The sequence below is a fragment of the Oncorhynchus nerka genome, linkage group LG25 (assembly GCF_034236695.1).
Source record: "Oncorhynchus nerka isolate Pitt River linkage group LG25, Oner_Uvic_2.0, whole genome shotgun sequence".
In the NCBI taxonomy this organism is placed as follows: Eukaryota; Metazoa; Chordata; class Actinopteri; order Salmoniformes; family Salmonidae; genus Oncorhynchus; species Oncorhynchus nerka.
This window is the reverse complement of record NC_088420.1, coordinates 37995650-38066056: the sequence shown is the minus strand read 5'-3', so window position 1 is coordinate 38066056 and position 70407 is coordinate 37995650. Positions and strand designations below refer to the sequence as shown.

General features: G+C 46.0%; 5 protein-coding genes across 12 annotated transcripts in view; 3 read left to right on the top strand and 2 right to left on the bottom strand.

Moving 5' to 3' along the window:
- LOC115109483 (cadherin-related family member 5-like) overlaps positions 1-3042 on the bottom strand; it is a 15079-nt gene extending 12037 nt beyond the window's left edge. Inside the window, exons 1-3 of one of the 2 annotated variants that reach the window (XM_029634415.2) lie at positions 2867-3042; positions 571-777; positions 122-199 (exon numbers count right to left, since the gene is read on the bottom strand). In XM_029634415.2, the coding sequence (XP_029490275.1) occupies positions 122-199; positions 571-658 (166 nt within the window). In that variant the 5' untranslated portion in view covers positions 659-777; positions 2867-3042. Of the gene's footprint in view, positions 1-121; positions 200-570; positions 778-2444; positions 2679-2866 lie in introns of those variants that run through there. The other variant, XM_029634414.2, reaches the window with a different exon arrangement.
- Positions 3043-17410: 14368 nt separating this feature from the next.
- On the top strand, positions 17411-20429 carry LOC115109480 (uncharacterized). The gene is made up of 9 exons (XM_029634403.2): positions 17411-17557; positions 18447-18539; positions 18675-18937; positions 19043-19218; positions 19286-19424; positions 19584-19724; positions 19859-19978; positions 20062-20167; positions 20286-20429. The coding sequence occupies exons 1-9, from the start codon at positions 17414-17416 to the stop codon at positions 20427-20429; spliced, it is 1326 nt and encodes a 441-aa protein (XP_029490263.2). The 5' UTR covers positions 17411-17413.
- Positions 20430-20579: 150 nt separating this feature from the next.
- LOC135564531 (uncharacterized) lies at positions 20580-29634 on the top strand. The gene is made up of 8 exons (XM_065009771.1): positions 20580-20822; positions 20943-21195; positions 21270-21529; positions 27544-27774; positions 27913-28392; positions 28607-28711; positions 28801-28892; positions 29005-29634. The coding sequence occupies exons 1-8, from the start codon at positions 20580-20582 to the stop codon at positions 29105-29107; spliced, it is 1767 nt and encodes a 588-aa protein (XP_064865843.1). The 3' UTR covers positions 29108-29634.
- On the bottom strand, positions 29315-42281 carry LOC115109482 (dnaJ homolog subfamily A member 2-like). The gene is made up of 9 exons (XM_029634413.2): positions 42111-42281; positions 41398-41457; positions 40646-40881; positions 40471-40551; positions 40189-40322; positions 39890-40086; positions 39517-39661; positions 39307-39434; positions 29315-30903 (listed from the first exon to the last, which is right to left on the bottom strand). The coding sequence occupies exons 1-9, from the start codon at positions 42186-42188 to the stop codon at positions 30715-30717; spliced, it is 1248 nt and encodes a 415-aa protein (XP_029490273.1). The 5' UTR covers positions 42189-42281; the 3' UTR covers positions 29315-30714.
- A 57-nt stretch (positions 42282-42338) lies between these two features.
- Positions 42339-69448, top strand: LOC115109481 (serine/threonine-protein phosphatase 6 regulatory subunit 2-like). 7 transcript variants are annotated; one of them, XM_029634411.2, is made up of 26 exons: positions 42339-42935; positions 43210-43321; positions 43684-43819; positions 43938-44036; positions 44451-44637; positions 49434-49571; positions 49669-49734; positions 49819-49931; positions 50029-50142; positions 58604-58724; positions 58896-59084; positions 59169-59393; positions 59490-59554; positions 59707-59822; positions 59923-60008; positions 60081-60158; positions 60274-60371; positions 60461-60515; positions 60655-60779; positions 61637-61818; positions 62019-62376; positions 62477-62562; positions 62644-62866; positions 63136-63159; positions 65086-65117; positions 66578-66676. In XM_029634411.2, the coding sequence occupies exons 3-26, from the start codon at positions 43692-43694 to the stop codon at positions 66589-66591; spliced, it is 2922 nt and encodes a 973-aa protein (XP_029490271.2). In that variant the 5' UTR covers positions 42339-42935; positions 43210-43321; positions 43684-43691; the 3' UTR covers positions 66592-66676. The 7 variants fall into 7 exon arrangements, with proteins under 7 accessions (XP_029490271.2, XP_029490272.2, XP_029490266.2 ...); XM_029634406.2 differs by lacking the exon at positions 65086-65117 and adding an exon at positions 66769-69448 and having other exon boundaries at positions 42340-42935; positions 43252-43321; positions 66578-66694; XM_029634405.2 differs by lacking the exon at positions 65086-65117 and adding an exon at positions 66769-69448 and having other exon boundaries at positions 42340-42935; positions 66578-66694.
- Positions 69449-70407: the final 959 nt, after the last annotated feature.

Below are 70407 nucleotides of genomic sequence, written 5' to 3'. Positions count from 1 at the left end.
GCCTGTGTGTGCGTGTGTGTGTATTTTCAGTTTTTCTTCAGCAGGGAAGGAAGAAGCTTATGGAAACGTGGTGATGGGTGTATTTGCCATAAACATATACCGGTACACTACAATTACTTACAATTTTCTCGTCTCACAGTTTGGTCACCACTCCCGGCCTCCCAAGGCAAGCCATCTTCTACAATTGTATAGGGATGCCCTGCATGAACCAAAACAGCTCACTTTTACACACAGCTTCATTGGAAACTCTGTCTAAATTAAATTAAAGTACTTACAAATTCGTAACATATTGCACAAATTGAAATTTTTAACATATCATACGAAATGAATGGTGTTGTACAAAATGTGCACAATATTCGGGACCCGTTTTGGCTTGTGGGTGCTACTTTCAGTACTAATAGCTAAAACGTATATACAAAACCTCTGGAACGCATCTTTAGTTACAATGTGGAAACAAACACACACACACCATTCAACAGAAAACTGTCCTCCCTCCCTACTTGTGTTTTTTTCTTTTTCTATGAGACAGTCAGGGTAAGATAATAATAGAGTTGTGGTGATGGGTCTTACCTGTGACTCTGAGCGGACTGAGGAGGAGTAGTGTGGACCAGAGCAGGACCCTCCACCTGGACAGACAAGGCCTCTGTGGCTGCATCATTACAGCCTCAATCCAACACCAGGTCTTAATCACTGCCCCTAGCCTTGAATCTAGAACCTTCCTTAGCACAGCTCCATGCTCCGGGCCCAGTCCCAGCCTCTCACACCACAACCCCTGGCCTGGAACAGAGAACGATAAGTGTGGTAACATAAGAGCCATTGTTAATTGTTTACTCCATGTGTAACTCTGTGTTGTCTGTTCACACTGCTATGCTTTATCTTGGCCAGCTCGCAGTTGCAAATGAGAACTTGTTCTCAACTAGCCTACCTGGTTAAATAAAGGTGAAATAAAAATAAAAAAATTTAAACTATGGCAAGCTATATGTCTGTATTTACATAGGCAAGCTATCATTGAGCAGTGCTAGGAAAGCTACAATTAACTGACACAGTGGCCACTGGGCAAAGCTAAGCTAACTATGGCTAACCAGCTGTCTGTATTGACAAGGCTGTAACTGAAGAATGCTTGGTTAACTATGGCTAGCTTGCTGTCTGTTCTATCATGGTGGTCACTGTGACTAAACGATGATAGGCTAACTATCTAGCTTTCTGTGTTGACATTGCTTGATTGACTGTGGGCTTGTGCCATCAGTATCCCTCACCTTTTCACATTACACTTTATTCAGTGGCTAATGTTAGCATTGGGCACATTGTAATTCCTGGTCCTGCTTAACTGATCAAGTTAAGGTCTTTACTGAAGCTGTAATTAATGTTTAGTTGGATGGAGATAAGCTCTAAGGGTCAGGACTTTAACACACTTATACACACTTGCATGCACGCACATACAACACAGACACACACACCAGTAAGTGTGATTTTGTTCAGCTTTCCCTGTCTGACAAACCACCTCACCTCTAACCCCTGCTCTCCCCACCTCAGTCCTCCCTGAACCCCTCCCCTGCTTGACTCTGAGACAGACATCCACCCTTCACCCTTCCTATAACCCTCCCTCTCTCTACTGACACAGCAGTACCTTCTAGATGTGAATGTGTTATTGCCCGGTAAGTGATTGAGAGTCACGTAAGGTGACAAATCAGGTCAGGATAAACAACATTGTCAGATCTGTATAGTATTTAAAGACACATATCCATTCCTGGAGTCTAAATAATGAATTCTGTCTTTTGGCTGTGCTGCCAACAAACCTCCTTCCATGGGGCCTAGTTCTGGTTCCTGTCAGGGTTTAGGATCACTCCATTCCATCTCAATTCCAACAAATAAAGCATCCATGAGTAAATTTGAAATCACGCACACACACACACACACACACACACACACACACACACACACACACACACACACACACACACACACACACACACACACACACACACACACTCTATGCATAGTCACTTTACCCCTACCTACATGTACAAATTACCTCGACTAACCTGTACCGGTACCCCCTGTATCTCATTTTATTGTGTTACTTTTTATTTACATGTTTTACTTTTTTTAATTTAGTAAATATTTTATTAACTATATTTCTTGAACTGCATTGTTGTTTAAGGGCTCATAAGTAACCATTTCACAGTAAGGTCTACTCTACACCTGTTGAATTCGGTGCATGTGACAAAACAAATTTGATTTGATTTTGATGAACTCAAAAGTATTACCCTGCACACACAAAGACGCATGTACGCAAGCACACACACATAAATCATATTCCTTGCTTTACTATCCTTGTGGGGACTTTTGGGGTTTTCCGGTACCCACAAGGATAATAATACAAGACCCTCCCCCCACACACATATACACATACAGACACACCACCTTTACTTGTGCTGACTGACCTTTCGCTGTTAGATCATCTGTGGGTTATGTTCTTAATACCTAGAGAATACAACATATCTGCTGGACGGACTGTAGGAACACATATACATACACAGCCTTCCAAGCTGACCCAGGGAGCGTGTCCTCACAGCAATAAGCACACACTAAGAAACATAAGCACAGATACACAAGCAGACACCGCCAAACGTACAGAAAGAAACACGGACGCAAACACACACAGTACTTGAACTCTCTCTCACACACCAGACAGACAGCAGCTTAAAAGGCATTTCCTGAGGATAACTGTCGGCTCAGGGGGAGGGATTTACCTGGTGACAGTCCGATAAACAAACAGGGTACTTCGAGAGCACTAGCCAATCGAGGTGCCTAGAAAGATCATACTAGAACAGCATGGAGGTTAAAGACAGGAGTCAAATCTCACCTGACTGTCCCTTTTGACTTCCTCCACACACACCTCTGGGATCCCTGGTGGTTGAATATGGTTTCCATCAGGCATTACAGGTCCGGGTTGTGGTGTGGATATAAAGATGTGGCTGATTAAGCCTATTGATGATCTAGTCACAGTGGAGGCAAGGGACACACGTCTTATAAGGGTGTTGTTTGAGCCAGTGTGCGAGTGCGTCAGATGTTCAAGCTTTAGAGAGAACATGCTCTTCGCATGCTCTTCGCTAATCAGGCTTGACAAGGGATTACCAATCAAACATAGGATTTTAAGCATGACACCCATGCCCCACTTCTCTACACACACACACACACACACACACACACACACACACACACACACACACACACACACACACACACACACACACACACACACCAGACCCAGAGAGAGAGAGGCAGAGAGTAAAGCCTCTTTCTATTTCTTTCTCTCTCAATTCAATTCAAAGGACTTTATTGGCATGGGAAACATACTGTATGTTTACATTGCCAAAGCAAGTAAAATAGATAATAAACAAAGTGAAATAAACAATAAGAATTTAACAGTAAACAAGTTTCAAAGGGATAGAGACCTTTCAAATGTCATATTAAGGCTATGCACAGTGTTGTAACGATGTGCAAATAGTTAAAGTACAAAAGGGAAAATAAATAAACATGCATATAGGTTGTATTTACAATGGTGTTTGTTCTTCACTGGTTGCCCTTTTCTTGTGGCAACAGGTCACAAATCTTGCTTCTGTGATGGCACACTGTGATATTTCATCTAATAGATATGGGAGTTTATCAACATTGGATTTGTTTTCGAATTGTTTGTGGGTCTGTGTAATCTGAGAGAAATATGTGTCCCTAGTATCGTCATACATTTGGCAGGAGGTTAGGAAGTGCAGCTCAGTTTCCACCTCATTTTGTGGGCAGACCCACGTCAGAGCTGAAGACCGGCTTAAATCTAGTTGGAGGTCTTGTCTAGTATGTGGTTGTGGCTGCCTGGTTGGTCAGGTAGACTCACAGCTTTCAGGTAGATCAGATGCTGGCCCTTTCAAGGGGTACAACTGATAACAGGACCTTTGTGTCTGCACAGCTAAATCAAGGGTGTACATTTAACTTTAAAGGTGTCAAGTGTACACTAATTTCAGTGAAGATATGAGTCCCACTGTACTGGGGTTAAAATAACAATTTTGAAAATGTTAAAAATTTAACTCTGTTGCAGTTTTTCCCATTTATCTCTTAAATGTAAGCATCTGCATCTGGCGCTAAAGATTGCACATTCGAATCTACTGATAGAAAGTTATTTTTTCCCAAAAAAATCTGAGCCTATACCAAACCTTAACCCTTACCTTAACCATTCAGAGTTAATTCCTTAACTTAACACTAACCTAAACAATTCAGAGTTAATGCCTAAACCTTTCCTGAAACACTTTGAAATTTGACGTTTGAGAAACATGGATGAACTAATTCTGATGTCAGACTGTGATATCTTATTGGTTGAGGTGTCATTTGATGTTTCTCTTTCTCCTATAGGCTTAAAAGGTGTCATGTGATATGTTTCTCTTCACCATGGCTGCGGTTCAACCTCATAAAAGACACATCCTCGTCCACTAACCCTCACCTTATGCTCTTGGGGGAATCCCCTTCACCATCTTGGAGGGGGGTCCAAATGATTAGCCAAGCAAGGGAAATTTGCAACATAAGCTCCTCAGACCTCGTTTTTTAGTTGAGTTTGCGAGTGTACAATTATGTTCACTCCGGGGCCTGAAACTCCCCATAATTCAATTTACGAAAATTGTACATCCGCTAAGAAAAGACCGCCAAAAATTAAAACCTCAACGTGGAGTCAACATACAAGGGGGGTGTCAATGTAAATAGTCCAGGTGGCCATTTGATTAATTGTTCAGCAGTCTTATGGCTTGGGAGTAGAAGCTGTTAAGGAGCCTTCTAGTCCACTTGCCATGCAGTAGCATAGAGAACAGTATGACCTGGATGACTGGAGTCTTTAACAATATTTGGGGCATTCCTCTGACACTGCCTAGTATATAGGTCCTGGATGGCAGGATGCTTGGCCCCTGAGATGTACTGGGCCATTTGCAGTACCCTCTGTAGCGCCTTACGTTCAGATACCAAGCTGTTGCCATACCAGGCGGTGATGCGACCGGTCAGGATGCTCTCGATGGTGCAGCTGTAGAACTTTTTGAGGATCTGGGAACCCATGACAAATCTTTTCAGTCTCCTTAGGGAGAAAAGGTGTTGCCATGCCCTCTTCATGACTGTCTTGGTGTGATTGGACCATGATAATTCATTGGTGATGTGGACACCAAGGAACTTGAAACTCTTGACCCACTCCACTGCAGCCCCGTCGATGTTAGCGGGGGCCTGTTCAGACCTCCTTTTCCTGTAGTCCACGATCAGCTCCTTTGTCTTGCTCACATTGAGGGAGAGGTTGCTGTCTTGGCACCACACTGCCAGTTATCTGACCTCCACCCTATAGGCTCGTCATTGTCGATAATCAGGCCTACCACTGTTGTGTCGTCAGCAAACTTAATGATGGTGTTGGAGTCATGTTTGGACACACAGTCGTGGGTGAACAAGGAGTACAGTAGGGGACTAAGCACGCACCCCTGATGGACCCTAGTGTTGAGGATCAGTGTGGCAGACATGTTGTTGCCTACCCTTACCACTTGGGGGCGGCCCATCAGGAAGTCCAGGGTCCAGTTGCAGAGGGAGGTGTTTAGTCCCAGGGTCCTTAGCTTAGTGTTGTGCTTTGTGTGCACTACAGTGTTGAACACTGAGCTGTAGTCAATGAACAGCATTCTCACATAGGTGTTCCTTTTATCCAGGTGGGAATGGGAAGTGTGGAGTGTGATTGAGATTGCATCATCTGTGGATCTGTGTGAGCGGTATGCGAATTGGAGTGGGTCTAGGGTATCCAGGATGATGCTATTGATGTGAGCCATGACCAGCCTTTCAAAGCACTTCATGGCTACCGTGAGTGCTACGGGGCAGTAACAATTTTGGCAGGTTACCTTCGTTTCCTTGGGCACAGGGACTGTGGTGGTCTGCTTGAAACATTTAGGTATTACAGACTCGGTCAGGGAGAGGTTGAAAATGTCAGTGAAGACACTTGCCAGTTGGTCCGCGCATGCTTTGGGTACACGTCCTGGTAATCCGTCTGGCCCATGCCTTTGTGAATGTTGGCCTGTTTAAAAGTCTTGCTCACATCGGCTACCGAGAGCGTTATCACACAGTCGTCCGGAACAGCTGGTGTTCCATTGCATGCTTCAGTGTTGCTTGCCTCGAAGCGAGCATAAAAGGCATTTTGCTCATCTGTAAGGCTCACGTCACTGGGCAGCTCGTGGCTGTGTTAACCTCTGTAGTCCGGAATAGTTTTCAAGCCTTGCCACATCCTACGAGCATCAGAGCCGGTGTAGTAGGATTCTATCTTAAAACATGCGGATTAGTGTCCCACTCCTTGAAATTGGCAGCTCTAGCCTTTAGCTCGATGTGGATATCATAAGGTACTCTACCGGAATGTGTGTGTGTGTCAGGGAGGGTCGACTGACACGGCTCAGAATGCCCCTGACCTCACTCCACCACACCCCTCCCAGGGACCTGTTGCCGAAACAACTGTAACAGTACACACACACGCCACACACACGCACTCAGGAATATACACACATATATACAGCATACAATTCTCAGCAGATCCTCTCAAACTCTGTCAGGTTGGATAGGGAGAGTTGCTGTATAGCTATTTTCAGGTCTCTCCAGAGATGTTCAAGTCCCCATCTGCAAAGGTACCACACACAAGTGATTATTTTGCAACAATGATAACATTCTATACCTACAGAGATAAAGACAGGCTGCTCCAACTGTTCCTGTCTAAATGGAGCAGTGGTGTGTACACACACACACTGTCCCCCCACCGCCTGCACACACCCCACCAAGGTAAGGTTGGTGCTGTGCAGAGTGTGAGTGCTGTACCTTCAACCAGTGTGTCTATAGCAGACAAACCTTTACACACCCGACCAGCCTTGTCCTACCCTTCACTCCCAGGACAACACAGTGCAGTGTGTGAGGAGAGCCGGTCCCCCCCTGAACTGTTCCAACACACACACACACACACTGCACAGAGAGTGCTGCCCTAAATGCATAAGTATAACACGTGTGTTTTTGCCTGTGTGTTTCTTCCAGACTGTTCCTTTGAGAACAATGTGTTTGAGGATGGCGAGGTGTTCCCCTGCCCGGTGAGTGTGTGTGAGGGGTGTGTGTGTGTGTGTGTGTGTGTGTGTGTCAGGGAGGGTCGACTGACACGGCTCAGAATGCCCCTGGCTTCACTGCACCACACCCCTCCCAGGGACCTGTTGCCAGAACAACTGTAACGGTACACACACAAGCCACACACACGCACTCAGGAATACAAACACATATGTACAGCACACAATTCTCAGCAGATCCTCTCAAGCTCTGTCAGGTTGGATAGGGAGAGTTGCTGCATAGCTATTTTCAGGTCTCTCCAGAGATGTTCAAGTCCGGGCTCTTGCTGGGCCACTCAACGACATTCAGAGACTTATCCTGAAGCCACTCATGCATTGTCTTGGCTGTGTGCTTAGTTTTTTTTATTCTATTGGAAGGTAAACCTTCACCCCAGTCTGAGGTCCTGAGCGCTCGGGAGCAGGTTTTCATCAAGGATCTCTCTGTACTTTGCTCTGTTCATCTTTGCCTCGATCCTGACTAGAGAATCTTGTTTCTCATGGTCTGAGAGTAAGGCCCGACGCTGGAGATGAGAAGCAGGTACGAGGAGTTAAACATTTAATGAGGAACCCGGGCGGTGTGTTTGGGATCATCAGCCACGTTTCATCTTCAATGCCCTTGCTGATGGAAGGAGGTTTTCACTCAAAATCTCACGATACATGGCCCCATTCATTATTTCCTTTACACGGATCAGTCGTCCTGGTCCCTTTGCAGAAAAACAGCCCCAAAGCATGATGTTTCCAGCCCCATGCTTCTCAGTAGGTATGGTGTTCTTTGGATGCAACTCAGCATTCTTTGTCCTCCAAACACGACGAGTTGAGTTTTTACCAAAAAGTTCTATTTTGGTTTCATCTGACCATATGACATTCTCCCAATCTTCTTCTGGATCATCCAAATGCTCTCTAGCAAACTTCAGACGGGCCTGGACATGTACTGGCTTAAGTAGGGGGACACGTCTGGCACTGCAGGATTTGAGTCCCTGGCGGCGTAGTGTGTTACTGATGGTAGGCTTTGTTACTTTGATCCCAGCTCTCTGCAGGTCATTCACTAGGTCCCCCCGTGTGGTTCTGGGATTTTTGCTCACCGTTCTTGTGATCATTTTGACCCCACGGGGTGAGATCTTGCGTGGAGCCCCAGATCGAGGGAGATTATCAGTGGTCTTGTATGTCTTCCATTTCCTAATAATTGCTCCCACAGTTGATTTCTTCAAACCAAGCTGCTTACCTATTGCAGATTCAGTCTTCCCAGCCTGGTGCAGGTCTACAATTTTGTTTCTGGTGTCCTTTGACAGCTCTTTGGTCTTGGCCATAGTGGAGTTTGGAGTGTGACTGTTTGAGGTTGTGGACAGGTGTCTTTTATACTGATAACAAGTTCAAACAGGTGCCATTAATACAGGTAACGAGTGGAGGACAGAGGAGCCTCTTAAAGAAGAAGTTACAGGTCTGTGAGAGCCAGAAATCTTGCTTGTTTGTAGGTGACCAAATACATATTTTCCACCATAACTTGCAAATAAATTCATTAAAAATCCTACAATGTCATAGTTGAAGTGTACCTATGATGAAAATTACAGGCCTCTCTCATCTTTTTAAGTAGGAGAACTTGCACAATTGGTGGCTGACTAAATACTTTTTTTGCCCCACTGTATATAGGCAGGTGTGTGCCTTTCCAAAATCATGTCCAATCAATTGAATTTACCACAGGTGGACTCCAATCAAGTTGTAGAAACAACTCAAGTATGAACAATGGAAACAGGATGCATCTGAGCTCAATTTCGACTCTCATAGCAAAGGGTCTGAATACCTATGTAAATAAGGTATTTCTGTTTTTAATTTTTAATAAATGTTTTTTTAAATGTATTCTAAAAACCTGTTTTTGCTTTTCATTATGGGGTATTGTGTGTAGATCTCTGAGGAAATGTTTTTATCTAATGCATTTTAGAATAAGGCTGTAATGTAACAAATTGTGGAAAAGGAAAGGGGTCTGAATACTTTCCGAAGGCACTATATAGTGTCCATGCCTATGTAACCATGTCAATAAAATTGACAACCTACTGTAGCTCGGGGTATGTGTGACTCTCCCAAAGGCCTACAGATGTCAGATCTTAATTTGAGTCATTTTACTACAGCAGGTAAATAACCCTACAGCAACAGGAAATGTGAATTATTATATGGATTATAATTGATGGACATTTATGTAGAGGTTGATATATTTTTCATAAGGGAAAATCAAGTATGACATTTCTAAGTGGGAATTGCAAACTTCAGAACCATTTTTATACCTCAAATGTGTGTGCACCTGTTTATTTACATGCGTGCATACATGGACCTGTGTGTCAAGATTTTGATTGTGTGACTTAATTTGTTTTCCTGCAACAGGATGATCAAATTAAGATCCTACATCTCTGAGTGTTTCAGGCTGTCCATATGGGGGTTGGGTGTGGGCCAACGGGGAATCTTGGGATGATGTGTCCGACCCGTGTGAAGTGTATGCGTGTCGCGATGGGTTCAGTCCTCTGTGAGAGGAAACGCTGCCCTGCTGTCAGTTGTCCTTACCCAATACAGAGCGAGTGCTGCCTAGCATGTGATGGTGAGATGGTGTACTTGCCAAGTAGCACACACACACGGTCACACACACAAAATGCACACACGTTATTCAGTGCTTAATACAGTGTTTAATACCTGTTTGTACAATGGAAAGAAAGTATACCCAAACCTGCATCAGCCCAGGTTGAACAAAAAGGGAATCAGGTGTTCAACTGAGGTGATAGAAAATCCCTCAAAAAAATCTCACTCGGGACACTTTTATGGGTGACTATCTAGGAAAAGAAAGACAAAGGAGTACTCTGTTTCTGGATAGATCTGATTATTTGTTGACGGAACCAACAGTCACGCACACACAGATCCCCCAGTTTACACACCTACTGTACCTCAATACACACACACCTACATAGGTAGTATATCAGTACACATACACTCTCTCTCACTTTAAGGCTTCCAGTAACGTGCATGTGTGTATAGCCCATCAGTAACTGCACAGCAACTCTGATGAACACTGCTTCACCTGCCAGTGCAAGGTACCTTGACCACTGTTTCGTCTGGTCTCTCAATATTCCATCTGGTCTCTGTCTTCTGTCTGGTCTTTTAGTGTTCCGTCTGGTCTCTCAATAATCCGTCTGGACTCTCTGTCTTCTGTCTGGTCTTTTAGTGTTCCGTCTGGTCTCTCAATAATCCGTCTGGACTCTCTGTCTTCTGTCTGGTCTTTTAGTGTTCCGTCTCGTCTCTCAGTGTTCCGTTTCACTTGTTTCACTTGTGGGACAAGACTTCCGCTGTGATCCCAGGTGTGTGTTGTCCCCACTGCATTCCACGGCCAGCCACCTGTGTAGCGTTCGGGGATTCCCACTAAAGGACCATCTATGGCCGCATGCCGATCAGAGTGTGTGTATTAGAGGTAAGAGCCAATCCGAGGCGAGGTGTTTTTTTTATTCCAGGTAATCACCCTGCCATTCCTCAAGGAACCATACATCTACCTGGAGCGCCGGACAAATGCCATCCTACTCAACATTATAGGAATAAAGGTACTGGAACTACTGTATCTATTTACTCTTAGCTCAGGTGTTGTGGAGTGGGCGGTCCCACTTGGAGGGAGGTGTTCCGGGGTCGTATAAAGGTCACACCTGTGGCCTGTCGTGTCTTTACTATCATTAAATGAAGACTTTTAGTTTTTATCAAAGATTCTCTGTAATTAGTATTACGCGATTAAACTGATTAATCATGTAACTGTAATTAACTAAGAAGTTGGGGCACCAAGGAAAATATTCAGATTGCCAAGTTATAATTTTCCTAATATAACTTTTCAGATATTTTCATATCTGATCAATAGTCTTCTGATTAATGAATTATTCTTAACCAAACGTCAAATTGTTGGTTATCGTCTAGTCTCATTCCAAAATTTTCGTTTTCAGATATTTTCATATCTGATTGGTTATCTGCCTCACGTTAATTCCAAACGGATTCACTGCATTCACTATGAGTCATCCATACATCAATTGTCTTAAATCATTTATTTACTAAATAAGTAATTCACAGAAATGCATAAACAAACAGCAGATAGTTACAAGGAAATGATAACGAATGTGCCCTAGTGGGCTAAACCGGCATGGCGGCTTGTTAGAAAAAAGGGGAGTGGGGGTCAGCTGAGAAGTCACTACAGAGTTGATAATTATAACAATTGAAATGCTAATCCTTTGCACATGAACGCTCACTCATTCGGGAACAATTGCAATCAATATATACATTTACGCTCAGTGTGTCATCGGGGTCTCTGTTGAAAAGTTTGTTTCTGTTGGAGAGTTTGTCCGCCATCTCTGTCGTGGTTAGAATGGATAGTTCAGAGTGACATTCATTCATGTCGTTATGGATAGATGTTTCGCCGGTTGTCGGTCTTCGCGTTCAATGATACCGAATTCCTAGCTGCAGACTAGTAATTAATATCAAAGACTTGTTCTTATTCTGTCGGTATCGATAGTCTAAGAGTTTTACCATGTGGGATGGTGAAAATATTCAGCAGTCTGGTCTCAAACCTTGGCCCTCTCGTTATCGAGGTAAGCTGGTCTGCAACCTTTCTCCTCTCGTAATTGAGAGCAACATGGTCTGTTGAGAAATTCTCAAGGTGGGGGTTATATTCGGAATTGCACAAAAGGGCCTGTCCCAGGATGCCCGACCATAACTGTGCTCATGGGCGGTCCTCTGATTTAGTTAAACTCCAAAGGGAATTGGAGTTTCCTTCATTAAACAGTCCAAAATCACATTACATAATTTCACAAACAGTATCTTCCTCACTCATTCATCTTATACAACAATTAGATGTAAGCCTCATATCTGAGGCTATTATATAAACAGCGTTATGGTATTGGCTCTGATGAGTTTCACAAAATTGTACCAAACGGACCAGTTCGTAGCTGGATTCTTCACCAATCTTTTATACCTTCTCCAGAACATAAATGTTGTTCGGACCTCAAGTTCTGTGAGGTGGAAGAAATTCCTTTGTTCTCTAAGAAAATTCACTCTGTCTCTATACTGTGGCCATGAGGAGATCATCTCCTCCAGGAATTTACGACCTCTCTCTGACCACAGCAGCCTGGGTGTAGGGGCGCTTGCTGTACCCAAAGAGGGCAACGTCATGACAGGTCTCTGTGGCAACTTCAACAACTACCTCCAGAGTGACCTGCGAACCCCTGCAGGAAAAGTCAGCCAATCAGAGGCCGCCTTCGGAAACAGCTGAAAGGTCTTTGTCTGTCTTGTAGTGTTAACCACAGCTCGTGTAGGCACCGACCGACCGACCGACCGAGAGGCAGGGGCTAGACTGTACTCGAGGAGCTCCTCACTGTGTGGCAAATACACACACAAACAAAACCACATTATAACACATTGTTTTCCAACATTATTTTCCAACATCTGTCTGTGTTGACATAATCTCTCCCTCCATGTATACCCTCCTCATCTCCCCCTTCCTGTCTCTCTTTCTCGCTCTCTCTCTCTAGCGGTGGACTGTCCAGCGGAGCGTGGTTTCGTATTTGATGTGTGTGTTCCCCCATGTCCAGTGACATGTGTTAACGGTGAAGTACCACTAGGAGTGATAGAGAGACACTGTTTTAAACCCTGTGTACCCACATTTAACATTTAAGTCGTTTAGCAGACGCTCTTATCCAGAGCGACTTACAAATTGGTGCATTCACCTCATGACATCCAGTGGAACAGTAGTGCATCTAAATCTTTTAAGGGGGGGGGGTGAGAGGGATTACTTTATCCTATCCTAGGTATTCCTTAAAGAGGTGGGGTTTCAGGTGTCTCCGGAAGGTGGTGATTGACTCCGCTGTCCTGGCGTCGTGAGGGAGTTTGTTCCACCATTGGGGGCCAGAGCAGCGAACAGTTTTGATTGGGCTGAGCGGGAACTGTACTTCCTCAGTGGTAGGGAGGCGAGCAGGCCAGAGGTGGATGAACGCAGTGCCCTTGTTTGGGTGTAGGGCCTGATCAGAGCCTGGAGGTACTGAGGTGCCGTTCCCCTCACAGCTCCGTAGGCAAGCACCATGGTCTTGTAGCGGATGCGAGCTTCAACTGGAAGCCAGTGGAGAGAGCGGAGGAGCGGGGTGACGTGAGAGAACTTGGGAAGGTTGAACACCAGACGGGCTGCGGCGTTCTGGATGAGTTGTAGGGGTTTAATGGCACAGGCAGGGAGCCCAGCCAACAGCGAGTTGCAGTAATCCAGACGGGAGATGACAAGTGCCTGGATTAGGACCTGCGCCGCTTCCTGTGTGAGGCAGGGTCGTACTCTGCGGATGTTGTAGAGCATGAACCTACAGGAACGGGCCACCGCCTTGATGTTAGTTGAGAACGACAGGGTGTTGTCCAGGATCACGCCAAGGTTCTTAGCGCTCTGGGAGGAGGACACAATGGAGTTGTCAACCGTGATGGCGAGATCATGGAACGGGCAGTCCTTCCCGGGAGGAAGAGCAGCTCCGTCTTGCCGAGGTTCAGCTTGAGGTGGTGATCCGTCATCCACACTGATATGTCTGCCAGACATGCAGAGATGCGATTCGCCACCTGGTCATCAGAAGGGGGAAAGGAGAAGATTAATTGTGTGTCGTCTGCATAGCAATGATAGGAGAGACCATGTGAGGTTATGACAGAGCCAAGTGACTTGGTGTATAGCGAGAATAGGAGAGGGCCTAGAACAGAGCCCTGGGGGACACCAGTGGTGAGAGCACGTGGTGTGGAGACGGATTCTCGCCACGCCACCTGGTAGGAGCGACCTGTCAGGTAGGACGCAATCCAAGCGTGGGCCGCGCCGGAGAAGGCCAACTCGGAGAGGGTGGAGAGGAGGATCTGATGGTTCACAGTATCGAAGGCAGCCGATAGGTCTAGAAGGATGAGAGCAGAGGAGAGAGAGTTAGCTTTAGCAGTGCGGAGCGCCTCCGTGATACAGAGAAGAGCAGTCTCAGTTGAATGACTAGTCTTGAAACCTGACTGATATGGATCAAGAAGGTCATTCTGAGAGAGATAGCGGGAGAGCTGGCCAAGGACGGCACGTTCAAGAGTTTTGGAGAGAAAAGAAAGAAGGGATACTGGTCTGTAGTTGTTGACATCGGAGGGATCGAGGGTAGGTTTTTTCAGAAGGGGTGCAACTCTCGCTCTCTTGAAGACGGAAGGGACGTAGCCAGCGGTCAGGGATGAGTTGATGAGCGAGGTGAGGTAAGGGAGAAGGTCTCCGGAAATGGTCTGGAGAAGAGAGGAGGGGATAGGGTCAAGCGGGCAGGTTGTTGGGCGGCCGGCCGTCACAAGACGCGAGATTTCATCTGGAGAGAGAGGGGAGAAAGAGGTCAGAGCACAGGGTAGGGCAGTGTGAGCAGAACCAGCGGTGTCGTTTGACTTAGCAAACGAGGATCGGATGTCGTCGACCTTCTTTTCAAAATGGTTGACGAAGTCATCTGCAGAGAGGGAGGAGGGGGGGAGGGGGAGGAGGATTCAGGAGGGAGGAGAAGGTGGCAAAGAGCTTCCTAGGGTTAGAGGCAGATGCTTGGAATTTAGAGTGGTAGAAAGTGGCTTTAGCAGCAGAGAGAGAAGAGGAAAATGTAGAGAGGAGGGAGTGAAAGGATGCCAGGTCCGCAGGGAGGCGAGTTTTCCTCCATTTCCGCTCGGCTGCCCGGAGCCCTGTTCCCAGATGCCAATGTCCTACTGGACTGGTACTACACAACAACCCAACAACCACTGTGTACCGCCAAAGACATGCCTCAAGATCATACACGGCAAATCCTAACGCACAGACATATACATACATTTCTAAGGACTGCATGGACCTCTCCCAGCTCTGACAGTGTGAATGAACTTTCTGAGGAGGAACCTCACTCACTCCCTTACCTTGTTGTTGATTTCTTATGATTCTGTGAAGATTAATGAATTTTATCAACCTTGTAATGAATGCTCTGTATTTTAGGACTGTATGGTAAGTGTTTGTGATGTGACCACTGCCTGCCTCTGTAGCACTCAGGATGTTGACGGACATATTCAATCTCTCCCTATCCCAGTCTGTTGTCCCCACATGCTTCAAGATGGCCACCATTGTTCCTGTACCCAAGAAAGCAAAGGTAACTGAACTAACTATCAACCCGTAGCACTCACTTCTGTCATCATGTGCTTTGAGAGACTAGTCAAGGATCATATCACCTCTCCCTTACCTGACACCCTAGACCCACTTCAATTTGCTTACAGCCCCAATAGATCCACATACGATGCTATCGCCATCACACTGCACACTGTCTTATCCCATCAGGACAAGAGGAATACCTATGTAAGAATGCTGTTCATTGACTATAGCTCAGCATTCAACACCATAGTACCCTCCAAGCTCATCATTAAGCTTGAGGCCCTGAGTCTGAACCCTGCCCTGCTGTACAACTGGGTCCTGGACTTCCTGACGGGCCGACCCCAGGTGGTGAAGGTAGGAAACAACACCTCCACTTCATTGATCCTCAACACTGGGGCCCCACAAGGGTGCGTGCTCAGCCCCCTCCTGTACTCCCTGTTCACCCATGACTGCAGCCACGCACGCCTCCAACTCAATCATCAAGTTTGTAGACGACACAACAATAGTAGGCTTGATTACCAATGACGAGACAGCCTATAAGGAGGAGGTGAGAGCTCTGGGAGTGTGGTGCCAGATAAATAACCTCTCACTCAACATCAATATAACAAAGGAGCTGATCGTGGACTTCAGGAAACAGCAAAGAGAGCACCCCCCCTATCCACATCGACGGGACCGCAGTGGAGAAGGTGGAAAGCTTCAAGTTTCTCGGCGTACACATCACTGACAGACTGAAATGGTCCACCCACATAGACAGTGTGGTGAAGAAGGAGCAGCAGAGCCTCGTCAACCTCAGGAGGCTGAAGAAATTTGGCTTAGCACCTAAAACCCTCACAAACTTTTACAAATGCACAATTGAGAGCATCCTGTCGGGCTGTATCACCGCCTGGTATGGCAACTGCACCACCAGCAACCACAGGGCTCTCCAGAGGGTGGTTTGTTCTGCCCAACGCATCACCGGGGGAAAACTACTTGCCCACCAGGACACCTACAGCACCTGATGTCACAGGAAGGCCAAAAAGATAATCAAGGACAACAACCACCCGAGCCACTGCCTGTTCACCCCGTTATATTCCAGAAGGCGAGGTCAGTACAGGTGCATCAAAGCTGGGACCGAGAGACTAAAAAACAGCTTATATTTCAAGGCCATTAGACTGTTAAATAGCCAACACAAGCACGTTAGAGGCTGCTGCCTATTTACAGTACATAGACTTGAAATCACTGGCCACTTTAAGAACACTAGTCACAATTTATTATAATTTTTTTTAACATCTTTTGCATTACTCATCTCATATGTACAGTATATACTGTATTCTATTCTATTCTAGAGTTTCTTATTCTATGCCGCTCTGACATTGCTGGTCTATATATTTATATATTCTTAATTACATTCCTTTAATTAGATTTGTGTGTACTGTGTGTATTGTTGTGAAATTGTTAGATATTACTTGTTAGATATTACTGCACTGTTGGAGCTAGAAACAAGCATTTCGCTACACACACAATAACATCTGCTATTTGATTTGATAGGGCTGCTGGTACACTATGATGCTCTGCAGGGATGTAGTGGGAAAATAAAAAGGTGGATAAACACTGTTATTAACATGTTGTTACTCCACTACATCCCAGGAGCTTTTACTGTAGAAACCCTGTTGTATCCATAGGGAATTATTGGAATATGTTTGAACACATGATTTTTCTTCGTTACTTAATGTGTATGTAACATGTGTTATGCCGGACACAGACTGGCAATATTGGTCACATTCCCACTGCCATTTCACAACAAATAAAGATGACTGTTCAATGTGTGGTTTCTGTGCGTGTTTTAATACTTTATACAGGCCAGGGGAACTAATTGCTCCTAGGTGAGACCAGTAACATGGTCAGGTGTCACCTGTCTGACTTAGGCTGGCAGACAACTTTCGGTATTGTTGCCTGGTAACCTAATCCGACTGTTGTCGGGGCGACTGGCGTAATAATGGCGATAGTGTGTATAATTCATCAGTCTACAGCGTAAACATGGAGCAGGTAAGACACTATGGCTGGCTGATAATATTTATTTTCTTCAGTACTGTCTTATTAGTATTGTGTTTATGTAATGTGTGAGGTGTGAGGTGTACTGTGTGTGTGATCTCTCCAGGGTGTGATGGAGCAGTGTGTGGCTGGTCTGTACCAGTCTTTAGGTCGTTCTCTTGGAGGACAGCTTTCTCCTCAGGAAGTGTGTGTTCTGTTCCATAAGGTGTTCCATCTACACACCGGCTTGGAGGATGCACACACAGCTATAAAGAAGGTGACACACACAGACAAACACACAGCTATAATGAAGTTAGAAGTACACACAAACAGACACACAGCTATAATGAAGTTAGAAGTACACACAAACAAACACACAGTTATAATGAAGTTAGAAGTACACACAAACAAACACACAGCTATAATGAAGTTAGAAGTACACACAAACAAACACACAGCTATAATGAAGTTAGAAGTACACACAAACAAACACACAGCTATAATGAAGTTAGAAGTACACACACACAGACACACAGCTATAATGAAGTTAGAAATACACACAAACAGACACACAGCTATAATGAAGTTAGAAGTACACACAGACACACAGCTATAATGAAGTTAGAAGTACACACAAACAAACACACAGCTATAATGAAGTTAGAAGTACACACAGACACACAGCTATAATGAAGTTAGAAGTACACACAAACAAACACACAGCTATAATGAAGTTAGAAGTACACACAAACAAACACACAGCTATAATGAAGTTAGAAGTACACACAAACACACAGCTATAATGAAGTTAGAAGTACACACAAACACTCTTTCTGTTTCTCCTCTCTAAATTCAAAATAGTCTGGTTGACGTCTCTGTTCAGCTATTACATTCCACTCCTTGCCACTCCTGTCTTTGGCAAATTAAAGAAGTGACAACCCACTGGGCACAGACCGTCAAAACAACATATATTCTACGTTGGTTAATTGTCATTTCGTTGAAATTACATGGAAACAACGTTGATTCAACCAGTATGTGACCAGTGGAAAGGAGTGGAATGTTAGCAAAAATGACTAGTACCCAGACAAAAATGATATAGGTTTGACAGGCTGTGTGTTACTATTGCCAAAGTGTATTGTTTAAACCTCTTCCCCTGCCTCACTTAGGTTGCAGGGGATGATGAGAGTTGGTCCAGCAGTGATGGAAAGGTTTTAGAAGTTCTCCTTGAGATGGAAAGAGAGAGAGAAAGGAGAGACGAGGTATAGTAGCTATCACAGCTCTGTGTGTATGTGTGTGTCTGTGTATTACACCTGTGTTCAAATATAATTCAAATTCTTAATGTTTGAGCTTAAAAAACTTTGAATGATGTTTGTTTCTGAACCCTGATTCTACAGATCTACTGGGACCTTCAGTTACTCAACACAGGAAAACTCAGAGACTTGTACCACACAGACGCACACACACACACCACAGACACACATACAAGAGACACGCACACCATACACCTCAACCAAGACCTGTACCACACCACCAGTCAAGCGCAGTACGACAGAGACACACAGAACATACCCACAGGGAAGGAAAAGGGAAAGGAGAGAAAAGAGGGAGGAGTGTGTGGGTGGAGACTGAGGAGAGCAGTTAGACAGCGCTGGGCCAGGTAAGCTGTTAGTTTGTAAGACTCTCTCTGTCTCCCTCCCGCTCTCTTTCTCTCCCCTTATCTGTCTGCCCCCTCTCATTTATGTGTGTGTGTGTCTGTCCCCAGACTGGTGCAGGAGGGTGTGTGTGGAGCCCTGCCGTCTTTAAGTGGTGGTCGGGGGTCAGGGGTGAGAAGTCAGGCATTGGGGTGTGTCTCTCTGTCAGAGCTACTCCTACTGGTAGGAGTGAAGTATGATGCCGTCACACACATACTCTTCACAGAGATGCTGCAGGAACACCATGGTGAGACACACACACACACACCACATTTGTATACTCAGTACATATCATCATGTTTATGATATTACAGGGCTGGTTGCCTGGAAGGCACTGTTGCCATGGGAGCGTGAGGAGAGGGAGGCGGAGCTAGGTTTGCTATGGGAGGAGACTCAGGAGTCAGATGACATGCTGAGTCTGTCTGACCTACCTGGAGCCTTCAGGATATACAGGTAACACACAAACTTAGGATAGTTTTAGGCTGTGCATAACAAAGATGCACACTGAGTTTACATTGAGGAGTGATCTAATTCATTGGCAAACCTGAGGATGAGCAGGTATATGTGCAGCAGATGGCTATGCCTCTGACCAGGTGATGATATGATTGACAGGTGCAGTGAGGGTGTGTCCCTGAGGGGCTGTCCTGATTTGGTGAAACCCAGGGAGCAGTCTTGGTCGGCCATCTCTCTCCTCACTGAAATACACACCAGCCTTGAGCACGAGACAAACACTCTCACTGCCCTGGCCAAGAGGTACAAACACATACAGACACACACACCAATTCCACAATAACAGCCTTGACGAGAGGCAAGCACAACCTTTTCCAGGTCCTGCAATAAGCCAATTAGAACCTTGACTATCAGATCATGTCCTTCTGCCCCTGCAGACTGGACAGGGAAACCCTGCAGTTGATGGGTCTGTATGCCAGCCTGGCCACCATCAGAGCTCAGAGGGAGACACTGTCCCATGGTGCACTGCTGGCAGCCAGACAGGACTGGGAGACATGGTGAGGACTTCATGACAACCACAATGGGAATAAGTCTCTGACTTTAATGTGTCAATGATTTCCTACATCTGCCTTGTTTCCAGGCCCAGGATTATAGGGTCCTGCAAGAGAGATCAGGCCCAGCTCTGGCTGCAGGAGAAGGAGGAGGAGGAGGAGGAAGAAGAGGAATCCTCTGTCTTTCAACAACAGGTTATGTCTAGTATCTGTCAGTAACACTGCTGTTGCCTCTTTGTTTTACTGTTATATGCCTCCCTCCCGCCCTTCTCTGCTACTGGAGTTTGACCTATAGCCTCTGACCTCTGACCAGGTGGTGCTGAGGTGTCTGGTACTGAATCAGGAGCGGGAGAGAAAGTGTCTGCTGAGGCTGCTGCACGGGGACTCCCCAGACAAGCTACAGGGACCAGGAGAGCAGAAGTCACCTATAGAGGGTCAGTTTGTATATCAAATATAGCTAAATGACTGCTTGTATCTATCTGGATCTCTCCTATTATCTGTAATGTAATCAGTGATGTCCAGTAACCAGTTGTGTGACTGTGATCTGTGAGGTGTTGTGTTAGCAGAGTGGGTCCAGCAAAGGGAGGGGGCGCTGAGAGCGGGGTGTATGAGCAGGCTGAGACACACACACACCTTCCTGCTGACTCAGGCCCAAACACATGCCCAGCTCCAGTCCTGTCTTCAGCCCCAAACCCTGCCAGAACAGGGCCCTGCCCAGCCCCAGTCCCAAACCCAATCCTCCCTCCAGCACCAGTCCCAGTGGGGAGGCTGTGCTCTGGTCCTGCTGGTTGAGCTGATGGATCTCCAGGAGGCCCAGGTCTCTGCAGTGCTGTCAACTCTACTGGACAGGGTCAGTCACAACACTGTGTTAAAATCAAAGCAACTTTCCATTGTGGCTACACTGGCAGATCTATTTGGTCCACCATTTGAAGTGTGTGTGTGTGTCTGCGTGCATTGCGTCCGTGTCCAGGGTGAACAGTGCCTGCTGTCCCTGATAGAAGAGTATGAATCTGAACTCAGAGAGCCTCGTCTCTCCTGCTTGCTCACACTCCTCACCTCTAACCCCTGCCTGGCCTCGGACCCCAACACACTACTGACTGTTGTTGACCCCTGCCTGGGGCCTTCTGACTCAATCTCAGTCCAAAAAATCTCCTCAGCCTCCCCGCCCACAGACCTGACCAGAGGTGACCCAGAACACCAACACACAGGGGACCTCTGCACAGGTAATACACAGACACACAAACACACAAACCATGAAAAAAGACACATCACATATTGTGTGCATGTGTGTCTCCAGGCTGTGGGACGGCCCTGGCCCCGGAGGACCTGCCCTATCTGGAGATCCTGTGTGTTTCAGACACCATCCACTCCCTCGACACACACCACACACCCTCTGCCTCCAATGGATTCTCTACAGAGCGAGAGGTGTGTGAGGGACGAGAGGCGAGGGAGGGCAGCCACAGAAAGACTCCTCAGAGCTATGAGAAGCAGGGTTCTCTCATCACTCTGGCCTGGAGCAAACCACCGGATGGAGACACTGAGCAGCAGACAGGAACAGTAAGATATGCTACATTACCTCACACACAGATCTACGATCAGAAACACTTCCTTGGCTCACACAGATCTAGGATCAGAAACACTACCTCACACAGATCTAGGATCAGAAACAATAATGCACACAGACCTGGCATAGTTTTAACTATGCTTAATGGAAAGTAACTATTTTTCCAGGGGAACAAATAGATCCCAAAAATGACTACTTTTCAAAATTATTTGAATACAGATCTGAGAAAGCAACAACATTTTCAAAATGTTAAAATAACAATGTTAAAATATCTGAATACAGATCTCAGGAAGTGACTACTTTTCTGAAACTATTGGGTTGATTTCCTTCAACTAATGGCAGGGCTGTATCTGGAACTGCAAGTTGAAGATAAAAATATCTGAAAGTCATATTTGATCTACACAATACATTTCTATCTGAACATTCTGTAACTGTCCATTCTCCTGAATGTCCATTGCCCCACGTGTACATAATCAAGTCAAATAAGTTGTGACGCTCAACTACTGTATGACTCTATCAACATGCCGCTGAATCTGTCGAAAGCTGCAATTAATTTTATGATACCAAAAATACTTCAGAGTAATTCAAAGCCAATTGCAAACATTGCAAACAGCAAGTTGGATGCTTACAGAGCAAATTATACGATTGTTAAATCAACACTGAAAGTGTGGAGTCTGTGGACCCATATAGGCACTGAAACAGTGTTAAAATTAACACACTTTAGTGTAAAGTCTTATTGAAATATTTCCCAGAGTGCCTTGCCTTTCGAGTAAGTTGTAGAGTTACCACCCATGACTGTATTTGTTAGTGACAGAGACATGTTTCATAACGCCTTATTTTGAGGGGCTGGATTTACCCTAATACAGGGGCCAGAAACTATACACATCACATTGAACCAAAACCACACCCATCATTATTATATTTCCCAGCATGCTCTATGGTCGGTAGATAAAAAAAACATTGTTTCAATATCTATGTTTGTGCATGTACATTGATTGATTGATTAATCTTATGCGACACAAATACTTTTTTCTAAACAAATCCAATGAAGTTAGATGTTTTTTGCACCCCTTATTGAAATGTTTGTTCCAGTTTAAATGCCTTAGGTCATTCTAATCCATACATTTAGCTCGTGTGGCCATGAAGGTAGGGGTAAGATGGTGGACAGGGAAATAAATAGTAATCGGAAACCGAGGCTTTCTGAAAGCTTCGGGGCTTTCTCCAAATTGTGCTCAAAAACGGTTATTTTGTCGGTGCTTCGTTATCTATTCACAATGCACATTAGAGACATCTGCTGGTCAACAATGAATAGCATTGTGTGATCATTACAAAATATATTTTTAATCCATTTCATTATAATACGGTAAATCGTTGCCTTTAGTAACCTATAATGGTTTGCATCTTACATTATGCTTCCCTTTTTCACCTACAAGTTGACTATATTTCAAAAACTGAATCTATTACATTATTTAGGATGCTTAAGACATAAGCTTATACTACACTAAATAAAAATAATACTTGAACAACAGTGCAGACAAAACCATTTTCAAACTAGTGTGCCTTCAACGAGATTCAACCTTATACCTTTCACGTCCCTGTTCCACAGTCCCCTACTCTACCTGCTATGCTACTAGTCAGGTGAAACTTTATATACAAAATCCTAACTCTATTTGAAAGTACAGTGTCCAGTAGAGGACAGTGTCTGAAAGCAGCTTGGAATGGGAAAAAACAGTGAAACCATGGCGAAATCAGTGGGATCTGGCATTTTGCAACACACGGGATGCAGTCCAAACACTTAAAAGAAACCTCCTCATCCACTTACCCACCTTATGCCCTCGGGGGAATCCCCGTCGGCCATCTTGGAGGGCGGTCCAAATGGTTAGCCAAGCAAGTTTGCAACGTAAGCCCCTCAGCGCTCGTTTTTAGTCGGCTTTGCGAGTGTACAATTATGTTCACACCGGGGCCTGAATCCCCCATCATTCAATTTGCGACGATTGTACATCCGCTAAGAAAAGTCAGCGAAGTGTATACTCGTCAGACGTCATGATACATCATCAGAAGTGTCTTCTTAATTTGAGGGCTGAGGGGATAGGGTGTGTCTTTTAAGTGTTTGGACCGGTATGAAACAGCATGTGATCAAATTAAGCTTTGTATGTTATTGATGACGTACCTCTGATAAAGAGATTTCGACACATCCCTCATACTGTAGCTCCAGTATCAAATGTAACATCACTAGAAAAAAATGAGAAAAATGGAACATACAATAAGTAAATATGGAATGGAAGAATGAACAAGCCTTCTAGAAGATCTTATGAAGGAGAACATGGTGGATGGAAAAAAAGTACAAAATTGGAACATGTTTTGAGTGAATATGGAGTGGTGGATCACACTGAACTTTTGGAAAAGCTACAGAAGGAAATTGAACGTGACGAGAGTGAGGATGAATCAATTGTGGTGGCAAGTGCGGTGAAGACCGCCAAGTTTGAGCCTCGTCCTTATGATGACAAAGACGATTCTGGCCCAGTGGGAGTGAGATTGTCGGAGAGAAGGTATCATTACCTTGTGGCCAAGGGTGGTCCATTTAAAAATGATTATTTTCTCACTTGCCCCTTGCCCTGCAAGTGTATTCTCGTCAGACGTCATGATACTTCATCAGAAGTGTCCACTTAAATTTGAGCTTTTGGACCGCAACCTGTGACTTGCTTTCCTATCTGGAGCAGGACGCGGTTGAAAGTAGTGTTAAGTGGAGTGGCGTTGAGGAGGATCAACTGAAGTTGAAGATTCCCGGTGTGTGTGACTCACTGTTGGGTGCGATGCAGACCCAGTGGAGAGCGTGGTGAAACAGAGAAGACACTGTCTGTACTACTGAGTTTTTCCATTTCAGATTACCGTGTTTTAGTTGTTAAATTTATGGTCATGTGGCAGTAGTGTGCAAGAGGGAGATTCCTAGATGTTAGAAGTGTGCATGAGGACTTGAGACAATGGAATGTGTATTATCGGTGGAAAAAGATGTGTGTAAACTGTATGTAAACCATGCTTCTCTCTGTGTGTAAACATGGTGCTGGTTGTCAATTGTACCGCAGAAACAGAATATAAATCACAGAGGATAGATGTTGTGGTGGCAGCTGCAGAGAAGTACTTGGGGGTACGAGATTTTACTGCATTAAATTTATAAGTTTTGAACAATAGAGTCCCATTCTCCCAGGCTGCTGGCCTGGAGTAGGATCAGGTAGGACCAAAGTAGTTGAATAGTGGTGAGGTTTTAATTGGTGCAGGTTTAGTTGGTAGGGCAGTTTTTCTCAACACGTAATGAATTCATACTACAGAATAGTAGGCAGCCAATACTGTAGTTGGCGGCATGCACCTTTAATATTTGTTTGCAGACCACCATAATACCGAAGAAGAACAAGCCATACAATTTATGTAATAACCTCATTATTATGGAATTCTAAAGCAATTTTTTGTGTCATGATGTGGCCCTCTTTGGGTATAGCGTGCCTTCCCCCTCTCTCTCTCGCCTGCACCCAGGCTGCTGTTATCTCAGGTTGTAAATTCCTGGAGGAGACTCTCTTCCTCATGGCCAGACAGTATAGAGAGAGAAAAGGTTTCACAGGAGAACAACGGAACCTCTTCTCCAGCATAGAACTTGAGAACTGAACAATGTACATGTTTGGAGAAGGTGTACACGGTCCAGGAAGAATCCAGCTACGACCAGTCCATTTCTTTTAATGTTTGTGAAACTCATGAGAGACAATACAGCCACATTACCATAACCCTGTTTATACAAGAGTCTCAGTTAGGAGGCTTGCATCTAATTGTTGTATAAAATGAATGAGTAAAGATGAAACTATTTATGAAATTATGTAATGTGATTTTGAACTGTTTAATGAAGGAAACTCCAATTGCCATTGGAGTTTAACTAATTCATTGGCCCGCCCCATGAGCACAGACTTTAATCTGGTGTCTTTCTGCTCTCCCGAATATAACCCCCACCTTAGGAATTTATCTTCAGACCATGCTTCTCTCAATCATTAGAGGGCTAAGGTTTGAGTAGAGACCATGCTTCTCTCAATTACGAGAGGGCTAAGGTCTGAGTAGAGACCAGCTTACCTCGATAACCACGAGAGGGCTAAGGTTTTAGACGATTGCGGAATTCTTAACCATATCACGTGTTTCAACTCTGAGACTATCGAACCGACAGAATAAGAACAAATCTTGGATACTAATTTACTTGTCTGCAGCTAGGAATTCTGTACCATTGAACGCAAAGACCGACAACCGCCAAAACATATATCCTATAACAACATTGCTGAATGTTACTCTGAACTATCCATTCTAACCACGGCAGAGAGAGAGAGCGAGAGGGCGGACAAACTCTCCAAAAGAAACAAACTTTCCAACAGAGATTACAACGACACACTGAGCGTAACTATATATATTGATTGCAATTATTCCCGATGAGTGAGCGTTCATGTGCAAAGGATTAGCATTTCAATTGTTATAATTATCAACTTTGTAGTGTCTTTTATCTTTCGCGCCCTCCTCAGTCCCTTTGTCTAACAAGCCGCCATGCCGGTTTAGCCCACTAGGGAACATTCCCCTATCATTTACTTGTAACCATATCTACTTATTTGTTTTGTGCATTTCTGTGATTATTTAGTTAGTAAATAAATGATTTAAGACAATTGATGTATGGATGATTCATAGTGAAGACTAGGTTCATGCAGATAACCAACAATTTACGACGTTTGGAATGAGACTAACGTGAGGTAAAGAAAAATGTATTCATTAGAAGACTAATTGATCAGATATTAAATTATCTGAAAGTTACATTAGAAAAATTATAACTTTGTAATCTGAATATTTTCCTTGGTGCCCCGACTTCCTAGTTAATTACAGTTACATTATTAATTTAGTTTAATCACGTAATAGAGAATTTTTTATAAAAATAAGTGTTCAGTTTAATGATGCCAAGGACGAGACACTAGCTAAGTCCTATGTAACAACAATGTTGCTATTGTTATGATCAAAAAGTTACTACAGATAAGAAATTGATGTCAAGTGTTACGGTAATACAGTATGTCTCACTTATTTTGAAAATATGTTGTCATTTTGATGCTGAAAACGTGGTCTTCGCCAATGTTGAGGTGATTCAATGTACCTCAAGCATGTCATTCTAGCTATAGTCTATATTCATATCTAAGAACCCTCCAAACCATATGCTTATGATAATATATTTAGACTAATTCAACTACAGTGCCTTGAGAAAGTATTCATACCCCTTGACTTATTCCAAATATTGTGTTACAGCCTGAATTCAAAATGTATACATTCATCTACGCACAATATCCCATAATGACAAAGTGAAAACATATTTTTAGAAATCTTAGCAAATGTATTGAAAATGAGCGCGAAGGTTCACCTTCCAACAGGACAACAACCCTAAGCACACAGCCAAGACAACACAGGAGTGGCTTTGGGACAAGTATCTGAATGTCCTTGAGGGGCTCAGCCAAAGCCCAGACTTTAACCCAATCTAACATCTCTGTAGACCTGAAAACAGCTGTGCAGCGATGCTCCCCATCCAACCTGACAGAGCTTGAGAGGATCTGCAGAGAATAATAAGAGAAATACCCAACAAGACTGAAGGCTGTAATCGCTGCCAAAGGTGCTTCAACAAAGTACTGAGTAAAGGGTCTGAATACTGAAGTAAATGTGATTTTTTTCATTTGTATTAAATTTGCAAAAATGTATAGAAAACCTGTTTTTGATTTTCCATTATGGGGTATTGTGTATAGATTGATGAGGGGGAAAAACTATTGAATCCATTTTAGAATAGAGCTGTAACATAACAAAATGTGGAAAAAGTCAACGGGTCTGAATACTTTCCGAATGCACTGTATATAAACTATATTTGGCCCAGGTCCGTCTCACACACAGATCTAGGATCAGAAACACTGTCACACAGAGATCTGAACTGTGTATTCTTTGTGTTGTGGTTATGTAGGTAATGTCTACTGCAACAGAGCAACAAGAGGAAGTGGGTGAGGTGAGTGTGCACTGTGACACACACAACACCCCCGGATACACACCCTATGACGCACCTGGACACATACACTACAACGACACAACCAGAGACACAGACCAGGTGAAGGTGTTGGACTCGTCTCTGTTCCAGTACAGCTCTGAGGTTGAACAGCTCTTACCGCCTACAGACCAGCACCCCATCACGGGCCAGGTAGTCTGTTAGTCTCTCTAAGATTCCGTCTGGCTCTCAGATTCCATGTGGCACTCTTAAGATTCTGTTTGGCTCGCCAATGTTCCAGCTGGCTCACTAAGGTTCCGATTATAACTGTGATGACTGTGTGTGTTGCAGGAGTTGGTGATGGAGCAGTCAGAGAAGACAGAAACACTTTCTAATGTGCCCACACACACCCCTATCACACACACTGAGGAGCCTCCAACATGGGGCAGAGCCCAGCAGGAGGCTGAGAAAAGGTGCGGAAGTCCACCTGTCGATGAGGAACACACTGATGACCTCACTGCTTTGGGAGCCAATGGAAGTGCTTACCCACCCTCTTTGGGAGGGGAGAGGGAGGACATGACAGAGCTCTGGGCCCTGAGTAGACCTGCACCCCTTACATCAGCCCAGGAGACCCTCAACACCCCACACACTACTCTAGAGGGAGACAGATCAATGGAGGGAGAGAAAACAATGGGGAGTGTGATGGAGAGAGAGAGGACATTGGAGCCAGTCTCTATGATGGAGAGAGAGAAAACAATGCGCAGCTTGGTGGACCTACAGAGGAAGGTGGAGCAGAAACAACAGCGAGACAGAGAGAGACAATTACTGAGGGTGAGACAACTACTGAGAGTGAGATGGAGGAGGGGGGGTGATCAAGAAAAGGGAGAGAGAAAGAAGGAATGGAATGGACAGGGACAACTACTGAGGGTGTGTGAGAGAGCAAGAGCGATGTACAGAGGGTGGGTTTTAGGAAGAAAGGCACAGAAGAAAGATTTTTTTATTTTATAGATGTCACTAAGGCATGTGACTACTTCCTGTGTGTCAGGTCCAGGAGCGGCTGTCAATCATTCAGAACAAGAAGTCCCAGGAAGACCTGATGGGTCTCAGACAGACTGACAGACTCCGACACCTCACACATAACCTGCCCCAGGTGACAAACACACACAAAACCACATGTAATATACCCCATTGTCAGGCAATGGAGCGGGTGTGTGATTCTGGACTGTGTGTTTCTGTCAGGCGGATAAGAGCCAGCAGAAGACAGTGGTCAGAGAAAGACTGGAGCAGCTGAGGAGAGAACGCTCCTATGTCATGCAGTCCAAACGAGACAGGTAACACACACACACTATGTAAGAGATACAGGTAACAAACCAGACTGGTGTCAAGTTCCACCTTTCACTCGTTCTTTATTCCCTCTTTTACTTTTGCTCTCCCTCCTCCCAGGAATACAGCAGGCTTCAAGGAGCTGCTGGGTCCAGTGAGACTCCACAGTGCAGAGACAGACGACACTGCTGACTCACTCAGGCTAGCCACCAGCGCAAGCTAATTATGCTATTCCTACACAGCTGTCTCACTAGAAATCTGCTGGTATTTGCTGGTTAAAGTCCCACCCCAGCTGATCCCCCCTCAATCTGTCAGTCCCTACACTATTACCCACCCTGTTTACAAGCCACATTAGCCATTTCTGGCTTCTTCTGTCATTGGCTTATACTGCAGCCTGATAAGTGGATGAACACAAAAACAGAGCTGATGGTGACAGTTTATTATACAGTTTAATTGTCATCCTAACAAACATGAGCATCATCAACAATAACATCATTTACTAAATAAAGCCCCTGTCTGTAGCGTGTCCCTCCAGTGGCCTATATAGCATATATACAGTGACAGTCAGATGACTACATCTCTACAGTTTAAAGTAGCCTCATATCCACTCCATCTGTACTGATCTGACAGAACGACATGAGAAAGGAAATCCATGTGTGGCCTAGTAAACCATGCTGCTTTCACCTGGATCATGTTCAATAGTGCACACTAATGCAAAATGTTCAAACAGGAAATTATTGTTTTTCCAGGTAGTGTTCCAAAACATTTGTGCCAACTGACCATGACCATGCTGTCTTGTCCCATCAGTGCAGATGAAGAACAGGAATTTGGATAGGAGGGAAGGAGGCAACTGTAGAGTATTGAGATGTGACCGTGCACAGGGGCTGGGGTTGGTATTTACAGAGCTAAGGGAATGGAAGCTGAGATGGCATGTGTGACAGTTGTACTGGCATGGAAAGTTGTGTATAATGCACAGGTCAGAGGTTAGGGGCTAAATGTTACATGGTCAAGGTGGGAGAGAAGTTCAACACATTCAATTGTTTTTATCTTTAATTGAACATAAAACGAGGTCTCCACTCACATTGGCGATACACACAGAACACACACCGCTATGAGCAGAGAAGCCAGAACATTCTACAGCAACTCACACACACCCAGCTCCTAAATCACACGCGCGCACACACACACACACTCAGTTTAGAGTATGCTACTCAAGACAAGCTCTGTGGTCACACGCACGCATGCGCAAAAGCACAATCCTCACACAGAAGAGAAACATGTTGTTTTCTGACAAAGGTAAATAAGCCTAAAGATTCAAGCTATTTTATTGGTGGAGAGAAATCTGACCAGGTAGTCCCGAGGTGCCTCAGCGATGGGAGACGTTTGAGCTTACAGGAAGCAATACAATAGCTTTCTGTGTGGCTCAGCAGGCCGCCGTGTAGACCAGGGGCTATGGTAGGTCTGTGTTAAATGTGTTTTCAGCATGCGCTGGTGTGTGACTAAGACTAGACTACGACACTGAAGCCTGTTAGAAGATAAATTAATAATTTCACTAGACAATATTTTCATTTTGTACACAAGGTTCCCAAATGACAACGTTTCCAGACAGATGTAGAGCCTACAAACCTAAGATGTCAAATGGCCACTAAACATCCATCACAGCCTGCTGACCACACTCAAACACACACATTGATTGGCTGATGGAGGAATGAAGAGGATTGAGGGTCCTGATGGGACCTGGGGGAGGGGCAGTGGAGGGGTGCCCTTCTCTCAGAGTACTCAACAGATGGGCACACAGACCAGTGAGAGAAGGGTGTGTATGTATTCAGTCTACTGGTGGGCACACTGTACCCCTGGGCCATGTGGTCCACCCTCCTCATCAGAGCTGTCATTGTAGGCCTCTCTCCTGGCCCCCGCTGACCCCTGACCTCTGACCTCACAGTCCTGGAGGTCAACCTCTTCCGCCTCCGATGAGATAACTGGAACCTCCGCACGCCCAGGCAGCAGATCCTCCAACTCCTAAAAAATACAGGCAAAACACACATTCTGCATATCTCAGTACCAGGTTAGCCAGTAATAGCGGTCTTTTGGATGATACAAAAATGTAAATCGGCCTATAGGTTAATTTGCATAATGTACTGTATTTTTGTTAGTTTCAAGATGATTATTTACACACGCACAGCATACAGATACAGAGCCAAGTTTATGCAGAAAATTGGTCAGACTGTGCAAGAGCTGCAGCTACAGCTCCTGTTGCTGCTGGAGTGAAACACGCCTGATGATTGCATAAGAATTCTAAATGAATTCACGTGATAACTGTTTTGATAGCCACCATTAAAAATAGGTACTATTTTTATTTATCAACTGGTAATTGAAGTGCACTTCCCATTCAAATGCATATACAGTGCCTTCAGAAAGTACTCACATGCTAACTTTTTCCATATTTTGTTGTGTTATAGACTGAATCACCTTTGTTAAGTGATTATTTGACAATCAGATGAAAACATCATGACTGGTTGTGTTTATGCCACATGTCCATAAGGCTAGAGGAAGCTAACAGGATGACTACACTGTGAGCGTTGCAAAATAAATGTAGAAATTTATGTTTTTCAATTATTGCACCCACACTGCTCCCGCGCGCCAACGAGCGTATGCGTTGCCAAGGGCTAAAATAGAAGTCAGTTCTATTTCTGACGCAGATCGCGCAGCAAGTCCTGCCTCTCCCATCTCCTCATTGGTTTATAGAAGCAGGTACCCACGTGCCATCTCCTCATTGGTTATACCCACATGGGTGACTGAAAGACGAACGAGGTCAGTGGCGGTAATGTACCTAATTTATGAAAGTTATCAATCGCAATATAAAGTCAAGAGAAGAAAAAGCATGGAAGGAAGGAAGAGCGATGACTAGAAAAGAGTCGGTTGACCGTTTTATGTCGGAGTAGAGGACCTTGTGCACTTCAGGTAAAATAACAACTCAATGTTTATATCCCAGGACAAATTAGCTAGCAACAGCAAGCCAGCTAAAATTGACAAATTAGCTAGCAAGTGCAAGCTAACTAGCCATAAATGTTAAATGCTTTTTGACCTGTCCCCAAATTATATAATTGGTTCAGTTTGTTTTGAAATTTTAACCTGCGTGTCGTGATCGCGTTTGGTGTGGGGGGACAAAATAAATATATAAGTATGCAAGATGACGCACACGCGCAGCCAGTTTGGGTTCCGTGTAATTTTTTTAATAAAAAAAAAAAAAAAAAATTTTTTTTTTTTTTTTTTTTAAAGTGGCCGCGCACTCGGGTGTCCCGTAGCAACACAATCTCACACGCAATTTGTGCATATTTCTACAAAAAGTATTTCAGGAGATTGTGCGTTTTTGTGCGGCTTAATTAGTGTGAAGACACATTTTTGTGCGACTTCATTCAAAGGAAAATACATTTGAGGGCAAACTTCGGAACAATCTTTTGAAAATTATTGGAGCAATGCATATTGGGCAATGGTGTTTTACACTGACTTGTCCCACACTTGTTTGTTTATATATATATACACACAAACAAACATCTCACACGTTTACAACCCAATATTGTTAATCAACCAGGTTGTCATCAAAATACTTATAATAGCAGCCTTACGTTAATGCCAATGCTGTTTTCTTTGCACGTTTTCACTTAATACTTTGGGATACTGGTGCTGTGTCGGAGTTTATGAGGGTTGCCAGATTGGAGTAAAAAGCTGTATTTGTCAGATTTGATTAATATATACATGTTGGGAAAGAAGACCTGTAAAACAAATATGTTTGGTTTAAATCCCCTGGTGAAACTGTGGTATTTGCAACTGTAACGAATCTGGACTATGATCAATTAAACAGGTTAATGTAAAATAATGAATTATGTTGGCTTACACTTATGGCACTTCCAAGGCAGTTTCATGATGATTATTACAGTTGTGTCAATCATGTTATATACTTAGGCTATTGTAACAAGGCATATGCAAGCATTGTTGGCTAGACTTTCATGGCAATGGTCATTAGAGCTCACTTTTCCACTATGAGCCCTGGTTAGAGTCCCTATTGCAGCTTTCACTTTATTCCGCTATATTGGTGGCAGCGTTTGGATCACCTCCAGCTCACATCTAGTTATGTGAACTAGAGGTGGGAAGCATTCGGTTTTTCAACATTGTGTTGGGTTTAATTACATTGATATATCTAGTGAACAATGGATAAGCAACAATGGGAGTGACAGATAGAAGTAGTTACTACAGGTGTAATCAAGCCTTACATCAAAGTTGCCTGAAGCTGAATGGAAAGTCCTATGCCCTGACCAGTTATTCAGAAGAAACTCCTCTGTGATCCACATCATATGGGCAGACAAATAACGTAAGATTGTTATGCAGCAAAACACAACTATCCTTTTTAGGATGCAGACCAGTAATATGAATCACTGTTAATCCATCCTGTTCTGATCTAATGAGATGGATGTAGGATTTTCTACGGCCTAGAATCGAGGCCTTTCACAGTCATGGAGGACATTGCTACGCCCTTCTTGATTCTCATTGGCGAAGACTGAACTCAAGTTAGGGGTCAGACTCTTCTATACTACTTTGTCCAACATGTTATACCCCAGAGGTTGAAAATAAACCCTTTTAAAGGGGATATAACTTGTATCATTATTATAGGGCTAGGAAAGTCATAGCCTAATGGCTTCAGACAGAATTTCTCACTATTTATTTACGGAGAGCAATTTCTGTTTTATAACAGGTAGTATCCATTTATTTACAGTAGTGTGTCAATTAATTATTGCTTTCTTCCTTGGAAATACAGAATATGTATAAAATGCCAAATATACCAAAAGCTAAATCAAGCAGAGATTTACAACTATTTAACCATGTTAATCATTACTGAAACATGCAAACTACAAACATTTAACCAAAGATAATGAATACATGACAACCATAGCATTGAAGGCAAGGAAGTCAGCGAGCATCTGGCCTCCCTTGATAAAAAAAAAAGTAAACAAAAACTTGCCAATCAGCTTTGAGCTAAACTGAGCAAGCTCAATTGTGAATGGTACAGGAGCACCCCAAAAAAAGTGTCAGGGGAAACTAGCTTAAATGTTGGCGTCGCTCCTATCAAATCCCATTGAGAGCACACATCATTGACAGAAAAACTTGAGTTGCTGCATCTCCTTGTGTTGTTGCCCTCTGGTGGCTGGCTAGCTAGCTAAAAGTGTCCCGTTCCTAAATTAGCCATACTGGAGATAGGGATTTGGACTTGTGGTTTTGCTGAAGTTTATGTACTGGCCAATGATTATAACGGCTATTCTGATCCAACCATTAATTCATACATTGTTGTGCCCCTGGCCTGAGAGGATGGAAGTTCAACATGTAGCTAGATGTAGAAGGCTAATGTCTAAGTGCTGATGCGTCACAACAGCTGTGTCACAGCCGGCCGTGACCGGGAGACACATGAGGCGGCACACAATTGGCCCAGCATCGTCCGGGTTTGGACTGGGCTTTACTTGGCTCATCACACTCTAGCGGCTCCTTGTGGTGGGCCGGACGCCTGCAGGCTGACCTCGGTTGTCAGTCCAAAAGTGTTTCCTCTGACACATTGATGCAGCTGGCTTCCGGGTTAAGCGGGCAGGTGTTAAAGAAGCGCGGTTTGGCTGATCATGTTTCGCAGGACGCATGACTTGACCGTTGCCTCTCCCGAGCCCGTTGGGGAGTTGCAGCAATGAAACAAGATCGTAATTGGATCACAATTGGATATAATGAAATTGGGAAGAAAAAGGTGGTACATTTTGTTTTGTTTTATTCATTGATATGACAGTTTCAATAAATTACTTAAATGGCAGCGTTTTTTTATTGACCGAATACGAGACAATTTAGCAATTAGGATTCGTTATCTATAATGGTAGCCAGAAGCTAGCCAGAAGCTTGCCAGAAGCTAGTCAAAAGCTGGCCAGAAGCTTGTTAGCTTCTTTACTGGCTAATCGATAGTATTCAGCTAACCACGGTTTGTGGTCATCAGCTATCCTTTAGCTCGAAAATCTACGCCAGTTTTGTACAGCGCGGCTCGGACCGGAATATACTGGACCTATTTTCTCTCCATGTCCCCGGATTTCAACCGCAAGCTCTGGACATTTACACCTGGATCACCTACCCTTATCCTCCTACTCCTCCTCTTTTCCTCTGGTGATGTAGAGGTGAATCCAGGCCCTGCAGTGCCTAGCTCCACTCCTATTCCCCAGGCGCTCTCTTTTGATGACTTCGGTAACCGTAATAGCCTTGGTTTCATGCACGTTAACATTAGAAGCCTCCTCCCTAAGTTTGTTTTATTCACTGCTTTAGCACACTGCCAACCCAGATGTTCTAGCTGTGTCTGAATCCTGGCTTAGGAAGACCACCAAAAATTCTGACATTTTAATGCCAAACTACAACATTTTCAGACAAGATAGAACTGCCAAAGGGGGTGGTGTTGCAATCTACTGCAAAACCATTTGAACTTCCACTTTTAAAAAATCCACCTCTCTAAAAACAAGTCTCTCACTGTTGCCACCTGCTATAGACCACCCTCTGCCCCCAGCTGTGCTCTGGACACCATATGTGAACCGATTGCCCCCCACCCATCTATCTTCAGAGCGTGCTGCTAGGCGACCTAAACTGGAACATGCTTAACACCCCAGCCATCCTACAATCTAAGCTTGATGCCCTCAATCTCACACAAATTATCAATGAACCTACCAGGTACCTCCCCAAAGCCGTAAACACGGGTACCGTCATAGATATCATAATCAACTTGCCCTCTAAATACACCTCTGCTGTCTTCAACCAAGATCTCAGCGATCACTGACTCATTGCCTGCATCCGTAATGGATCAGCGGTCAACCGATCTCCACTCATCACTGTCAAACGCTCCCTGAAACACTTCAGCAAGCAGGCCTTTCTAATCGACCTGGCCGGGGTATCCTGGAAGGATATTGACCTCATCCCGTCAGTAGAGGATGCCTGGCTTTTTTAAAAATGCCTTCCTAACCATCTTAAATAAGCATGCCCCATTCAAGAAATTTAGAACCAGGAACAGATATAGCCCTTGGTTCTCCACAGACCTGACTGCCCTTAACCATCACAATAACATCCTATGGCGTTCTGCATTAGCATCGAACAGCCCCTGTGATATGCAACTTTTCAGGAAAGCTAGAAACCAATATACACAGGCAGTTAGAAAAGCCAAGGCTAGCTTTTTCAAGCAGAAATTTGCTTCCTGCAACACTAACTCAAAAAAGTTCTGGGACACTGTGAAGTCCATGGAGAATAAGAACACCTCCTCCCAGCTGCCCACTGCAGTGAAGATAGAAAACACTGTCACCACTGATAAATCCACTATAATTGAGAATTTCAATAAGCATTTTTCTACGGCTCGCCATGCTTTCCACCTGGCTACCCCTACCCTGGTCAACAGCACTGCACCCCCCACAGCAACTCACCAAAGTCTTCCCCATTTCTCCTTCTCCCAAATCCAGTCAGCTGATGTTCTGAAAGAGCTGCAAAATCTGGACCCCTACAAATCAGCTGGGGTAGACAATCTGGACCCTTTCTTTCTAAAATTATCTGCCCGAAATTGTTGCCACCCCTATTACTAGCCTGTTCAACCTCTCGTGTCGTCTGAGATTCCCAAAGATTGGAAAACAGCTGCGGTCATCCCCCTCTTCAAAGGGGGGGGGACACTCTTGACCCAAACTGCTACAGACCTATATCTATCCTACCCTGCCTTTCTAAGGTCTTCGAAAGCAAAGTCAACAAACAGATTACCGACCATTTCGAATCTCACTATACCCTCTCTGCTATGCAATCTGGTTTCAGAGCTGGTCATGGGTGCACCTCAGCCACACTCAAGGTACTAAACAGTATCTTAACCGCCATCGATAAGAAACATTACTGTGCAGCCGTATTCATTGATCTGGCCAAGGCTTTGGACTCTGTCAATCACCACATCCTCATCGGCAGACTCGACAACCTTGGTTTCTCAAATGATTACCTCGCCTGGTTCACCAACTACTTCTCTGATAGAGTTCAGTGTGTCAAATCGGAGGGTCTGTTGTCCGGACCTCTGGCAGTCTCTATGGCGGTACCACAGGGTTCAATTCTTGGACCGACTCTCTTCTCTGTATACATCAATGATGTCGCTCTTGCTGCTGGTGAGTCTCTGATCCACCGCTACGCAGACGACACCATTCTGTATACTTCTGGTCCTTCTTTGGACACTGTGTTAACAACCCTCCAGGCAAGCATCAATGCCATACAACTCTCCTTCCATGGCCTCCAATTGCTCTTAAATACAAGTAAAACTAAATGCATGCTCTTCAACCGATCACTGCCTATACCTGCCCGCCTGTCCAACATCACGACTCTGGACGGCTCTGACCTAGAATTCGTGGACAACTACAAATACCTAGGTGTCTGGTTAGACTGTAAACTCTCCTACCAGACTTAGATTAAGCATCTCCAATCCAAAATTAAATCTAGAATTGGCTTCCTATTTCGCAACAAAGCACCCTTCAGTCATGCTGCCAAACATACCCTTGTAAAACTGACCAGCCTACCAATCCTCAACTTCGGCGATGTCATTTACAAAATAGCCTCCAATACTCTACTCAACAAATTGGATGCAGTCTATCACAGTGCCATCCGTTTTGTCATCAAAGCCCCATATACTACCCACCATTGCGACCTGTAAGCTCTCGTTGGCTGGCCCTCGCTTCATACTCGTCGCCAAACCCACTGGCTCCAGGTCATCTACAAGACCCTGCTAGGTAAAGTCCCCCCTTATCTCAGCTCGCTGGTCACCATAGCATCACCCACCTGTAGCACGCGCTCCAGCAGATATATCTCTCTGGTCACCCCCAAAACCAACTCTTCATTTGGCCGCCTCTCCTTCCAGTTCTCTGCTGCCAATGACTAGAACGAACTACAAAAATCTCTGAAACTGCAAACACTTATCTCCCTCACTAGCTTTAAGCACCAGCTGTCAGAGCAGCTCACAGATTACTGCACCTGTACATAGCCCATCTATAATTTAGCCCAAACTACTACCTCTTTCGCTACTGTATTTATTTTATTTATTTATTTTGCTCCTTTGCACCCCATTATTTCTATTTCTACTTTGCACATTCTTCCACTGCAAATCTACCATTCCAGTGTTTTACTTGCTATATTGTATTTACTTTGCCACCATGGCCTTTACCTCCCTTATCTCACATCGTATATAGACTTGTTTCTACTGTATTATTGACTGTTTGTTTTACTCCATGTGTAACTCTGTGTTGTTGTATGTGTAGAACTGCTTTGCTTTATCTTGGCCAGGTCGCAATTGTAAATGAGAACTTGTTCTCAACTAGCCTACCTGGTTAAATAAAGGTGATGTAAAAAATAAAAATAAATGGTTATGATAAATGTTGGCATATAGATAAATGTTGGCATATAGATATAGATAAATTCACTGATTTGCAAGTACTCCAACAGTCCATAAAAGGTCTATCCCTAGCCAAAATATGACCAAACGTGGAGGTAAATATTTTATAAAGACTTCCATATAACATTGAAACCAGTAGCCTATTTCACTCATGTTCTACTGGTTTTCAAATCAACTTTTTTATTGTCCAGTAACCAAAAGATCTCCCCTCTCAAAACTTCTAACAGATATGTTCATTTATATCTCACCATGACAACTGTGTTTTCCCGCTAATTGCATTATGGAATGAACACTCACGCGTAGCCTACTGCCATGTGCGTATTGCTGCGCTCATAATGTGAAGAAATAATAGTTTATAAAAATGTTAAGCTAAACGTTCTGAACTGTTGCATCAGCCTCATTGCTCAAAAAAAAATAATGTAGCCTAGACCTACTGGTTGTATAAATTTGGGATCTATCGTCCAACAACTGTCCCAGAGTCTGTTTGGGATAGGCTATTTCTTTCTCGCACAGAATGACAAGCTGACCAATAGAAAAAGTAAATTGTTCTACCATGGGGGATAGTAGATTGACATAGACTAGTGATTTTGCTGGGCTTTACTTGTCTTATTGTGCATCAGAATTCGGTAAAAAGGACACACGTAGTTGCATCCTCGACTTGTTCTGTTAAGATGAATTACCATAATCGAAATGTGATTTCTGTCATTCTGAGCACTGTGGGTGGACGGCCTAATTAGGTTATGCACCCAATGCATATGGGTCTGGTACCTTTCTCAAATGTACAATAAATTAAAATGCTGCCAGTCAAATGTCCGGCGACGCTACATTTTCCTAACAGAAACCCTGCTCAGTACAATCATGTAGACAAAGTGATGGTTGAGACAATGTGTGATGTCCTGGACTGTGAACTAAGTGGTTGGACACCTTAGGCAGGCCAGTTGGTTCTTAGAGGTACTTACAGAGAGTTTCTCAGGACTGATCCAGTTGTTTTCAGGGAACTGGACGTCAAACTTGATGAACAGATCTCCCTTCTCAAATGGGTTCCTGTACTGAGGCATCCCCTCTCCCTTCACCACCCGGATACAACCTGACAAAAACACACAATCATCAATTTAATGATACAGGTTGGACCAAATAGATATATACTTGAGGTGATGTGTGTGTTTTACCTGGCTCTATAACCTTGCCGGGGGGATATTTGACAGCGAGCTGGCGTCCGTCGAGATGTGTGACTGCCAGTTGGAAGCCACACAGAGCCTCCACCAGGCCGATACGCTGCGTCATGTGAAGGTCATGGCCGTCACGACGGAACCCCTTCAGAACAGACACAACACTTTCTCAGCACTTTGACCCAACTGCTCTGAATGACAAGTGGGCGAGAGTTTCAGGAATGTCTCAAATTCAGAAGATGTGAATTGAGGGCCATCTTCATGGAGGAATCTAAGGAATTTCCGAACACTTCACTTGAAGAGGTTTCCAGTAGTTTGTTTAAGTCTTCAAGTACTCTCTGCTACAATGTGTGTGTGAGAGTGTGTATATTACCTCATGCTCCTTTTCCTGTAGGACAAGTAGTATGTCTCCAGGCTCAGTGCCTGGGGCCTGGTCAGCCTCTCCTGTGAAGCTGATCTTCTGGCCGTGTTTCATGCCTTTATCAACATGGACCTCCAACAGCTTTGTCTCCTTGTTCACCTTACGACCCTCACACTTCTTACAACGGTCCTTCTCACTGATCACCTCCCCTATACAAAAACATCAAACAGATTAGTTTCCTATCAAAAAATGTGTTTCAAAAGTGTATTCATAAAATTGCAGACTATGTGAATGTGTGTGTGTTTTCCTACCCTCTCCGTTGCAGTCTGTGCAGACTGACTGCATCTGTTGGACCATGCCAGGAGCCAGCTGTCTGATCATGATCCTCATGCCTCTCCCTCTGCAGGCCACACACTTCTGCACCGCCCCCGCCTTACCCCCCGCACTGGAGACAGACCAAAGTGAGGAGAGTATCACATTAAACAATATAGCTCATGTTAAAGATGTGATTTATTTCAAAAAGTGGAGTAGCTCAGCAACTACTAACATTGATTTTCACATGAAATACATTCTTTAAAAGTGTGTAAACTCACCCATTGCAGGAAGCACACAGGACATTCTTGCTGAGCTGTAGTTTGGTTGTTTTACCATTGTAGAGGTCTTCCAGTGATACTCTGTGTTAGAAAGGTAGGCAGGGATAGGTAAGGCATAACCAACCATGTCTGGATGGAAGACTAGAGAAGTGAAGGGAGAGTAACTGTTACTCACTTGAGGGGGTGCACCATATCCTCTCCTCTCCTGCGTCCCCCGTTGCGTCCTCCCCCTCCACGTCCCTGCCCCCCCATAAAGCCAAACAGCCCCCCTCCAAAGATGTGGGAGAAGATGTCGTCCATGCCAGCCCCTCCACCACCTCCCTCCCGCAGCCCCTGCTCTCCATAGCGATCATACAGCTCCTTCTTCTCTGGATTGGTCAGCACCTCATAAGCAAAACTGATCTCCTTAAACTGGGAGAAAAGGGGTGAACTATTAGGGACCTTTATCATAACTACCTCCCACAGACATTCTACAACTTCAGGTGACATTTCCCACTGTTTACTTTAAATCTGCATGAACAATCACCACATGCAGTTGTCTCAGATACTCCTCTCCCAACGCAATAATCTAACGTGGTTTACTTTCCTCTCCTCCTTCATCTGCACGGATGTTACACAGGTCAGTTGAGAGATGCAGAACATGCTGGTTGGGAATTAGCTTTCACCTGCCAGTTATCTCAAGTCAGTGCTGTATATGAAGCAGATGAGACCAAGAGAGAGAAGGAGCCTCTATAGACTAGCCAGGTGCACTCCTGCTCTCGAAAGGAGGCCATTTGACTAATACCAAAGTCAATTAATACACATCTTAGTTACTGCTCAATACAGATAGGCCTGTGTAATGGTACTAACATGGCTGGTGATCGTGATGTGGCGCGATTAGCGTGTTGTGTGCTGTATCACATGTGTGTATAACCACCTGTCTCTTACCTTGTCCCCGGCATCTGGGTTCTTATCAGGGTGGTACTCTTTGGCCAACTTGCGGTATGCCTGCACACAAAAGAGACAACCTACATCAGTTACTGTCTCTGGGCCAACATTTTTCTAACTGCGTAGCTTTACACTGCTGCTGCCGCAAGACCAACACTTTGTGAACCTGAAAATCTTCCAGCTAGCTAATAGTCTATAACCAGAAATTCTGATCGTATGTACTAACCGGCTAGCTAACACATAGCCTAACTAGTATCTCTATGGTTCTACACTGACAGATTTGTTTCCTCACACTAATGTTAAGCCAGCTAGCAACTGCAGCTAACTTCGAGAAGCAATCTGCAGCGCATCGTCTAGCAACGATCTGACTGTCTGGGATAACGAATGTTACTTTTCTATGCATTAAGTAAGGCCTAACGTTAGTTTCCCATGTATAAAATATATCTAACCAAATTCCTAACAGCTAACTAACTGTCTAGTTACATTAGATCGAGTTGTCAATCAGAGAAAGACATAGCTAGATTTTCATTATATAAGTTATTTTCTCCAGAAATATCCGCTGTCTAACTCGCAAGGCTAGTTAGCTTAGCATCCGAACAGTGTTGGCAAGGCCACACCAACCCAGTTTTGCTGTCTAATTATTCACCAAAATGTCTGTGTAGGCACTGTGGTGGTGTTCTTTTTTTAAAACAATAACAACACCTGTCACGTACCTTCTTTAGCTCGTTTTCGGAAGCGGAGGGTGAGACTCCGAGGATGTCGTATAGCTTGGTATCCACAACGTTGGCCATTATGCTTTCTATCTAGGGCTACACACAGAGAAAGACCTGCGGATGAAAGGAAACGAGAGAAGACAAGCCGGGTGGAAACGTCATACGCAATGCGTCAATTTGGGTCAGCGCGCTGTCAGTCAGCTGATATGCTCCAGAGAGATAGCAGATATGACGAGGACATACATATGTATCTGTATAGCATGATCTCTAGGCTAACAGTTACAGCTTTGGATAACGTCTGCTTGTCACTTTTGGAAGTACCCTCCTGACTGTGTGACCCAGTTATCATTTTTACTAATCTCCTATTGCCAATAATCTGTTAGGGCGGGGGCATACATATAGCATTGCGAAAGCTATGGTTTAATGGTGCCACCCATATTTTGGGGAATTGTAATATTCAGGACAATCTCTACTCTTTACCGCAACGATAAACCACAAGTGCCCGTAGCTACCTTTTAATTTTGCGCGTTCCCGTAACAGTGTCCGCCATTTTGATTAAAAAATATGACAGCATCCTTGTCTGTCTTGCTGCAATCTTGAGGGTAAAAGCGACAATTAATTTACTGGCGCTGGGATTGATTGTACTATACACGGGTGGAAGGGTCAGGCAGATTCTGGTGAGCTGTCAAAGAAACACTCGCCAGATTACTGACAGATTTGGTTGATGGGGCGTGCAGCTCCAGTTGACTGGCTTGGAATATAAACAAACTGCTCAACCAGCTACTTTAGCAGACTGACACAGACGCCCTGGAGCTAAATGACAAGGTAGGTGCTTGTCGTAGTTGTGCCATGGCAAGATTGCAATAATCAGCCTGGCTAGCTATATACGCAGTCTAATTAGCTATCTAGCTAACAACATCCTACTAGCTAATATGGTCAGACATATTTGACAGTCATTGGCAGCTAGCTAGCCACCTTGCTACGCAGCACAGCGTCCTAATCTTAAAGATTAGGAGAGTCAGAGATGTGTGTATGTGCTGGAACCCACTGATTCTTTCTCCATTTCTATCACCTTTTCGGTTTGCATACGGTTTATCAGTGTGTGTGCGCCAATGGTGTGAGTGTGTAATCGTCCATGCAGATGACCATTCCTTCCTGGGTCTATGAGACAAATGACTGAAGAGGTCTGACCAAGGACACACATTAATTAGGTAAACACTCACACACATTCTCACTTAAAGGTGCAATCTAACCTATATCTGTTTCACTATAGGTTTAATGTGCTTCCTCTGTAAATTGAGGGGGGGGTGTATCTGGCTGTGTAATCGTCCATGCAGATGACCATTCCTTCCTGGGTCTTTGAGACAAATGACTGAAGAGGTCTGACCAAGGACACACATTACTTTGGTAACCCCCCCCCCCCCCCTTCAAGTCCTCTCCTCGCATCCTTCTTGAGTAAGACCGTGGGGAACGAACCTCCTCACACTCCAGACCAAGCAGGAAATGTAAAGTTGCAAAACCTTTGATACACAGTTTGTGAGGATGACTTTCTATTCACTCTTTCTCCTTGCAGCTGCAGCCATGTTCTGGAAGTTTGACCTGCACATGTCGTCCCAGCTGGAGGCCCTGCTGGAGAAGGATGATGTCACACTCACTGAGCTCATGGAGGAGGAGGACGTACTACAGGAGTGCAAGGCCCAGAACCACAGGTTATCCTTCAGCATTAACATCTGTCATAGAAACTGTTTATTAGCATTAGTTTGAGCATTTCAAATAGGAAATGGTGTCATGCTAATGAATGTCTCTTCACTCCTCTCTGGGCCCAAGGCTGCTTGTCTTCCTGTCCCAGGACACCTGCATGCAGGAGCTGCTGCACCTCATCACCACAGAGCCCCCTGCTGGCCTGGAAGAAACAAGACGTTTTAAGTGAGTGGATTTGGGATCATCAACTAGATTCAGCCGCAGGCCGAATTGTTTCTCAAGCGGGTGGTTGGGGGGCCGGAACATAATTACAAATAATTTATAGATGGCAAATTGCCCGCAAGAAGCCCAAACAGAGATAATATTTGACTTAAACATAATCATTTCAAACCTTGCTTACTTTTGTAAATGATCACATCTCTCTATTATGCGTGGGAATACTTGAGAACTGATTTCCAAAATTAAATCACTTGGAGCTGATTTCCTGGTGTTTTTAGTCTTTTATGTCCAACAATTAATTATCTATTTATTTTTGCTCAGGAAACTTGAGGCCAAGAGGAGTAGAGAGACACACACACACTGTCTATCAGTCAGTCAGTCAGTCAGTGGGATACTTTGCTGAGTGTGTGTGTGTTCCAGGCACCCTAACATAGCGTGTGAGCTGCTGACGAGTGATGTGGGGGTGATAAATGATAAGCTGGGTGGAGAGAAGCTCCTGCTGGATACCCTGTACTCTTTCCTGGAGCAGCCCCCTCCCCTCAACCCCCTTCTTGCGTCCTTCTTCAGCAAGACCATCGGAAACCTCATCACACGCAAGACCGAACAGGTACAGTAACAACAACTCTCTCACACAGTTGATCATTTTATTCTGGTTGTGTTGTAGTTTCATTGTGGCGGTGATTCCTTTTCTGCAGAAGAAGGAAGGTTTCCTCTCTTTAGTGTAGAGCCCTAAAAAATCTGTGTTGTGGAAAATGCGCATGGAATCCAGACATTAAAACAGAATTCAACAATATTCAAAATGTATTGCACTTAGTAGGAAATCAACTAAATGTATTGATCTAATTAGAAAATGCATCAGTTATTCGTATTTTCCTGCAACTTTCTGAAACGGCATGTGTGTGTGCACGCACCAGGACTTCCGCTGGCCATAAAAATAATTAAAAGAATGTATTTGATAAGCCGATAAATAGAATTGGTACCGTCCAATTGCCTGGGAGAAGAAAAAATCATATTGCGAAATAATGCTTATTCATTTACATTTACATTTAAGTCATTTAGCAGACGCTCTTATCCAGAGCGACTTACAAATTGGTGCGTTCACCTTAAGACATCCAGTGGAACAGCCACTTTACAATAGTGCATCTAAATCTTTTAAGGGGGTGAGAAGGATTACTTTATCCTATTCCTGAAAGAGGTGGGGTTTCAGGTGTCTCCGGAAGGTGGTGATTGACTCCGCTGTCCTGGCGTCGTGAGGGAGTTTGTTCCACCATTGGGGGGCCAGAGCAGCGAACAGTTTTGACTGGGCTGCGCGGGAACTGTACTTCCTCAGTGGTAGGGAGGCGAGCAGGCCAGAGGTGGATGAACGCAGTGCCCTTGTTTGGGTGTAGGGCCTGATCAGAGCCTGGAGGTACTGAGGTGCCGTTCCCCTCACAGCTCCGTAGGCAAGCACCATGGTCTTGTAGCGGATGCGAGCTTCAACTGGAAGCCAGTGGAGAGAGCGGAGGAGCGGGGTGACGTGAGAGAACTTGGGAAGGTTGAACACCAGATGGGCTGCGGCGTTCTGGATGAGTTGTAGGGGTTTAATGGCACAGGCAGGGAGCCCAGCCAACAGCGAGTTGCAGTAATCCAGACGGGAGATGACAAGTGCCTGGATTAGGACCTGCGCTGCTTCCTGTGTGAGGCAGGGTCGTACTCTGCGGATGTTGTAGAGCATGAACCTACAAGAACGGGCCACCGCCTTGATGTTAGTTGAGAACGACAGGGTGTTGTCCAGGATCACGCCAAGGTTCTTAGCGCTCTGGGAGGAGGACACAATGGAGTTGTCAACCGTGATGGCGAGATCATGGAACGGGCAGTCCTTCCCGGGAGGAAGAGCAGCTCCGTCTTGCCGAGGTTCAGCTTGAGGTGGTGATCCGTCATCCACACTGATATGTCTGCCAGACATGCAGAGATGCGATTCGCCACCTGGTCATCAGAAGGGGGAAAGGAGAAGATTAATTGTGTGTCGTCTGCATAGCAATGATAGGAGAGACCATGTGAGGTTATGACAGAGCCAAGTGACTTGGTGTATAGCGAGAATAGGAGAGGGCCTAGAACAGAGCCCTGGGGACGCCAGTGGTGAGAGCGCGTGGTGAGGAGACAGATTCTCGCCACGCCACCTGGTAGGAGCGACCTGTCAGGTAGGACGCAATCAAAGATGCCCAACTCGGAGAGGGTGGAGAGGAGGATCTGATGGTTCACAGTATCGAAGGCAGCCGATAGGTCTAGAAGGATGAGAGCAGAGAGAGAGAGTTAGCTTTAGCAGTGCGGAGGGCCTCCGTGATACAGAGAAGAGCAGTCTCAGTTGAATGACTAGTATTGAAACCTGACTGATTTGGATCAAGAAGATCATTCTGAGAGAGATAGCGGGAGAGCTGGCCAAGGACGGCACGTTCGAGAGTTTTGGAGAGAAAAGAAAGAAGGGATACTGGTCTGTAGTTGTTGACATCGGAGGGATCGAGTGTAGGTTTTTTCAGAAGGGGTGCAACTCTCGCTCTCTTGAAGACAGAAGGGACGTAGCCAGCGGTCAGGGATGAGTTGATGAGCGAGGTGAGGTAAGGGAGAAGGTCTCCGGAAATGGTCTGGAGAAGAGAGGAGGGAATAGGGTCAAGCGGGCAGGTTGTTGGGCGGCCGGCCGTCACAAGACGCGAGATTTCATCTGGAGAGAGAGGGGAAAAGAGGTCAGAGCACAGGGTAGGGCAGTGTGAGCAGAACCAGCGGTGTCGTTTGACTTAGCAAACGAGGATCGGATGTCGTCGACCTTCTTTTCAAATTGGTTGACGAAGTCATCTGCAGAGAGGGAGGAGGGGGAGGAGGATTCAGGAGGGAGGAGAAGGTGGCAAAGAGCTTCCTAGGGTTAGAGGCAGATGCTTGGAATTTAGAGTGGTAGAAAGTGGCTTTAGCAGCAGAGACAGAAGAGGAAAATGTAGAGAGGAGGGAGTGAAAGGATGCCAGGTCCGCAGGGAGGCGAGTTTTCCTCCATTTCCGCTCGGCTGCCCGGAGCCCTGTTCTGTGAGCTCGCAATGATTCGTCGAGCCACGGAGCAGGAGGGGAGGACCGAGCCGGCCTGGAGGATAGGGGACATAGAGAATCAAGGGATGCAGAAAGGGAGGAGAGGAGGGTTGAGGAGGCAGAATCAGGAGATAGGTTGGAGAAGGTTTGAGCAGAGGGAAGAGATGATAGGATGGAAGAGGAGAGAGTAGCGGGGGAGAGAGAGCGAAGATTGGGACGGCGCGATACCATCCGAGTAGGGGCAGTGTGGGAAGTGTTGGATGAGAGCAAGAGGGAAAAGGATACAAGGTAGTGGTTTGGAGGGGAGTTGCAGTGAGGTTAGTGGAAGAACAGCATCTAGTAAAGATGAGGTCGAGCGTATTGCCTGCCTTGTGAGTAGAGGGGAAGGTGAGAGGGTGAGGTCAAAAGAGGAGAGGAGTGGAAAGAAGGAGGCAGAGAGGAATGAGTCAAAGGTAGACGTGGGGAGGTTAAAGTTGTGAGAGGTGAGCCGTCCTCAGGAAAGGAGCTTATCAAGACATCAAGCTCATTGATGAACTCTCCGAGGGAACCTGGAGGGCGATAAATGATAAGGATGTTAAGCTTGAAAGGGCTGGTAACTGTGACAGCATGGAATTCAAAGGAGGCGATAGACAGATGGGTAAGGGGAGAAAGAGAGAATGACCACTTGGGAGAGATGAGGATCCCGGTGCCACCACCCCGCTGACCAGAAGCTCTCGGGGTGTGCGAGAACACGTGGGCGGACGAAGAGAGAGCAGTAGGAGTAGCAGTGTTATCTGTGGTGATCCATGTTTCCGTCAGTGCCAAGAAGTCGAGGACTGGAGGAGGCATAGGCTGAGATGAACTCTGCCTTGTTGGCCGCAGATCGGCAGTTCCAGAGGCTACCGGAGACCTGGAACTCCACGTGGGTCGTGCGCTGGGACCACCAGATTAGAGTGGCATGTGGAGCGTTTGTATGGTCTGTGCAGAGAGGAGAGAACAGGGATAGACAGACACATAGTTGACAGGCTACAGAAGAGGCTACGCTAATGCAAAGGAGATTGGAATGACAAGTGGACTACACGTCTCGAATGTTCAGAAAGTTAAGCTTACGTAGCAGGAATCTTATTGACTAAAATAATTCAAATGATACAGTACTGCTGAAGTAGGCTAGCTGGCAGTGGCTGCGTTGTTGTTGTTCTATCTCTCTATAGTGCTGTTTCTTGTATTATGGTCTCTTGTTTCTTTAGAGGTTTCACTTTGTTGTCCTTTTCTTTTCCTTTTTCTTCTGTCCTTATTTTGTCTTCCTTTCTTCTGTTAACTAGATATTTTTTGTTGTTATTATTTGTAAGCTAGCTAGCTTCTTCCAGGAGAGTCCCTAGCAACTGCTTAGCAACAAGTAAACAATTCAGCTAGCAATTCAGCTATCTAAGATAACTGTACAATTTTATGAAAAATAGTTACTTCTTCAAAAGCCTGTCTTTTTGGTTTGTTCCTTGTTTTGTCTTCTATTGAGTCTGGCAGTTTTCTCTTGATTTTTTCGATGTACTTCACTCTAAAAAAACATTTTAATCTCAATATATACAGGAGCTCATTTTTCAGCAGCTGCTCAATTTAGAACATTCATTCATTGATTAACATTTTTTATATCTATATAGTACCAGTCAAAAGTTTGGACACACTGACTCATTCCAGTGTTTTTCTTTATTTGTATTGTTTTCTACATTGTAGATTAATAGTGAAGACATCAAAACTATGAAAAAACACAAATGGAATCATGTAGTAACCAAAAAAGTGTTAAACATATCAAATTATATTTTATATTTGAGATTCTTCAAAGTAGCCACCCTTTGCCTTGATGACGGCTTTGCACACTCTTGGCAAAGTTGTCATCAAAGCAAGGGTGGCTATCTGAAAATATATTTTGATTTGTTTAATACTTTTCTGGTTACTACATGATTCCATTTGTGTTATTTCATAGTTTTGTCTTCACTATTATTCTACAATGTAAAAATAAAGAAAAACCCTTGAATGAGTAATCGTGTCCAAACTTTTGACTGGTACTGTATATGTAGCCTAGTCATACAGGTTATATGATTTTGGGAACTATTGTCCTACAATGTGTTTTAAGCATTATTATGGACTTAGAACATCCAATTTGGTTGTTTTTCTATAAAAAGGTTTATTTTGAGAGTGAAAAATGGAAACCTGGGAAAAACTCAACTGAATGATTTTTATAGGGCCCTACTTGGGTAGATAATATTGGTGGTAATAATTTTGTTGTATGATGTTGTTGTGGCCTACATTGTTGTATGATTATTTATTTTGGTCTTTAGATGATCTGGTTGACAGGTGGTTGTGTTGTGGTCTCTGTAGGTGATCTCCTTTCTGCGGGGAAAGGAGGGTTTCCTGGGTCTGGTCCTGAATCACATCAACACATCAGCCATGATGGACCTCCTGCTACGCCTCATCAGCTGTGTAGAGCCTGCTCCTCTCAGACAGGACACACTCAACGTACGACACACACACACACACACACACACACACACATCCACACACCCTCAGTGTGTGGTAAAGTATGTAATAGTGTGCGTTTGTGTTCCCTCTGCAGTGGTTAAATGAAGAGCAGCTGGCCCAGAGGCTTATAGAGCTCATCCACCCTGGGAAAGATGAGGAGGTAAGGCCGACACACACACACCCACTCTACTGATGACTAGAGTGCTGACAGAGGGGTAACGACAGCCGTGTGTGTGTGTTTCAGAAACAGTCAAATGCATCCCAGACTGTGTGTGACATCATCCGTCTCAGCAGAGACCAGGCCAATCAGCTCCAAGAGAACACTGAGGCTGACCCTCTGCTTGCCGTGCTGGAGTCGTAAGTCTCACACACACACACACACACACACACACACACACACACACACACACACACCTGTAATATCCTATGCCCTGTGTGCTCCTGTGTGCTCCAGGCAGGAGTGTCTGGGTCAGCTGCTGGACAACATGTTTGTGGGAGAGAGGACAGAGAGCTGTATCATCTGTGGAACTCAAATCCTTCTAACCTTACTGGAAATCAGGAGGCCAGGGTGGGTGTTCTATTCTTGCATACTTAAAAAGCCTAGAGCTTGCAGTACTAAAAAAGGGAAATGAGTTAGCATCTTCTACTTCTGTTTCTGGTTCATTCCTATGGGGGAAATTAATGGTGTTTTGGGATATATGCAGAAAGTAAGGTCTGAGTTAATCCAGGCTTAGGAAATCTTATACGTTTTGTTCTATGAGATAATATCAGTCAGTTAATGAATTATGAAGCCTTTACGTACTTGTTTTGATTATATAAATGCTTCAAAATGAATAATTCCGAAGATTGCCGAAGTCATGACGGAAAATGTTTTCTGGGGATGTGATGTATTACACGGAACCCAAATCGGCTGCGCTCGTACGCCATCGTGCATAAATGTATTTTGTCCCCCCACACCAAACGCGATCACGACACGCAGGTTAAAATATCAAAACAAACTGAACCAATTACATTAATTTGGGGACAGGTCGAAAAGCATTAAACATATATGGTAATTTAGCTAGCTAGCTTGCACTTGCTAGCTAATTTCTCCTATTTAGCTAGCTTGCTGTTGCTGCCTTATTTGTCCTGGAATATAAACATTGAGTTGGTATTTTACCTGAAATGCACAAGTCCTCTACATCGACAATTAATCCACACATAAAACAGTCAACCAAATCGGTTCTTGTCATCTCTCCTCCTTCTGGGCTTTTTCTTCTCTTGACATTATATTGCGATTGGAAACTTTCATATATTAGGTGCATTACCGCCACTGACCTCGTTCGTCTTTCAGTCACCCACGTGGGTATAACCAATGAGGAGATGGCACGTGGGTACCTGCTTCTATAAACCAATGGGAGAGGCAGGACTAGCAGCGCAATCTGTGTCACAAATAGAACTGACTTCTATTTTAGCCCTTGGTAACGCAGACGCTCGTTGACGAGCGCGAGCAGTGTGGGTGCAGTAATTGAATAATATAGATTTCTACATTTATTTTTGCACCGCTCGCGCACGCAACTCGAGTGGTGTAGTCAGCCTGTTATGGAGGACCCGGCAAGCCAGCCTATTCCCTATAATGTAAACTCCAACAGAAATAACTTCAAATGTATAACTTCAAATTAAACCAAAGAATTTGCACTCATGACTACTGGATTGAATGTAATTTACAAGCAAATATTTAAATAATGAATTGTTACCAATCAACTTGCTAGCCAACTAGCCTGCTAACTTTAGCCCTACCAGCCTGCTATCGTTACATTAGCACTGCAATAGTCAGCCTGTTGTTATCAATACCTAGCGTACAGCTACATTAAAGTAAATTTAAGTTTTGGAAATGCATAAAGCCATCTAACCAGTTTTCAAAGAATGTTAGCTATATGCAGTTATCTTAGCGAGCAAGCTAGCCAGCCAGCTAATGTTAGCTATTTAGCCAACTAGCATAGCCAACCACAACTAACACAACTTAAACATAACCACAGATTAAAAGCAAAGAGCGAGCAGAGACCTACAGATTGAAGTGTTGGGCCCATCCGATGGTAAAACTTTTAAGAGTGCAAGCTGAGTTGGCTACCAAAGCGAGTGGTAGGCGGGCGTTTCGCTGGGCCGAGGGAGAGTCAGGGAAATCCAATAGCTATATACTGAGAAAAATATAAAATAGATAGATTCTAGGAGTCAGTTAACTAGCGTGATAGCACGAAGCCAAGGTGGGAAAAGTTACAAAACTCTCAACCTACTTCACAGAGAACATGCTGAAAAGTTGACAAAACAAACAGGAGAACAGATTAAAGAACGGGTACTACACAATTAGAGCAAGCAGGTATGATTTTTCTATTTTGTTTTGAGCCTACGGCAAGAAGGCACCAGAGCCTGCCATGCTAATGGGTTCCCGCTAGATAACAGCCACAAAGTTCGTAAAGAGCATGGAGATGCCGCAGGTGCCCCATTTGTACATCACACCTCCTCTTGATCAGTGGATTGTAGCTCACCCCCGCCAACACTTGGTCTGGAATGTAATTACATGCTAGCATAGCTAGTGGCTAACGTTAGCCAGCTTGAGCAAGCTGCCGAGCTAGCATACGAACTAGACAGCACAGAGTAGATGTTCCATGTGATATTGAGAAATAGTGCATTGTGGGTTGTTTAGAAGATATCCGGAAATAATGTATTAAATATGTAATGACCCAAAAACAAAACCATTGTAGCGACCCGCACAGACAGCTGTGTGTTATGTGCTAGGCTAGGAGGTGGTTGTGTTGTACTGACCAGTACCCGGTGTTCGCGGGGTCCGACATGTCAATCAACCTGCTATCTGCCAATCACGGGAATGCCTGGAATGTTCTGATGCCGGGCATCCTGGTGGTTGGCGGAGTGGCGTGGAGGGGGGTTGGGCATTGGAAGTTAAGACCAGGTTCAGCCTTTGTTCTCTCTCTCTTACGTCTGGGCTTCACAAGAGAAGGTCACGATTGGCTTGTGGGTTATCTGTCATCTATTTGGCGTGTGCTACGGCCCAAACAGTAGCCTGTGTAAAGTTGGTTCAATAAACCGTCAATTCGCAAACTCAAGCCTCTGTCTGGACAATTGTTCATTTATGATCTAGTCAGGTCATTACATTGGTGTCAGAAGTAAAACGTTGATACAAGTTAGCCAGCTAGCTAGCTGACTTATGTGGCTAGCTACCGTAGGTGAGAACGGGGATTGAAAATGCTTCGAGGGAATCCGAAAGTGAAGGTGGAGGTAGGGGACGATTATGGCCAAGGAGGTGCGTGTGAATGGACGTCGGGGTTCTGTCTGAGGAGATCGCCAGGGCGTCGGAGCGCAGAGGCCGCTTGAGGGAGGACGTTAGAGTGATGGCCGCTGAAGCGGGCATGAGTGCTTCGTCGAGTGTATTTCGCGCGGATTCTGGTGGGGGGACCGAAGTGGCGAAGTCGACGCGGGGTGACGAGGAATCTGGGGCACAGGATGTAAACAAACATGGCGGCGCCCAGTTCCCGGCTGCGTCCGTATCTGTTAAGACCCCGAAGTATTCCGGTAAGGCGGATTGGGAAGCTTTTCATGCTCAGTTTGAACTGTTAGCTCATTTTAGGGGTGGTCGGATGAAGAAAGGGCACTGCAGTTGGCTTTATGCCTCACGGATGAAGCTCTGGCCTGTTTGATATTGATTAGCCCCGAGGACAGGCATGATTATGGTGCTCTAGTGGGAGCACTGAGGAGGCGCTATGGACAGTGTGTACAGCCCGGGCTACTGCGCTCCGAACTGAGGAATAGACGCAGGCAGCCTGGAGAGCCTCTACGGGTGCTAGCTAATGACATTGAGAGCCTCTCTCGGCGGGCATATGCTCACATGCCCCCCTCCGTGCAGAGCGAGCTAGCACGGGACCAGTTCATACAGGCGCTCTCCCCTACGGAGCTGCGCATACAGACCCAGCTGGCTCATCCTGAGTCATTGCAGACAGCCTTGGAGATGGCTTTGGAGAGGGAGCTGGTGTGGGCTGGGGCTTCAGCTGGGGCTTTGGTGGGGGTGCAGGGAGACACACCCTCTGTGCGAGCTGGGGGGCAGAGCAGCCCGGAGCCGGAAAAGCCTGCTTGGGTGGCCGAAATGACAGAACTCATTCGGGCTGTGTCGCTACAGGCGGCACGAAACACAAGCCCTGGTCCCAGGGTCTGCTGGGGTTGTGGCCAGCCAGGCCATCTGCGCCGAGATTGCCCCATGTCCCCCAGAGCTCAGGGAAACGGCTCGGGGTCCGCATAAACCGGGTAGTGCGGACCCCTGGCTTTCTATCCCAACCACCATCATCTTCAGGAGGAGCCCACCGGCACAGACGGGAAGCAAGGCTCCACTTCCCCCAGAAGCAGACGAGGGCAAGCGGATGGAGCCTGTTGTTGTGGTGGGCCGGACCTGTGTTGGGGACTTTTGTCATGTCCCTGTCACTGTGGAGGGGGTGCCCTGCTCCGCCCTGGTGGACACTGGGTCCACAGTAACCCTGGTGAGGCCAGATATTGTGCCAGGTTGGACTCAGTGTGAGCCTACAACTGTGCAGCTCCGCACAGTCACAGGTGAGCTGGCACCCATGAAAGGGAAGGGAATAATGACTCTGACAGTAGGGGGCAGGACTGTGCGTCATCCTGTGTGGGTGGCGGCTGTGCAGGACCCTTGTATCCTGGGGTTGGACTTTCTTAGGAGCACAGGCTGCCAGTTAGACCTAAATAGGGGCACACTGAGCTTCCAGGGAGGGACGGAAGTCACCATGGCCCCCCCTAATGTCACATTCACTCAACCCAACAAACCCTTTACTCCAACAGTTAAAGCAGCAGAGACTCATGGCTGCGCCCTCCCCCCCACAGCTGTGTGTGACTTTTCCCCAGTCCCCTGTCACCTACGGCGGTGTGTTACATTCCCCCAGCTACCTCCATGACACAGCCCTCTGTGAGCCCGGGCCGCACCCCCAGCCCAGCTACCCCAGATGGGAGAGGAGAGGACACTGTCTGCAGTGAGGGAGATATGGGGGAGGAACTGTGTTGGTCTTGACCCCGAGCAGCAGGGACGGTTGTGGCAGTTGCTGTTTGAATTCAGAGACAGCTTTGCGTTGAGTGAGGAAGAGGTGGGTCAGACCCATCTGGTGCAGCATGAGATCGACACAGGTGATGCTCGACCCATCAAGATGCGTCCCCGCCGTATCCCGCTGGCACGCCAGGAGGCGGCAGACAAGGCTGTGTTGGAGATGCAGCGGGCAGACTTCATTGAGCCCTCAGACAGCCCCTGGGTGGCGCCAGTCGTCATGGTTCCGAAGAAGGGGGGCAAGCTGAGGTTCTGTGCGGACTACAGGCGGCTGAATGAGGTAACCAGGAAGGACTCATACCCCATACCACGTATCGATGAGTCGCTGGACCTGGTTAGGGGTCCTCCTGGTTCTCCTCACTAGACCTCCGCAGCGGCTACTGGCAGGTGCCCCTCTCCCCAGAGGCCAGAGCCAAAACTGCGTTCTCCACTAACAGAGGACACTGTCAGTTCAAGGTCCTGTGCTTTGGCCTGTGCAACGCTCCAGCTACTTTTGAGCGTTTGATGGACAGGGTGCTGGATGGCATCCCCGACAGCAGTGTCTGGTATACCTCGATGACATCCTGGCCCATGGCAGCTCCTTCCAGTCAGCCCTGGGGCGCTACGGCGTGTGCTGGAGAGGGTGGCTGCCGCAGGTCTGAAGCTCCACCCCGAGAAGTGCCACTTCATGAGGAGAGAGGTGTCCTTCTTGGGCCACCGAGTGGGGAAGGAGGGGATCAGTACCATGGAGGACAAGGTAGGGGCTGTCAGAGACTGGCCCACCCCCACCGACCAGCGTCAGCTGAAGAGCTTCCTGGGCCTGGCCTCGTACTACAGGAGGTTTGTACGGGGCTTCTCAAGCATTGCTGCTCCACTGAACCGCCTGCTGCCGAAGGACGAGGCTTTCACTTGGACAGTGGAGTGTGAGGAGGCGTTCAACACCCTCAAACGTGCACTGATCGAGGCCCCGTGCTCGCCCCCTGACCTCACCTTGCCCTTTATCCTGGACACAGACGCGAGCAATGTGGGCATGGGTGGGGTGCTGGCCCAGGTGGGGCCAGAGGGGGAGAGAGTGGTGGCGTACTTCAGCAAAACATTTGACAAACATGAGCGCCGCTACTGTGTCACCCGGCGGGAGCTCTTGGCTGTTGTGGCTTCCGTCAAACACTTCAAGTACTACCTGGGTGGTCTGCCCTTTACTGTAAGGACTGACCACTCTGCTCTCCAGTGGCTCATGTCTTTCAGAGAGCCAGAGGGGCAGGTGGCACGCTGGTTGGAGGAGCTTCAGCCGTATGACTTCACGGTGGTGCACAGGGCAGGGGCACGCCACTCCAACGCCGACGCCATGTCCCGTCGGCCCTGTACTGCAGACGGCTGCCGCCACTGTGAACGGAGAGAGGGACGGGAGAGAGAGCTGCGGGCAGAGGAGGGTGTCTGTGCCACAGTGTGTCGGGCGAGCGGGCCTGTCTGCTGTGAGCTGCAGACTGTCGACGTGGCTGAATGGCGGCAGCAGCAGGGACGGGACACAGACCTACAGCCAGTGCTACAGTGGGTAGAGGCGCAGGTGAGGCCACCATGGGAAGAGGTGACAGCGCTCTCACTCGCGACCAAAGGGTTGTGGTCGAAGTTTGAGAGACTGCGGCTGGCTGATGGCGTGCTACAGCGGGCATGGAAGGAGTCAGCTACGGGAGAGGAGAGGTGGCAGGTGGTGGTCCCAAAAGCATTGCGGGAGGCTGTGCTCCAGAGTACTCATGGGGGTGGGGACTGGACACTTTGGGGTCACAAAAACACTGCGCCGTCTCCGTCAGGGCTTCTACTGGGGGCAGCACAAGAGGGATGTGGAGGACTTTTGTCGCCGCTGTGACAACTGCACAGCGAGAAAGGGCCCCCCAGGCCGCTCTCATGCTCAGCTCCAACAGTTCCCAGTGGGGGCTCCCATGGAGAGGGTGGGAGTGGATGTAGTTGGGCCGTTCCCCACCACAGACAGTGGAAACCGCTGGGTGCTCACGGCCATGGACTATTTCACAAAATGGCCCGAGGCCTATGCTCTGCCTGACCAGGAGGCAGAGACCATCGTCGACGCCCTGACAGCGGGGATGTTCAGCAGGTTTGGAGCTGCAGAGTCCATCCACAGCGACCAAGGCAGAAACTTTGAGTCCCGTGTGTTCGCCACCATGTGTGAGAGGCTGGGTATGCACAAGACCCGCACTACTCCTCTCCATCCTCAAAGTGATGGCCTTGTGGAGCGCTTCAACAAAACGCTTGGACAGCAGCTGGCCATCGTCTCTTCCAAACACCAGCGTGACTGGGACAAGCACCTGCCTATGGTCCTCATGGCATGCCGCTCCGCTGTCCAAGACTCCACCTCCTGCACGCCTGCCCTCCTCATGCTGGGGAGAGAGATCCGCACCCCTGCGGAGATGGCGTTTGGTCGGCCCCTGGATAGCCCTCATGTTCCTCCGGGGCCGGAGTATGCCCGGAGACTCCAGGACCGCCTGAGACAGCCCACACCTTCGCCAGAGAGCAGCTGGTGAATGCAGGTGTGAGGCAGAAAAGGAACTATGACGTGCACACCCGGGGAAGGCACTTTGTGGCTGGGGAGCTGGTCTGGGTCTACAGCCCCTAAGGAAAAAAAGGCAGATGCCCCAAGTTGGACAGTCACTGGGTGGGACCCTGCAGTGTCCTGGAGAGGGTAGGGAGGTTGTGTACCGGGTGCAGCTTCCTCCCAGGGGGAGAAAGGTGGCACTGCACCGGGACAGGTTAGCCCCATACAGAGGGGCCTCTTCTCCCCAAACCCCAGGAACCCCCACAATTCCCTCTCTGGCAATGACATTCTCCAGGCACCCACCCTCAGGTGCCGCAGACAAGGCTCCAGACAGCCCACTCCCCCTGTCTCCCCCTGTGTCACCGCGTGGTTCCCCAGAACCACGGACTGTATTACCCGTTCCCGCTTCCTTGTCCCCCATATCCCTGCCTTCATCCCCTGGTTCCCAGAGGGGCACTCTGCGACCATCACGGCCACGCAGGCAAAGGAGACCTCCGGGTCGCTTCAGAGACTTTGTTTGTTCCCTCGGGGACGAGGGACTTTGTGGTGGGGGGCTGTGTAGCGACCCGCACAGACAGCTGTGTGTTATGTGCTAGGCTAGGAGGTGGTTGTGTTGTACTGACCAGTACCCGGTGTTCGCGGGGTCCGACATGTCAATCAACCTGCTATCTGCCAATCACGGGAATGCCTGGAATGTTCTGATGCCGGGCATCCTGGTGGTTGGCGGAGTGGCGTGGAGGGGGGTTGGGCATTGGAAGTTAAGACCAGGTTCAGCCTTTGTTCTCTCTCTCTTACGTCTGGGCTTCACAAGAGAAGGTCACGATTGGCTTATGGGTTATCTGTCATCTATTTGGCGTGTGCTACGGCCCAAACAGTAGCCTGTGTAAAGTTGGTTCAATAAACCGTCAATTCGCAAACTCAAGCCTCTGTCTGGACAATTGTTCATTTATGATCTAGTCAGGTCATTACACCATGTTTGTACTTGTAGTCACGATCTGGTTACCTATAACTAAGTTACTAAGTCTTTGACCACACCGTGTTGTTACATTGGTGAGCAAAAACTCATGCTTCCTACCCTTTTAAGCCTGTGTTTACCACATAGCTTATTTTCAGAGTTTATCCAAAAAACCCATTCATTTCCCAATAGGCTTTGGCCAACGAGCCATGGTGGAGTTAGCCTCCGTTATTGCCTTCAAGAATAGTAAATTAATATTGCTCTCTATTAGTTGGGATGTATAGGAATGAGGTCACAGCCTCTTTTTGGTTTCACTGCACGCACACATTTCCTCTTATGACAGGAAGACATTTCTCAGTAGCTACTGCCCATGGGTAGGGGGTGTAAATGGAAAAGTTGTGACTGATCTAGATGCTTATCTAAAGATACCTACCTTACCTGTGTATGTGTTCCAGGGTGGAGGGTATGTTGGATGTGTGTGTTCAGGGACATGAGAGGTGTGTCAACAGTAGCATCCTGCAGGCCATCCAACCCCACCTCACACACTACCACCAACTACTGCTGGATCCGCCCAGGGTAAACTTGCACACGCACGCAAACACACACCTTCAACAGACACACATCCTGTATTCTCTGACTTAGTCACCCCATACAGTCTTGCACTGTTATGCCATGTATAGTTTCAGAGTTGTAATGTCAACTATTCAACACATCATAAAACTCATTGATGTGTGTGTGTGTTTGTAGGTGACCCCCATGCTTACCAGTCTAGGTGTGTTGGAGGTGCCACTGGGTAACTGTCGTCTCCATGTGGCCAGACTGATGGCCTCTCTGCTACAGACCACTAACACCAGTTATTACATTTGTTGTAACAACACCATTTATAACACTGTCACACTGGAGCTCTGCAGACTCAACACCATAAACATTCTACTGGTCAGTACACACACACACCATGTCCTGGTTTGTATACACCTTTACCTCTTTTATCCGTTAAGCTGTTTTTGTTGTGTGTTGCAGGACCTGTTCTTTAAGTACACCTGGAACAACTTCCTGCACTTCCAAGTGGAGCTGTGTGTGGCAGCCATCCTCAGCCACTCTGCCCAGGAGCAGAGACCCCTGGTTACCCAGGAAAATCCCAGGCTTCAGCAGGAGCCCCAGGAGAAGCAGGCCTCGCCTGGCCCTACACTCCCACTGCCCTCTGTTCCTCCCGACATCTCCACACACAACCCACTGGTGACCCATGTACGTGTCTGTCTGTCTGTCTGTCTGTCTGTCTGTCTGTCTGTCTCTGTCTCTGCCTGCCTGTGTGTCTCAGTAACTCCCCCCCCCCATCTTCAGTTGTTTCAGGACTGTCGTCTGGTTCTGAGGATATTGGAGGCCTGGGAGGAGAATGATAAGATGCAGTAAGATATTTTAAACTGTTAAACAGATAGCAAATCAGCTGTTTTTGAACCTGTTTTGTCATCTGTGATTGGTGTATCACTAGTATAGTGTGTTAACGTTCATAAATATAATTGTGTGTGTTACATATTGGCACGAACGTGTGTGTTCTCAGGGCGGAGGGGGGCATGAGGAGAGGCTACATGGGTCACCTGACTAGGATCGCCAACACTGTAGTCTGTAGCATGGAGAAAGGACCAGTACACAGCCAGATCAGCAGCCTTATTACAGGTAGGGCTGTGTGGGTTACTTAGGGTTACGGACATAACAAACCAATTGTAGAATAACTGTCTGTGTGTGAAGCTGTCTCTACTGTGACTGTGTGTTGCAGAGCTGCTTGTGGATTGCAAGGGGCGCTGGGAGACCTTTGTAGACCAGGCCCTGACAGAGATCAACAGGAAGAACACTGTAGACCTGGTATTAATACACACACACACACACACACACACACATTCATACATGTAAAACCCCTGGCCTTGTGTGTTCCAGGTGTCTCACAACCTGCGCTCCTCCAGTGAAGACGATGATCGACAGAGTCCCTTCCCCAAAGAGCTGTCACTGCAACAAGTACACACACACACACATGCATTTACATGTATTTCCAGATAGTCATCTACTGCTCCTACTCTGTCATGGTAGTTACCATAATCCAGTTCTGTTTTCTGTGTGTGCTGTCTTTCAGACATTCTCAGACTACCAGATCCAGCAGATCACTGCTAACTTTGTGGATCAGTTTGGCTTCAATGACGACGAGTTCTCAGAACACGGCGACAACATCAAGTAAGACACACACACACACACACAGCATCAAGTAAGTCCTCTAAGTGGTTCTGACTTGATTGTGATTGTGCGTATGTTGTGTGCGGCAGTGCCACCTTTGACCGGATCGCAGAGATTAACTTCAACGTGGACACAGAGGACACTGTGAGTGACAGTCCATAGCCTCTCTCCTAAGAGCATCCATTTGAAATCCACTGTCTGAGTCATTACTAGACTGGTCAACAGGTACAGTTATGCAGGGATCTATACGCATACGTTGTGGTGTGTGTGCATGCATGTGCAGGCTAAGACTGCAGCATTTGAGGCCTGCACCAAGGAGAAGATCCAGTCGTTTGATGACAACGAAGAGGAAGATATCTGGGAGGAGAGAGAGATCAACTATACTACACACACTAAGTCTAGGACCAGGTATACAAACACACACACATTCACACACTTAGATTAACAATATGACACACCAGGACCAGAATACGACACACCAGGACTAGAATACGACACACCAGTTCCAGGACTAGAATACGACACACCAGGTCCAGGACTAGAATACGACACACCAGGTCCAGGACTAGAATACGACACACCAGGTCCAGGACTAGAATACGACACACCAGGTCCAGGACTAGAATACGACACACCAGGACCAGAATACGACACACCTGGTCCAGGACCAGAATACGACACACCTGGTCTAGGACCAGAATACGACACACCTGGTCTAGGACCAGAATACGACACACCTGGTCCAGGACCAGAATACGACACACCTGGTCCAGGACCAGAATACGACACACCTGGTCCAGGACCAGAATACGACACACCTGGTCTAGGACCAGAATACGACACACCTGGTCCAGGACCAGAATACGACACACCTGGTCCAGGACCAGAATACGACACACCTGGTCCAGGACCAGAATACGACACACCTGGTCTAGGACCAGAATACGACACACCTGGTCTAGGACCAGAATACGACACACCTGGTCTAGGACCAGAATATACACACCTGGTCCAGGACCAGAATACACACACCTGGTCCAGGACCAGAATACGACACACCTGGTCCAGGACCAGAATACGACACACCTGGTCCAGGACCAGAATACGACACACCTGGTCCAGGACCAGAATACGACACACCTGGTCCAGGACCAGAATACGACACACCTGGTCCAGGACCAGAATACGACACACCTGGTCCTGGACCAGAATACGACACACCAGGACTAGGTACACATACAATGCTCTCTGTCTTGCTCTCTCAGGTTTGGGGGGTCACGGACGTCTGTTGGAGCGGCTCAGAGTGATGGGGTGAGCGATACTGCTGGTAGCTCAACAGGTTCTGAAACGGAGGAGTGGGAGGTGCCTATTGAGGTCACAGGTCAGACAGAACACAGCAAGAACATCAGCCAGACTGAGAACATCAGCCAGACTGAGACTGCACAGAGTAAGGATGACTATTTGAACACAGGTCTGCTTGTGTGTGGGTATATAATGTGTTTTTGTTCATGGGGTGTTTTTGTGGTTGTATGTGTTTATCATTTTCTTTGGTTGTGTGTTGCTGTGGTAGTCGATGCGTATATTTCTGGTTCTTCTTGTTTTGTTTGTGTGTCTGGTCCTCAGCTCTGAGTTGTATTTATTCCTCAGGCCCTGGCTGGGCGGCTAGTTTCGGGGAGGTGAACTCTAAGGCCCCCTCTCCTGGAGTGGGCATGGATCCATGGGCTAACCCCACCCCCAAGTCTGGAGTGGGCGTAGACCTATGGGGTAGCCCTGCCCCCACACCTGGAGTGAGCTTAGACCCGTGGGGTAGCCCCGCCTCTAAATCAGGAGTGGGCGTAGACCCATGGGGTAGCCCCACCCCCAAGTCCGAAGTGGGCGTCGACTCATGGGACAGCCCTGCCCCCAAGTCAGAAGTGGGCGTGGATGCATGGGGCAGCCCCGCCCCCCAACCCATAACTGCAGAGAAGGGCTGGGCCAAGTTCACTGACTTTCAGCCCTTCTGCTGGTGAGTGTAGCCACATTTCAGTCTGTCTTTATGAACATTCTGCTGCTCATGTATAGGTTTATATTCGTGTGTGTGTGTGTGTGTGTGTGTGTGTATTCAGTTCAGAGACAGGTCCGAGGTGCACTTCTCCAGTAGACTCCGAGATCTGTGGGTCAGACAAAACAAAACCCAGCCAAGACAAGAACTGTAAGTCTTTGTGTGTTCTCCCTGCATGGCGTGTGTAACCGTGTGTGTTCAATTTGCAAAGTGTGTGTGTTTTCTCTGCAGCTTGTGTGTGGAGTGTGTGTGTGGCGAGGAAGGCTCCCCTGGTAGCATCAGACAGCTCTTCATCAGGAGGCTCAGAAAGTGATGAAGAGGACAAGACTGAATCTGTTACTATGGAGACGGTATCCAAGGAAATGGTCACTACAGAGACCGTTGTTACAACCGCCGGACAGGAGACCATCAGACTTAGGATGGACGCCAACAACGAGAGAGCTGTCTTCACCAGGTACACACACATACACATTCTCTTCTCAGTCGTGCAGTATATTCCTCTCCCTGCCTTACTGTCCAGTGTCCACACCACTCCTCTCATCTTACCTTCTCTCTTTTCCTCTCTCCTTCCCTCCCTCTCACTTTCCAAATCTGTCCCTCCTCCTCTTACTCATCTTCTCCTAATTTCTTGTCTTGCCCTCTTCCACTCCTCTTCTCTTCCCTCCACTCCCACATTCCCTTCCATCTTCTCTCCTCCACTTCTGAATTTCCTCTCCTCCTCAGAGTGTTCCATCCTGCAGTCAGAGGGTATGTAGTGTATGAGGTCTCTAGCCATTGAGTGTGTTGCCTGTGGAGTTGTATTGCCATGGGAGTGTTACAGAGTGTATAACACTTTGCAGAGCAAAACCCAATGGAAACATAGCCACAGATGACATCTGCTAACAAAAAATACTTTATTTTAGTTTTTATTGTCTCATATACCAGATAGGTACAGTGAAATGTATTGTTTTAAAGTGTCAGGCATAGTAGTACCGCGTCCCTGGAGCAAATGCCTTGCTTAATTAACCTCTCTGGGATATGAGGGACGCTAGCGTCCAACATCCAGTGAAAATGCTGAGCGCCAAATTCAAATAAATTCTGATTAAAAATTTAACTTTCATGAAATCACACATGCAATACACCAAATTAACGCTACACTTGTTGTGAATCCAGCCAACGTGTCAGATTTCAAAAAGGATTTAAGAAAGCACACCAAACGATTATGTTAGGTCAGTACATAGCCACAGAAAAACACCAGCCAAAGAGAGGAGTCACAAAAAGCATAAATAGAGATAAAAATTAATCACTAACCTTTGATGATCTTCATCAGATGACACTCATAGGACTTCATGTTACACAATACATGTATGTTTTGTTCAATAAAGTTCATATTTGTATCCAAAAATCTCAGTTTACATTGGCGCGTTACGTTCATTAATGTTTTGCTTCCAAAACATCCGGTGATTTTGCAGAGAGCCACTTCAATTTACAGAAATACTCATTATAAATGTTGATGAAAATACATGTGTTATGCATGGAAATTTAGATAAACGTTTCAAAAAAGCTTTACCGAAAAAGCACACCATACAATAATCTGAGTACAGCGCTCAGAGCCCAATCAACCCAAAGAGATATCCGTCATGTTGTGGAGTCAACAGAAATCAGAAATAGAATTATAAATATTCACTTACCTTTGATGATCTTCATCAGAATGCACTCCCAGGAATCCCAGTTTCACAATACATTTTTTATTTGTTCCATAAAGTCCATAATTTATGTCCAAACACCTCCTTTTGTTCGCTCGTTTAGTACACAATCCAAACTGACGACGTGCTGGCAGGTCCATGCGAAAGTTCAGACGAAAAGTCATATTACAGTCAGTAGAAACATGTTAAACTAAGTATAGAATCAATCTTTAGGATGTTTTTATCATAAATCTTCAATAATATTCCAACCGGAGAATTCCTTTGTCTTCAGAAATGCTATGAAATGTAAGCTACCTCTCATGTGAATGCGCGTGACCAGCTCGTGACCTCTGACTCAATCCCCTCTCATTTCACCCACCCCCCCTTTATCATAGAAGCATCAAACAAGGTTCTATAGACTGTTAACATCTATTGGAAGCCTTAGGAAGTGTAACATGACCCCATTTCCACTGTATCTTGGATATGCAAAGAGTTGAAACACTACAAACCTCAGATTTCCCACTTCCTGGTTGGATTTTTTTCTCAGGTTTTTGCCTGCCACATGAGTTCTGTTATACTCACAGATGTCATTCAAACAGTTTTAGAAACTTCAGAGTGTTTTCCTATCAAAATCTACTAATTATATGCATATTCTAGCTTTTAGGACAGAGTAGCAGGCAGTTTACTCTGGGCACCTTTTTATCCAAGCTACTCAATATTGCCCCCCTGTCCCAAAGAAGTTCAGGGAACATTAACAGATTTTCACCTTGTTGGCTCATGTATTTGAGCCAGTGACATTTCGGTTACTGGCCCAACGCTCAAATCGCTAGGCTACCTGCCACCCTATTAGCAGTGAATGGACTGCAGTTCTGCTGTTGATAACGTCAAACCAAGGCATTGAGCTTTGTGTTCAGCTGCATGAAAACTAACTGTATGTTTTTACCTCTGACCTTTGGCTGGGCATCCCTATAGTCCTCTTTGATCCTATGACTATGCCTCTCTACTCTAGGTCTATGCTGAGTTCTGATGGGTCTACTAGAGGTAAATCCAAAAGCGCTCGAAAATCCTAGAGTGCACTACTTTTGGTCAGAACCACATAGGGCTGCAACATACAGTGCATTCGGAAAGTATTCAGACCCCTTCACTTTCCACATTTTGTTACATTACAGCCTTATTCTAAAATGGATGAAGAAATTGTTTATTTAATCCATCTACACACAATACCCCGTAATGACAAGGCGAATACAGGTTTTTAGAAATACCTTATTTACATTAATATTCAGACCTTTGCTATGAGACTCGAAATTGAGCTCCGGTGCATCCTGTTTCCTTTGATCATCCTTGATGTTTCTACAACTTGAACTGGAATCCAACTATGGTAAATTCAATTGATTGGACATGATTTCTGTCTATATAAGGTCCCACAGTTGACAGTGCATGTCAGAGCAAAAACCAAGCCATGAAGTCGAAGGAATTGTCCGTAGAGCTCAGATACAGGATTGTGTTGAGGCACAGATCTGGGAAAGTGTACCAAAATATTTCTGCAGCATTGAAGGTCCCCAAGTACACAGTGGTCTCCATCATTCTTAAATGGAAGAAGATTGGAACCAACAAGACTCTTCCTAGAGCTGGGTGCCCAGCCAAACTGAGCAATCGGGGGAGAAGGGAGGTGACCAAGAACCCGATGGTCACTCTGACAGAGCTCCGGAGTTCCTCTGTGGAGATGGGAGAACCTTCCAGAAGGACAACCATCTCTGCAGCACTCCACCATTCAGGCCTTTATGGTAGAGTGGCCAGACGGAAGCCACACCTCAGTAAAAGGCACATGACAACCTGCTTGTGTTTGCTAAAAGGCACCTAAAGACTCTCAGACCATGAGAAACAAGATTATTTTTTCAGCTGCAAAGACTGTGAGACAAAGATGGGAGGCAAAGATGAACGGAGCAAAGTACAGAGAGATCCTTGATGAAAACCTGCTCCAGAGCTTTCAGCAACTCAGACTGGGGTGACGGTTCGCCTTCCAACAGGACAACGACACTAAGCACACAGCCAAGACAATGCAGTAGGGGCTTCGGGACAAGTCTCTGAATGTCTTTGAGTGGCCCAGCCAGAGTCCGGACTTGAACCCGATCGAACATCTCTGGAGAGACCTGAAAATAGCTGTGCAGCGACGCTCCCCTTCCAACCTGACAGAGCTTGAGAGGATCTGCAGAGAATGGGAGAAACTCCCCAAATACAGGTGTGCCAAGCTTGTAGCGTTATACCCAAGATTTTTATAAATTTGCAAAAATGTTTTTTATTTTTTATTTTTTAAATACGTTTTTCCTCTGTCATAATAGGATATTGTGTGTAGATTGAGGGGATAAAACAATTGAAACAAATTTAGAATAAGGCTGTATCGTAACAATACTTTCAGAATGCACTGTAGAGTTCTGGTGTGAAGAGGGTGTGATTTGAGACACTGCCAATATGTTCTTACCTATGTCTTTCTACTCTTACAGTGAGGCTGACATGAGAGAGAAAGAGAAGATGAAGGAGAAAGAGAGGGTGATGGGTGGAGGAGACCCTCTCAATGCCACCGCTGCTCCCCTCAAAATTCGGCCTGCCACCGTCACAAAGTAAGTGTGTATCTGTGTCTCTGTCTTGTGTACCTGCTTCTTCGCTGACACCACCCCCTCCACTCTCCCCACAGAGACACACCATCCTTGGCAAACGGACCTGCCTAGTACTACGGTACCACGACACACACACACACACACTCCACTTTCCAACAACACTCCATGCCATGCAACGTCGTGTATCGTGAGCAGTGCTGCCCTGTCATAGGTCTGTGTCTAGGACATCTACGGTGGCTGAGAGAGTCAAAAAGCAGAAGAGAAAAGCCATTCCGGAAGCCAAACAACAGCTCCTAAACACAACAGTTTATAAACAGATTCATGTGATGTTTGTCCCTGCCCTACTGCTGTAGTCTCTCCTAGACACCTATCACCACACTGCGACGTGTGGTGTGTGTGTGTGTGTGTGAGAGATCCAGCTTTATGTAGTCTTGTTGTTAGTTCTTGGCTCAGCCAGTTTTTTTTTTTTTACACTTTAAGTAGAAAAGACGCTCCATTCCCGCTGTAGTCACATCATCAGTGCAGAGTAGTCTGAGGAGGGGAATGAGTAGTCAGTACTGACTGTAAGATCTTCAAAGACAAAGTGTGTTCCTAGTTTTTTTTTTACTCAATAATTTCAGCATAGAAAATCCAGCCTGATTATGAAAATTCTCCACTATCTTTCTTCCTCTCTGTGTGGACTATTCCGTCTGTTCTTCCTCTCTGTGTGGACTATTCCGTCTGTTCTCCCTCTCTGTGTGGACTATAACAGGTAGTGAAAATATTGATTCTGTCTGTTCTTTCTCTTTGTGTGGGAGATTTGGAATATATATTCTCAGGTTAAAAGAGCAGTTCTGTGGATGTGATGAAAGCACACCTGTGTGACGTCACACACAGCATGAGTACACACACATACAGTGTGATTATTCACACACACACAAAGCTTGAGGCATACACACTCCACTGTATGAGTGTATACACACAAACACAGAGTTTGCGTAGACAAGCACTCACACCCTTCCATATCACCCCTCCACAGAGCTGTGTAAATGTAATATTGTGACCGTTGAACCTTTTATTAGGTTGTGGTAAAATGTAAACGTATTATAATGTAAACAGTATATATATATATATAAACACGTATCTATTTTTGGTATCAATTCAGATGTATCGGAAAGCGGATGTTTAGCAGGTTGCTGCGTGTGTGTGTGTATGTGTGTGTGTGTGTGTGTGTGTGTTTATAATGGTGAAATGAGGCAATAATGACATCTGTGTTATGGTTTTTACCCCAGCATCAGACCCTGATACCCTGCTACATGCTTCCTCCTGGGTGTGTGTGTGGGTACATGTATGTATGTGTTTAATGTATTGGAAATGTCCATATCCAATTCCTCATGCTATATCATCTTATCAGTATCTAAAGCGGTCTCTCTCCCTTCTCTCATTTAGAGCATGTCATTCAGGTATGACTTAGTGAAGTTAGTTTCTGTTGTGTGGTTTTATGTTTAAAGCACTTTGTGATGGTGGTTAGAACCATCAAGGTATTTTACTCACAGCTGAGGAGGAGGTTTGACTTAAAGGAATCAGTGAGTTATTACAAAATCTTAATAATATTTGTATGTGATATGACGATTTGATCCACCTATTGTGATGCCAAAGTGGGCTAGAGACTAATGAAATTGGCTAGATTTGGGATAGGGAGAGGGATCCACCCTGATAAAGCTAACGAGTTGTGTACAGAGTTACGTCATACCTTCACCCCAACACTACACACTGCATCTGACCCATACCACACCACACACTGCATCTGACCCACACCACACTACACACTGGATCGACCCATACCACACCACACACTGCATCTGACCCACACCACACACTGCATCTGACCCACACCACACACTGCATCTGACCCATACTACACACTGCATCTGACCCACACCACACACTGCATCTGACCCATACCACACCACGCACTGCATCTGACTCATACAACACCACACCACACACTGCATCTGACCCACACCACACACTGCACCTGACCCATACCACACTGCACCTGACCCATACAACACCACACACTGCATCTGACCCATACAACACCACACACTGCATCTGACCCATACAACACCACACACTGCATCTGACCCATACCACACCACACACTGCATCTGACCCACACCACACACTGCATCTGACCCACACCACACACTGCATCTGACCCACACCACACACTGCATCTGACCCACACCACACACTGCACCTGACCCATACCACACCACACACTGCACCTGTCCCATACCACAACACACACTGCACCTGACCCATACAACACCACACACTGCATCTGACCCATACAACACCACACACTGCACATGACCCATACCACACCACACACTGCACATGATCCATACCACACCACACACTGCACATGACCCATACCACACCACACACTGCACCTGACCCATACCACACTGCATCTGACCCATACCACACCACACACTGCATCTGACCCATACAACACCACACACTGCATCTGACCCATACCACACCACACACTGCATCTGACCCATACCACACCACACACTGCATCTGACCCATACCACACCACACACTGCATCTGACCCATATGTGTGCGTGCTCTCTGTAGTCAGAGGCCTTTTATAAAGGGTTCTGATGCTGGCGGTTCATTTTCTGTATATGTAATTGTGTGTGTTACTGTTGTCAAACCTAGCCTGTAAAGTCAGATATCAAACTAATAAATATCTCAACCATCAACACTGGGCTCTCAATGTCATTGAGTCATGTGCTGAAATGACACACACAGCAGCCAACACAAATACAGTATGTTTACCTTTAGGTCAGGTGAGTAGAGGGGTTGGGTTCAATTTGCAGTCACACACACACACACACACAAACCATCTACAATAACCCCCCCCCTCTCTTGTTACATAAACACCTACTTTGTAGTTACTGGTTGGAGGGAGAGCTATTATTTAGGTTAGAAAGGGTAAATATAACCTAACTACTTCCACACAGTCATTCACAAAAAACAAACTCCTGTATTCTTTCTGATAGGTCTCCCTTGTCCCTCAGTCTCTCTCTGTAATATGTGACACACGGTACAGACACTGCTACTCTCAAATCTTCGTTCCTGATGAGACTTTGAGGCTAAACACACACCGTCTCACAACTACACACTGTCTAAAACAGACATAGCCTGTCTCTCTTTCTGTTACTCCTCTCTGTTTCTCACACTCAGCTTTGTTCTGCTCTGTTGTGTGCGACTGGTCTTAGTGAGCACGCATATGTAGCCCTGAGTGTGTGGAGAGGTGAGGGGGACTAAAGAGGAATGGGTATGATGTAGAGATGGAGGGAGGGGGAGGGGGGGAGATGGATGGAGGGTGGAGTAGAGATGGATGGAGGGAGGGTGGGGTTGGAGTAGAGGGGGTGGAGGAGGGAGGGAGGGGGTGGAGTAGAGAGGGATGGAGTAGAGATGGAGGGAGTCGATGGAGTCGAGAGGGATGGATGGAGGGAGGGAGGGAGGGGGTGGAATAGAGATGGAGGGAGTGGAGTGAGGGGTTGGAGTAAAGGGAGGGAGGGGGTGGAGTAAAGATGGAGGGAGGGGGTTGGAGTAGAGGGAGGGAGGGGATGGAGTAGAGATGGAGGAGGGGTTGGAATAGAGATGGAGGGATGGGGTGGAGTAGAGATGGAGGGGGTGGAATAGAGATGGAGGG

What these genes read in the sequence shown, in the direction of transcription:
- LOC115109481 (XM_065009770.1), top strand. Translation starts at nt 43,653, where the DNA reads ATGACTTTCTATTCACTCTTTCTCCTTGCAGCTGCAGCCATGTTCTGG. An exon ending in ACGTGGACACAGAGGACACT is followed by an intron (nt 60,516 to 60,654) that starts GTGAGTGACAGT and finishes ATGCATGTGCAG; the next exon opens with GCTAAGACTGCAGCATTTGA. An exon ending in ACCCAGCCAAGACAAGAACT is followed by an intron (nt 62,563 to 62,643) that starts GTAAGTCTTTGT and finishes TTTTCTCTGCAG; the next exon opens with CTTGTGTGTGGAGTGTGTGT.
- LOC115109480 (XM_029634403.2), top strand. Translation starts at nt 17,414, where the DNA reads ATGGAGCAGTGTGTGGCTGGTCTGTACCAGTCTTTAGGTCGTTCTCTT. An exon ending in GTTAGACAGCGCTGGGCCAG is followed by an intron (nt 18,938 to 19,042) that starts GTAAGCTGTTAG and finishes GTCTGTCCCCAG; the next exon opens with ACTGGTGCAGGAGGGTGTGT. An exon ending in CCTCTGTCTTTCAACAACAG is followed by an intron (nt 20,168 to 20,285) that starts GTTATGTCTAGT and finishes ACCTCTGACCAG; the next exon opens with GTGGTGCTGAGGTGTCTGGT.
- LOC115109482 (XM_029634413.2), bottom strand. Translation starts at nt 42,188, where the DNA reads ATGGCCAACGTTGTGGATACCAAGCTATACGACATCCTCGGAGTCTCA. An exon ending in CCGAAAACGAGCTAAAGAAG is followed by an intron (nt 41,458 to 42,110) that starts GTACGTGACAGG and finishes TTTTGTGTGCAG; the next exon opens with GCATACCGCAAGTTGGCCAA. An exon ending in CACAGACTGCAACGGAGAGG is followed by an intron (nt 40,087 to 40,188) that starts GTAGGAAAACAC and finishes GTTTTTGTATAG; the next exon opens with GGGAGGTGATCAGTGAGAAG.
- LOC135564531 (XM_065009771.1), top strand. Translation starts at nt 20,580, where the DNA reads ATGAGCAGGCTGAGACACACACACACCTTCCTGCTGACTCAGGCCCAA. An exon ending in CTGAGCAGCAGACAGGAACA is followed by an intron (nt 21,530 to 27,543) that starts GTAAGATATGCT and finishes GTGGTTATGTAG; the next exon opens with GTAATGTCTACTGCAACAGA. An exon ending in AGCACCCCATCACGGGCCAG is followed by an intron (nt 27,775 to 27,912) that starts GTAGTCTGTTAG and finishes TGTGTGTTGCAG; the next exon opens with GAGTTGGTGATGGAGCAGTC.